Source organism: Vanellus vanellus (assembly GCF_965231255.1).
Source record: "Vanellus vanellus genome assembly, chromosome: 26".
Classification (NCBI taxonomy): Eukaryota; Metazoa; Chordata; class Aves; order Charadriiformes; family Charadriidae; genus Vanellus; species Vanellus vanellus.
This window is the reverse complement of record NC_138931.1, coordinates 5,961,451-6,026,756: the sequence shown is the minus strand read 5'-3', so window position 1 is coordinate 6,026,756 and position 65,306 is coordinate 5,961,451. Positions and strand designations below refer to the sequence as shown.

The window sequence follows — 65,306 nt, the reverse complement described above, 5'->3', positions numbered from 1 at the left end:
TTTTTCCTCTGGTTTTTTTTTTTTCTTTTTTCCCCTCCTCTTTCCAGATTTTTTTTTTTCTGGGGTTTTGTAAATTTTTTTTTTTTTTTTTTTTGGGAGGGGGGGGATACAAACCGCTAAACTCCGCGCGTCCCAACCGGAACCCGCACCCCCCAGCGAGCGCGACGCTGGCGGGTTCCTAAAAAATTAAGGAAGACACTCTCTCTTTTGATGATTTTTTTTTTTTTTTTTAGCTCCCTCTCTATATATATTTTTATTTTTTTTCCCTCGGGGAGGGGGGGGGGGGGGGGTTGGGGAGAGGCAGGTTCACGCAGGCACAAAGCACAAGGAAAACTCGACGGGGCGCGAGATATTCCCCCCCCCCCTCTTCCTCCTTTCTCGCCAAACCAACCGGCCTCCGGCACGTGCCGGCTCCGCGCCGGCCGGGTTTCCTTTCACCGGGACCTTCGGGCACCAAAATCTGCCCTTTTTTCCTCTTTATTCTTTTTGTTTTGTTTTGTTTTTCTTTCTTTCCAACTCGCCGCCTTTCCTCAGTACCTCACGCCGGCGGCTCGGGAGCACCGCGACCCGGCAGCCGGGGCCTTCGGTGTTGGGGGTTTGGGTTTTTTTTTTCTGGGGGGGGGGGTTGGGGTTGGTGTGTTTTGTTTTTTTTTTTATTATTTTCCTCTCTTTTTTTTTTTTTTTTTTTTTTGTGTGGTTTTCCCACCTGGCCACACTGGCTCTGCCGCCTCGGCCAGCCGCACCGGAGCCCGCGGGGTCCCGCCAGCTCGTATTAAATGGGGTTTTTCCACTCTCAAATATTCCTTTTTTTTTTAATTATTATTATTTTTAATATTTTTTTTTTTTATTTTAGCTAAATTCGGGTTCATCCTGCCCGTTCCAGAAAGGTTTTTGGGGTTTGGTTTTTTTTTTTTTTTTTTGGAGCCAGGTTATCGCAGGAAGTCTGAGCTGACCGGGCTTCAGCGCTCTTCATTCCAAAGTTTCAGGTCTTCTTGTCCGACGGCTTCTCCAATTTTAGGACTTTTTTTTTTTTTTAATTAAAGTGGGGTTTTTTTTTCCGCTCTTTTTCGGGAGCCTGCGCATGCCCCCCCACCCCCCCAACTCCCCTCCGCTCTCTTTTTAATTTATTATCGCGGATCCCGGCGTCTTCCCTCTCTCCGCTCGCTCCGTATTTATTGGGAAGCGAGGAACGGCCGGCAGCGACTCGTCTTCGCGTGGCGACGACGACGGCGGCGGCGGTGAGGGGGGACGCACCGCCTCTGTCCCCCCGCTCCGGCTCACCCCAAAACCCAACGGAGCCCCGGGGGACGTCGTCTTGTCCGTCCGTCCGTCCTCCAAACCTCATCCCCCGCCTCCGTAGCTCTTTTTAAAGGGATTTTTAAGGCGAATTTCTTCCGTTTATCCCGTTTTTAACTCTTCTCCGTCGCAAAGGACTGGGTTTCCTCACTCACACGGGAGCAATAGTCTTTTATCTCCATGTCCGAACCGCGTCCGTACTGTATTTTGTACCCTAAGGCAGCTCTTTCCAGTGACGTCCTGCTGTATCCACCCATCGTTTCTCGGTTTGGCGTTCGCCGCACCTTCGGTTCTTTGCCGCGGAGAGAAAAAAAAAAAACAAACCAAACACAACAACAAACGAAAAAAAAAAAAAAGGAAAAAAAAAAAGAAACCGAAAAAAAAAAAAAAAACAAACAACAAAACACCGCCGCGGACGGCTCCGGATGGAGGGAGATGGCGGCCACCGCTCGGCCGCCAATGGCTCCGCGGTGATGGACTTGCCAGCGTTGGGTTGCCGGGAGTCAGTTGCGAAGAGGCAGGCGGTACCTCTCCTTTTATTTTTGAAGAGGATCATATATATATATATATATATATAAAAAATATATATATATTCTTTTATTTTCTTTTTTTTTTTTTTTTTTTTTTTTTTTTGGCTGAATTGCAGTAATTTAGCCTTTACCTTTCTACTCCGGGGTCGCCGCCGGCCCGGCTCGGCTGTCCGTAGCCGTTTAGGAAATACGTGGAAGAGGGAAAAAAAAAAAAAAAAAAAAAGGCAAATAACGCCAAAAAAAAAAAAAAAGAAAGAAAGAAAGAAAGAAAATAAACCCATAAAAACGGGACCCAGCGTTCGCTTTGGCAACCAGAAACCTTTCTCCTGCCGGAGAAGCGATGTATCTATGTACAGAAACCTTCCGCAGCTCCATTTGACCTTCCAGCAAAACGGGTGAGAAGAGCAGAGCGCGTCGGGGGAAGGAAAAATAACCAAAACCATCCCCAAATCCGAGCAAAATCCAAGAGAAAAAAAAAAAAAAAAGAGTTTTTTAACCTGCCAGCGACCGGCGAGAGCGATTCGGAGAGGTGGGCGGCCGAGCCTCGGGCGCGAGCGAGGACTCGGGTGGCTTCTGCGAGGGGGAAAATGGGGTTTGGTTGTGTTGTGGGGTTTTTTTTTTGGTGAGTTTGGGGGGTTTTTTTTGGGATTATTTGTTGGGTTTTTTTTTTCCAGTTGGTTTCCGGGGTGCCGAGAAAGGGGGAGCCGGCGGGGAACACCCCCTCCACACACACACACATCCCCTTCCCCCCGGCGTCGCGCCAACGAGAGGAGCCGGTGGAGTGTTTGCCGAGGAAAGCGGGACGACGGTTACGCCGAAGCCGGGTTTGTGCCGGCATCTCGCCACGCAGCGCACCTCGGCGTCGCCGAAAACGTCTCCCTGCCGCTGGTTGGGAGGGTTTGGTTGTTCCCTTCTATATATATATATCTGTATATACACATATGTGTGTGTGTGTGTATATATGAAATTTGGTTGGGTTTTTTTTTTGGTTTGGATTCTGTAGAAAACGGGCAAATTGCTCTTTTTTTTTTTTTTTTTTTTTTTTTTTTTTTTTTAAACCGGAAGACGGGGAGGGGGAGAACCAAAAAAATATCCCAAATTCTCGGAGCTTCCAGATTTCTGTTGCCCCAGAAGGGACGGTTTGAGAGCGCGACTATCGCTGTACAAAAAAAAAAAAAAAAAAAAAAAAAAAAAAATCAAGAAACAAAACAAAATAGAAAGAAATGTTGTAAATCTTGTATAGCGCCCCAAAATCGATGTAAATACCCAAAACGTCTGGGCCGAGAGCCGGGAGCCGTCGGCGGCTCCGTTAAAACTTCAAACCGCTTCAATTTTTCCCCTCCCTCCCCCCCCCCCCCCCCCTCCAAGAGAAAAATATGGAAGAAAATGGGAATTATCCTGCCTTGTTTCCAGCCGTTTTGGGGTGAAGGGCAGGAGAATCCCCTCGTGGTCCCTCGCTGCCGGCGGAGGATGACTCGGGGAGAGGTGAGCGGTCCCCGGAGCTGCTGTGCCGGGGAAAGCGGCCGTTTCTCTTGTTGGCGATAAAAAAAAAAAAAACAAAAAACGCCCCCTCGCCGGCTTCTCTTTTAAAAAAGACAAAAAGTTTAAAAAAAAGAAAAAAAAAGGAAAAAAAAAATAGAAAAACAGAAAAAAAAAAAAAAAAAAGAAGAAGCGTGAGCGAGCGATGACGGTACTTGAGCTGATGCACAAGGAGTCTCTCAGCAGATATTCGCCGCCGGGAGAGGTTTCCCGGTGGGAAACGCGAACCGGCTCGGCACGGCGGCGGCTCGCCGGCATCTCCGCGGATGCTCGGAGAGATGTTCCTCGTTAGGGCGAGGCTCGGCCGCAGGCGCCATCGCCCTCCTCTTCCTCGCGGAGCCGGTTGAGCCAGCAGTGCCGGTGTCAAGCGGTGCTGGTGTTTGGCGTGTCGGCGTGAGATCCCCAATCCAGGCGCCGGAATGGATCTCGGATCGAGCCGGGAGAGGAACGACCGGTGAAGAATGCAGCGCCGGCATGGGTGGCTTCTCACCGCGGCAGCGGCGACCGTCGGGCTGGCGGTGGTAGGCGAGATCTCGGAGTCTCCATGCCGGCGTCTCTCTGGCACTGCGTTTTGGGGAAGCCGGTGGCGTCGAGGCGTCAAAACCGCGGCGTTGCCAACAGGCGGGAGGCCCAGGAGATTTCTGGCCTCGGAGCGGTGCCGATTCAACAGCCGAGAGCGGATCCGGCACAGGCAGGATCCCATCCCCGGCGTTCTGTAGAGATGGAAACGTGCTGGACGGTTGGTAAAACATCGGCGCGGGAGAGCGCCGGATCCTCCACCGAAAACTGGATCCTCCACCGAGAACCGGATCCTCCACCAAAAGCCGCCGGGGCCGGGACTGGCTTCGACCGATATCCGCTGAGAGACCAAACCGTTCACCCCGAAGTACCTTGACGAAAGAAGAAGAAGAAAGTTTTATTCCTCTTATTTTTTTAATGAAAGAAAAACAAAAAATAAAGCAAACCATGCACTTTAGGCGGCCCAGCGCGGGGCTGCCGGCGCCCGGGGAGGGGGGGGAAAATCCCGTCTCTTTCCCCCCCCTTCTCCCTTCCTCTGCGGCCGGCGGGGCGGCTTCGGGAGACGCCGGGGAGCGGCCGGCGGTTGCCGAAGGCAGGTCCTGGATTTTACCACTAGCAAAGACGACGCCCGACGTGACGAACTCCTCATGCTAGCGAGCACTCCTTACCGTAGCAGATTTTTGCAAATGGAGTTTTACAAGTCTATATTTAAAGAATTGTATGTTTGTAACAAATAAAAAAAAAAAAGTATGCGGAAAAGTGAATGAAAAACCCAAACCGGCCCCGTCTCGCTCCTTTGGGGAACTGTCCCTATTGGGGGGGGGGGTGTCACTGGTGCCATAATGGAGGGGGTGGGCAGGGGTATTTTCTACCCCTTTCAGTGGCGTTCTGGGGGTGTTTTGGGGTGTCTTGGGGACCCTCATGGCTCTACGGGGACACACAGACATCCTGAGGACTTGGGGAGGGGACACAAAGGGGGTCCACCTTGACCCAAGCAGGGCCCTGTCCCCAGGGGTGTCCCCAGAGCCGGGGCAGCTGTGGGGGGCACCGGGGGGAAGCCGGGGGTACGTGGGGGGATCAGGAGGGAGGAGGGTTTGGCACAGCACATGTGTGTTGTGGGTATCACGGCTGGTGCGAGCACGCTGGCGTGTGCAGACCGGCCCTGCCGTGCACACGGTTGCGTGGCGCATGTAAGGCGTGTTAACACAGCTGCATGGCGTGTTCGCCGCCGTGTGCGTGGCGTGCGGCCCGTGCCGGGCAGGGTGTCGGCAGTGCCGTGTCACCACCGCCATCACCAGCACCCCCCTTCCCCGCCGGCAGCGAGGTAGCCCGCTCTGAGCCGGCGTGCGGTGACGCAGGCGCCGCAGCTCTCGCCGCATTTAGCTCTGCGGCTCCCTGCGGGCACGGGCTCATCTGAGGACACGAGCGGGAGCTGCCTGCGCATGAGCTGCCGCCGCACCGCAGCCATGCCGCCAGCGCCGCAGCCGGGGCCTGGCTTGACCCCGTCCCCGGGGAGGGAGGGGGGAGACGGATCCCCTCCCAGCAAGCGTCCCTCGCCCCTCGGGGAGCAGCTGGCAGCGTCCCCAGGGCCCCCGTGCCGCACGTCCCCTGCATGCCGCGGTGGGCAGCTGCTCCAGCCCCCCCCCCCGGAAGGAGCTGGGGGGCTGTGGGGGGAGCAGTGGGGACAGCTGGGGGGGCCCAGACAGGCACAGGCGCCTGTGGCAGTTGCTGCTTGGGGGCAGGTGCAGGCGGCATTCCCTCCTGGAGGGGGGGGGAACCGGGAGCAGCTGTGGGGCTGGAGTGGGGTGGGGGGGACCCCTGAGCCCCCCCATGGCAGCTGCAGTGGGGGACAGGGGCTGCCCAGTGCCCCCCACACCCTGCCTGGTGTTAGGGGGAAACTGAGGCACAGCGTGGGATACTCCGGGGGGGGGGGGGGGGGAGAGTGACAGTGTAACGGTGCCTTCTTCCTCCTCCTCCTCCTCTGCCCCCCCAGGTCTTCCCTACCTGCTCCACTGAGCTCCTTCCACCATCCCGGGGCAGGGGCTGCGCTCCCGAAGCTGCTCCTGTCAGCCATCCGCCCTCACTCTCTAAAAATCCAAAGTTTCTCTCACAAAAATTAACCTCGTCGACTAAAATCGGGTTCGATTTGATGCCGGGACAGGCTCACCGTGAGAAATCTTTTTATTTCCATTGATACACTCTTCTCCGACACCCCCTTCCCCGTGACGGTCCCTGCTCCCACAGACCAGGAATTGTGGGGGCTATTTTTGGCCATATTTTATCCCTGCCCTTAGCAATGACTAATTTTGCCTCTCAACATCAACCCCCTGCCTGGAGCCCCGGCCCAAATCCCCCACTCCGGTGCTGCTGTGTCACCTCACTGCCCTTATCTTACCCTACGGGGCAGGAGCAGCCTTTATTTCTCTATTTCCTGAAAAACACACAGGATTTTCCTGAAAAAACACTCAGGGAAGGACTCAAAAGGCACTGCTCGCCTCAGCGACACCTGAGAGGGGGTTCCCCCTCACCTCAGTGCCGACGGCCGCCGCCTCCTCCGGGCACCTCCGGGCTCACAACCCGGGTTTAAACCGTTCCAGGCTCCACCTGAAGCCCAGGCCCTTCGGTCGGCCGCGGGGGTGATGACAGGGCCCGGGCTCGGGCGGGAAGCTCCGTCCTGCCCCGGGGGGAGGCGGAGGGACGGCGGTACCCGCCCTGTGTGGAGCGGCCCTAAGGCCTACGGGCCCTGTCAGGCCCCGCTGCCCGGAGAGAGCCCGACCCAGCACCGGGCAGACGCGGCGGGACCCACCGACAGCCCTCAAGGGGGGACCGGGCAAACCCCCCCCGCCCCGCTCCCCTCAGCACAAACAAACAACACGAGGGGCGGAGGCAGAGAATGGGCGGGAAAGGTTTCTCTCCTTCCATTGGTTCCGCCGGATGTCTGTTCTCCCGACCCCGCCTCCCGCGGGCCGTTCGGCTCTTTCTATTCGGTAGAAAGGCACGTCGCTCCGCTGCCCCGCCCACAGGCTCGGAGCCGCCGGCCACGCCCCCCTCCCCCGCCCTCACCCCTGCGTGCCGTGTGCAAAGGAAAAAACAGCCGTTAAACGGGCCGCGGGGCGGAGCCAGCGAGGGGCCAAGAAGCAGCTCTGGGATTGGTGGCCGCGGGATGTTCAAACAACTATGGGACTCCTTGATTGGCTGGTCGCCGCCGCGGCAGGCCGGGCTCCCTCCTCGCGCTCGGGCGGGTTATTGTCTGGCGGCTACTGAGGCGGCTCCAGCGCGGACTCGGGACCGGAGCTCAGGAGGCGGCGGCGGCACCATGGTGAGGGACCGGGGAGGGGGCGGCCGGGCTCGGTCCGGTCCCTCCGGGGAGGCGGAGGGGAGAGGGGGGGGGGCTCCGGTACCGGGGCCAGTGGGGGGGTGGGGGGGGAGGAGGGAGCGGCTCCGCGGCCGGGCTCTGTCAGCGATCGGTGACCTTGGGCCGCGCCCGGCCCTTCCTTCACGGTAACCGGGGGGCTTTCTCCGCTTCCCCCCTTCCTTCTCCTTCTCCCGGCACCCGGGGCCGCCGCCGTTGTGTAACCGGAGCTTTGATTTCGTTGCGAGGCCCCTTCGGGAGGGGGGTTGTGGCGGAGCGGCGGAGCCCCTTGTGCTGTCAAAGCTTTCCCGGAGAGACCGGGAGCCGCCGTGACGGCTTCTATTCCATCGGTTACGGTGAAACCGCCTCTTTCCAGCGACTTTCCACGTTTATATATTTATAAAGTTGACTGCGGTGTGAGGAAGTGACTGTCAGGGGCGTAAAACACGGGAAACGGCCTGAAGGCCGGCTGTCAACCGGCTCCCTCCCAGCCCCGCCCCGGGGAGCCCCGGCCCCGAGGAGCGTTTGGTTTCCCGGGTTTCGGTTCCGTGCGCCGGGGCTCCGGGCGGAGTTGGCTGGTGGCTTCCCAAGGAAAAGGCTGATTCCGCCAGGAGAGGAGAAGGCTGGAGGTTTAATCCTCCCCGGTGTCTCCTTCGTGCCATCCGGCCATCTAAACACAACCCCCCCCCCCCCGTGGAGGTCCCCTCTGAAGGGTTTGTGAGCGTCGCTCAGGAGACGGAAGAGGTTCCAGAAGAGGCCCCCCCCGATCGCTAAGGGTCAACGTGGAAACTGCGCTGTGAGATTATGCAACGCCCCCCCCCGCCCAGCAGAAAACTCCCGCTCAAGAATATCTCGTAACTTGTGGCAATAGATAAAAAGTTGGGGTTTTTTGAAGTATTTTAGTCCCTTATTTGAAGCGATGAGTAGAAGAAGAAGAAAAAAGTTGTTTGTCTGCTGCACCAGAGTCAGTGTGTTAAATCCCGTGAGGGTTTGGTATGGGAATGTGTTAGAGACCCACTTCTGTGGGGAGAAGGGAAGGAGACGTTGCATTCCTGCATGCGTCAGTGCCGTCCCCTCCGGATGAAGAAGCGAATCTCTGCCAACTCCGACCCCACTGAGCCCCTGCAAGCCATGCTGCCCGAGGAAGAGGAGAAAATCTCCGTGCTGAGAAGGCGATGTTGGCTAAGGACCCCCTCGTTTCTCCGCCGGGAGGGGGATGAGCTTCCACAGGGAGCCGGCGGCAGCTCGGCTGTGGGAAACTGTTGCTGCGTTTCCTCTGCGAACCCCGCAGAGCGTTTAGGCGTTGGTAAAGATGGAGACAAACCTCGAGACTTCCGTTGTGAGACTTTTCTTCTGTCTTTTTAGATAAATATCGTGTAAAGAACCATCAGGCGGGCAGCTGCCAGCTGGAAAAGTTGACGGAGAAGTGGGAAAGTTCACAGCTGGCCGATAAAAGCCCTCAGTGTGAACAGCCAGGGCTTTTCCCAGAGCTGTCTTTTATTTCTAGAGCGAGGAAATATCTCCAAATCCCCCTTCCTGATTTTTTGAAGTTTTACCGAGTGATGTTTTCTACTGATAAAAGTAACTCCTGACGCTTCACCACAGCAAAGGCAGTGTCGAGTCGGCGCTTCAAAGCGTTTCGGGACACGTCTCCGTCCTAACGAACCAGAGCCAACTGCTTCTACAGACCCTCCTGTCCTGGCGTCGGCTGCCAAAACGCCACGCGAGTTTGCCGGCTGCCGGCATTCCCGTAGGCTGGATTTCCGCTGGCAGCCCTGGCGCTGCCGTGGGGAGGAACCCACCTGCACCCGGTGCTGCCGACCTCACCCGGTGCCACTCCCCTTGTTTTATCGCTTCCAGATTAAATATTTTCCCTTTGCGATTTAATTTTTTTTTTTTTTTTCCCAACTGGTGCAAGTGCGCGGTGTTAACTCCCACCTTGCTGGGACGGGACGCGCGTTTTGGATATCGCTCTATTAATCATATTTTAAGGATTAATATGCTCAATTAGCGTCGCCTCAGTCTCCTGGGGATCTCTGGACCCTGCGGTTCCCTCTGAGCGAGCGGGAAGGTGACAGATTTCAGCTCCCTGGCGGCGAGGCGCAATTCCTTCTTTTTTAGAAGGCGATGGGGATCGTGGGATCAATAAGTGGTGTGAAAACGGGGATTACAAGCACCCAGCGTGTTTTAGGGCTCCACTTTCCCTCTGCAGGGGCTGCACGGGGGCTTCTCTGCTCATCACAGGCTGGGAGACTTAATTTGGGAGGGATTATAGATTTTTGGGGGGATTCCCTGGTGGTTTTTTTTTTCCGCTCTGGAGCAGGAAGGGAATTCCCCCTGAATCCTGCAGGCCCCAGGCTGCAAATTCCTACGTATAGACACAGTCTCCTGCTGTGCGGCTCGTGTCAGCGCCCGCCTGCGGAGCGGAGAAAAGCACTCGGGAATCAAACTGTTCTCGCAACTGCTGCAAAAATAAAACCCAGATGGGGGTTCTTTGGGCTGGTTTCCCCCCATTTGGCGTTTTCTGGAAAATAATGGGAATAGCGGTAGCTGGAGCCACCTGTTGAATCCCCCTTCTCCCCTCGAACTCTCCTCGTTTGAGGGGCCGAAAGGTTTCCTTCAGCGTTCGCCTCTGGATTATAGCGCAGCAGGTCTCTCTGGATTAATTAAGGTTAATTAAGAGGCGCGTTTCTCTCTTGCAGGCTGGTGGGAAGGCGGGAAAGGACAGCGGGAAGGCCAAGGCCAAGGCGGTGTCGCGCTCACAGAGAGCTGGGCTGCAGGTAAGGCACAATGGCACTCGCTTCTTCCCTGATTTAATCCAGAAACGGGCATTTCTGAGCAAAACTCCCCCTTCTGGGAGGCGGGTTGCCTAAACCCCTCCTTTTTTAGGGTAAAAACCTAATGTTTTATGATTTGTGTTGTCATTATGGAGTGATGAGGACCCAGAAGCCATAGACACACAGGGTGGGGAAATCGCTTGGGCTAAAATCAGTGTAATTACGTTAATTTGGTGGGGGAGGGGGATCTGTAGGTGTTAACGAGTTGTTAATTAATTGCTTTCCGCCCCAGTTCCCAGTGGGCCGGATCCACAGACACTTGAAGACTCGCACCACCAGCCATGGGCGAGTGGGAGCCACCGCTGCCGTCTACAGCGCCGCCATCCTCGAGTACCTCACCGCAGAGGTAGGGCCTCTTCATCCCATGTTGCGGGGTTCCAAAAAAAATCCTTTCCCTCGGAATTCCGAGTGTTTTTCCCCCCCACCCCCCCTCCCTCCCGATTTCCCGGCAGGTGCTGGAGCTGGCGGGCAACGCTTCCAAAGATCTGAAGGTGAAGCGGATCACTCCTCGCCATTTGCAGCTGGCGATCCGCGGGGATGAGGAGTTGGATTCGCTCATCAAAGCCACCATTGCCGGTGGGGGTGAGTATCGTCCTCCCTGTCCCCTTTTCCCCTCCCTCACTCGGGAATTGCAGCGTGGTGGTGGGGGAATATGGGGAAAATACGCAGGAATTTGGCAGCGGTGATAAATCCCGGAGGCTCACTGCTTGCCTGGATCCCGGAGAGGGGGTGATCCGTCGAGCAGGAGGAAATGTTCACATGGGGTTATCGTGAAATTCCACTGGGAACAGAGTATTGCTCGGAACTTTTTGGGAAATCTGTTCGTATCTGACAGGAATCCCCCCTCTCTCTTCTCTCCGCAGGTGTAATCCCCCACATCCACAAATCCCTCATTGGCAAGAAAGGACAGCAAAAAACAGCATAGAGGGGGGGAAGAGGAAGAAAAAAAAAAAAAAAACACAAAAACAAAAAAAACAAACCAACAAAACAGCGTACCTGGGACAAGAAATCGTGGGGATACGTGGATTTTTGGTTGTTTTTTTTTTTTTGTTTTGGGTTTTTTGGTTGTTTTTTTTTTTTTTTTTAAGGAATAGTTTAAAGGAAGAAAATAGAGAAATTGACTGTAGAGAGAAAAGGTGGTTCTGGGTTTTAAGAGGGGGAAGCTGTACCCTGGCAGGGGGCGGCGGGGGGCTTGGCGACTCCCCCGCCTTTTATACAGTGGGATAAACCATTTTTTACAAAAATCCCGCCTCTCCTGTGGTGTGGGTGAGGGGGGGAAGGCGGCGGGGGGGGGGGGAGTGGGGACAGCCAGGACCGTCCGGCAGCGGCGCCGTCCCGCGCTAAATGCAAATATGTCCCCGCCCCCTATGTAAATAGACACCAGAGCTGCGCGGCCACGCCCCCATGCAAATAGACGGCGGGCGGGGCGGGGCGTGCGCTAGGGCTCCGCCCACCCCGGCCCCACATGGCTGCCCTGCTGCCGGGGACGCGGGTGTCCGTCTGTCCCGCGCGTGTGGGTCCCGGGTGTCCCTCTGTCTGTCCTGGGCACGTGCTGGCTGTCCTGGAGATGAGGGGGAGGTGGGCTGTCTGTCTGTCTTGGGCGTGTGGGTCCCAGGTGTCCTATCTGTTCTGGGCAGAGGGGGGGGCCTGGTCATCCATCTGTCCTGGGTGAGTGGGTCCTGTCTGTCTGTCCCGGGCAGGGGGAGGCCACCTTGTCATCTGTCTGTCCTGGTTATGTGGGTGGATCCCTGGGTGTCCATCTGTCCTGGGCGTGTGGGTCCCCAGTTGTCCATCTGTCCTGGGCCATGTAGGTGGCAGGTGTCTGTCTGTCCTGGGTATTGGGGTACTAGGTATCTGTCTGTCTGTCCTGGGTATGTGGGTCCTGCACGTCTGTCTGTCCCAGGCATAGGGGGAGTGCCTGTCTGTCTAGCCTGGGTGTCCAGGCTCCGGGTGTTGGTCTGTCCTGGGCACCAGGGTCCTGGGTGTCTGTCTGTCCTGTGTGTGTGGGCCCCAGGTGCCCATCTGCCCTGGTTACCGTGGTCCCAGGTGTCCATCTGTCCTTGGCCATACACGTGTCAGGTGTCCGTCTGTCCTGGGCACTGGTATACCAGGTGTCCGTCTGTCCTGGGCATGTGGGTCTGAGGTGTCTGTCTGTCCCTCCATCTGTCCTGGGCACATGGGCCTAGTGTGAGGGACTTGGCTGTCTGTCTGTTGGCATCACAGGTGTCTGTCTGTCCCGGGGGGGGCCTGTCCCTTTGTCACGGCCCTTCGCCATGGCCAGTCCTGGGAGTCACCGGTGCCACACCAGTGCCGGCGCTGGGCAGGTTCCAGCACTGGCAACACCGCCGGCCGGTTGCATCAGGCGCCAAGAGGCCACAGTAGCCGCCGGCCCCGGGTGCCGCCCACCGCCGCCTCAGCCCCGGCCCGCCGGGCCTCAGCACCCCGGGGGGGGGTCCCGGTTGGCAGGGCCGGGCCTGGCCTGCACGGCCTTCCCCAGGGCGGGGCCGCCGCTCTTGTCACAAGACGGCGGCGGGAGGCGATGAGGTGGGGCGGGGAGCGCGGGCGGCGGGGAGATGGTACCGGGGGAAGAGGGGTTGGCGGGGCCCACACAATGGCGGGGTCGCTCAACCCGCAAGATGGCGGCGGGGCGGGGCCGTCCTTCCAGCCCCGCGGGCGAGGCAGTGCGCATGCGCGCCGGGCGCCGCCGCAAGACGCATGCGCCCGCCGCCCCGCGCCTCGCGCCGCCGGACCGAGCGGGAGGCACCATGCCACCGCCCCGGGGGGGGAGCGGCGGGGGGTGACGGTTCTCGCCCGCCTCGCCGTGTCTTGCGGGGGAGGAGGGACGGCCCCGCAGTCTCATCGGCCCCGACTGTCGCTCGGTTGGCGGCGGGGACCGCGGGGCAACGGCAGCGGGGGAGGCCGTGCTCGGCGTTACGTAACCTGCCCCACCTGCTCGCCGGTAGTGGTTCCGTCGCCCCGCCTCCGCGGAGCGTTCTGCGTCCGCCATTGGTAGGAAGAGGCGGCGGGGCGGGGCGAGGAGGGTATAAATAGAGGCGGGGCGGCGGGTGCCGCGCTTAGTCCGCCGCGGCCGTGTCAGTATTCCGCTGTTTCCTGCGCTCCCGCTCCGCCCGCCGCCGCTCCGCCTCCTCCTCTTTTTCCTCCTCCGCCATGAACGGCCAACTCAACGGCTTCCATGAGGTGTTCATCGAGGAGGGCACCTTCCTCTTCACTTCCGAATCCGTGGGAGAGGGGCACCCAGGTGAGGGCCGCGGCGGGGCGGGGAACGCGCAGGCGCGGTCCGGTGGGGTGGGGGGAGGAGGAGGGGGAGGGGAAGGGGAAGGGATGGGGTACACCCGTCGGGGGGGGGGTCGCGTCGGACAGGTTATTGAGGGGGTGGGGGTGGGGGGTGGTGACGCCACCGGGCGCGCGCGCAGTGCGGGGCGGCGCGCGCCGCATTGCGGGCCCCGGCGCGCACGTGCTTCCCGCGTGGGGGGGGGAAGGACGGGGACAGACGGGGGACGGACACGACGACACACGACACGACACCGTGATGGGGGGGTCGTACCGGGTAACGCAGCGGCGAGGCGGACCCGGGGGCCGCCGTGACTCAGCCCGTGACTAAGCAGCTGCCGGAGGGCGGCGGGACCCGGTGGGGCGTGTGTCTCCCCCCCCCCTTCCCCACCACCCCCCCACCACCCACGGGGTGTCCCCAGTTCCCCCGTGGGCCCCCACCCCCCCCGCGGGGGGGTCCCAGGGTGCAGCGGGGCCTGGCGGAGGCCCCCCCCACCCCCCCCTCTCCGGACAGGGGCCCCCAGAACACCCTCGGGGGGGGGGGAGGCGCGATCTCCCCCCCCACCCCCCCTTCTGAGTTGCCCGGGGGGGGGGGCAGCAGTACCCTCCCCATCCACTCAGGACACCCCACACATACCCCCCACCCCATAGCTGGGGGGGTCGCACCCCCCTTGGGGGCGTGTTTTGTGTGTGTTTCCCCCCACACACACACACCAGTGCGGTGCCATGGCGTGCCGGGTTCCCTCCCCGCCTTTGTACTGGTCGGGTCGGGGCACATGACTGGTAAACTGGGCAGGCAGCTGCCTCCTTCCCCTGCCCGCAGGCAGCTGCCTGCACCCACTGCCTGGGCGCTCCCCCGACTCCACGGCGCCCCACAGCACCCCACGATGGCGTCACCAACCCCAAGTTGGGGGTGCCTTTGGGGCTCCCTGCCCCATGTTGGGCGCTGCCGCAAGGCCACAAAAAAGGAGTTCAGTGCCCGCGCGAGGGTGTAAGGTCCGTTTCTGCGCTCTTTCACCCTAAGAAACCGCCTCTCCTTCGCCCCAGCGGGGCGCTGGCCTCGTCCTCTCCCAAATCCGGCCCAAAAGGTCGTCGCCAAGGACAGCCCCGTTCCCAGGGAAGTCGCTTATTCACCGCCGAGCCCCGAGCGGCCCTTGGGAAGCTCCGGCAGTGTGGGTGGGGCTCTCCATCTCCCCCAAAATAAACCATCTCGGGGAACTGGAGGGAACTGGGGGTGCCAGTTCTTTTCAGCGATGGCTAAACCCCAGCCCTGACCCGGCTGTAACTGGAGCTTAACTGGTAAATGCCTGAAATTCCAGGCTAATAAGCCGGCGCGGGGACAAGGCGAGAGCTGTGTGCGCGGCGAGAGGTTGCCGGCTTAAGGGGGGAGCTCGGGATTCGGCCGTGGTGCCGATTCCCAGCTTAGCGCCGAATCGGCTGTGCCGAGGGACAGCGGCTCCGGAAGGAAGGGCCGTGCCGTGCCGCCCTGACGGCCTCTCTGTCCCGTTCCCTTCCCCCCCTCCCCCCCCCCCCCCCCCAGATAAAATCTGCGACCAGATCAGCGATGCCGTCCTGGACGCCCACCTCAAACAGGACCCTGACGCCAAGGTGGCCTGTGGTGAGTCGCTCCCCGGGGACACGGGGTGACGCCGGTGCTGGGTGGGTGGTGACGCCGGCGCTGGGTGGGTGATGCTGGCGCTGACGTCCTTCTCCTTTCCCTCAGAAACGGTGGCGAAGACGGGGATGATCCTGCTGGCAGGGGAGATCACCTCCCGGGCCGCCGTCGACTACCAGAAGGTGGTCCGGGACACCATCAAACACATCGGTTATGACGATTCCTCCAAAGGTAGGTGCCCACGGGGGGGTGACCGGCTTGCCGCCGGCACGGGGTTCGGCACGCTGGGCTCACCGCAGCCTCCGCTCTCCCTCAGGCTTCGACTACAAGACGTGCAACGTGCTGGTGGCCCTGGAGCAGCAATCACCCGACATCGCTCAGGGCGTCCACTTGGACCGCAGCGAGGAAGACATCGGCGCCGGGGACCAGGTGAGTCTTCGCGTGAGCCGCCGCCGCGGTGTTTGCCGGAGGAATTGCGGCTTCATCGCCTCCTCCCTCTGCTGCAGGGCCTGATGTTCGGCTACGCCACGGACGAGACGGAGGAGTGCATGCCCCTCACCATCGTCCTGGCCCACAAGCTGAACGCCAAACTGGCCGAGCTGCGGCGGAACGGCACCTTGCCGTGGCTGCGCCCCGACTCCAAAACGCAGGTGAGGTTCCCTCGGGGCTCCCCAAAACCGCTTCGCCGAGTCCCCAAACCTCCCTGACTCGCTGTTCTTCCCTCCCTCCCTCCCTCCCCGCCGCCGACAGGTGACGGTGCAGTACATGCAGGACCGCGGCGCCGTCATCCCCATCCGGGTGCACACCATCGTCATCTCGGTGCAGCACGACGAGGAGGTGTGCCTGGACGAGATGCGGGACGCGCTGAAGGAGAAGGTGATCAAGGCGGTGGTGCCGGCCAAGTATCTGGACGATGACACCATCTACCACCTCCAGCCCAGCGGCCGCTTCGTCATCGGCGGCCCTCAGGTACGACGGTTTTTCTCCGCTAAAGCCGTACCGACGCGGCGGTGCCCGCGACATGACGGTGACGTTGCGTCCCCTTCCCCTTGGTAGGGTGACGCCGGTCTGACCGGTCGCAAGATCATCGTGGACACCTACGGAGGTTGGGGGGCCCACGGCGGAGGCGCTTTTTCGGGGAAAGATTACACCAAAGTGGATCGTTCGGCCGCCTACGCCGCCCGGTGGGTGGCCAAATCCCTCATCAAAGCCGGGCTGTGCCGCAGGGTGCTGGTGCAGGTGGGTGCGAGGTGGTTGTCCCGTCCCCCCCCCCCCCGTGCTTTTTTGGGGTGACAAGGGCTCCTCGGACTTAATTTCTGGCTCTCCCTATAGGTCTCCTACGCCATCGGGGTGTCGCACCCCTTATCCATCTCCATCTTCCACTACGGCACCTCCCAGAAGAGCGAGCGGGAACTGCTGGAGATCGTCAAGAAGAATTTCGACCTCCGCCCCGGGGTGATCGTCAGGTAACGGGCGCCGGAGACGGGAACGGGGGATGGGACAACGTGCGCCGTTGGGAGAGGAAAATTGAGATTTTGAGGGGAGGGGGAACAATGGGACGGGGACACGACATTGGCGGCGGGGGGGAGGGGGTCCCCGCAGCAGCCGCCTGTCACCTGCCTGGTGCGACCGGATCCGGCCCGGAGAACCGCTTAATGCCGGAGGATAAAAAGCGCTTTTTGGGGGTAAGTATCCGTCGAGCGCTTGGAGCTTCTCCGGGATTTTATGGGATGGATGAAACAGGGGGGGTGGGGAAAGCACAACTGGGGAAGCTCCAACCGCACACACACACCCTCCCTCCTCCTTTCCCAGGGGAGGGGGATGGATGGATGGATTTGGGAGAAGATGGAAGCGCCGTTATAAAAAAAAAAAAAATAATAAAAAAACCCCAAACCACACATATTTCCCCCCCCCCCCCCTCCCCCGGCCAGGCAGGGAACGGGGCGAGAGATTTGGGATCGGATCCTCTTTTACTGAGTTGAGGACTTGTATATTCCAGGGATCTGGATCTGAAGAAACCCCTTTATCAGAGGACCGCAGCCTATGGCCACTTTGGTAGGGACAGTTTCCCTTGGGAAGTGCCCAAAAAACTAAAATATTAAGAAAAAAAACAAACAAAACAAAAAACAAACCTCACAAAAATAGCCTTGTTAGGCTTTTTCCCCCCCATTCCCGCGGGCGTAGGCTACAGAGAAGCTCGTGGGCTCTGGGGGGAAAGAGCTCGGCCCCCCCCCGGGTTCTCCCGGCCCTGTTGTCATCGTCGTGTCCCCCCCCCCAAAAAAAATCCCCCGCCCCCCCCCCCCCCTTTTTTTTTGTTTTTGTTTTTTTTTTTTTTTTCCTTTTTTCTCTCTTCTTCTCTCTTTTTCTCGCCAGCGTTTCGGTTGCGTGGGGACCACGCGCGGCCTCGTGCCTCTCTTCCCCCCCCTCCTCAAACCCCATATTTGTGTCCCCCCCCCTCCCCCACCACCACCACTGCGGCTTCTTTTTAAAACAACAACAAATAATCCCATGTGACGTCTGAGCTCAGAGGGGGCAAAAAAAATTTAAAAAAAAAAAAAGCCCCGAGTGCTCCTCCCCCCCCCTCCTCCAATTCTCAGTGTCCCACTGCAGGGGGGGACAGACGGACACACGCCGCCTTTTCGGCTCTTCCCCCCCCCCCCCCCCCCCCCCCCCCCCACTTCCCAGCCGGGCCCTCACTGGTGCTGGTTTTGGTCTTAAAACCCGGATTTTAAACCTCTCTCTTTTTTTTTTTTTTTTTTTTTTTTTTTGGGGTTTCTCTCTGAGGATGCACATTTTCGAGGTGGGGGCGGGGGGGGGGGGAGGGGATGGCATTAAAACCGCCCCCCTCCCCCTCCCCAATCCCCTCTGCGGGTTTGGTACCAGAGGAAAATGTTTTATTCTATTTTTTGGGGTTGTTTTTTTTTTTTTGGTTTTTGTTTTCGAAGAAAGCTGAAGTGACTCCACAACTGCACAACTCCCCCCTCTCTCCCCTCTTCCCCAGCCCCCCCCCCCCCCACTCGATATTAATGTATTTTTGGGGGGGGGGTGGTGTTGGAAAGGTGGTGGCGGTGGGGAAATTTGGCCCCTTCATACTTGAACGTTTGTTTTTGTTTTTTTTTTTTTAATTATTATTTTAGCGGTGTATTTATTGTGTGCTGAGGCGCGGGGCGTGAGTACAGAGAAGCCCCCGGGCTCAGACGGCAGCTCTCGATTTATTTCCCCTCCCCCCCCCCCCCCAAAAAAAATCTCCCCCCACACCACCACCTTCACCCCTTCCCCCTCCAACCACCCCCGCCCCCGAGGCCAGGCCTCCCAAACGGGGTGAAAAAAGGGGGGGAAATTGGGTTTTATTGATCAAATTATATTTTTGGGGAGGGGGGGAAGGAGGGGGGGGGGGGGGGGGGATGGGGACAGGCAAGAATTGGGGTTCGCCCACCCCCGGGACCGCGGCGCATTTGGCCGGTGTGGTACAGAGAAGCCGGCTTGTTTACCTGCCGCCTCCCGGGGAGGGGCGGTGCCCCCCCAAAAAAATGCCATTTTGAGAGGGGGGGGGGAGGGGGATGTGATGGTGATGGTGGACTTTCTCTTTTTTTTTTTTTTTTTAAATTTCTTTCTTAATATTTTTTTTTTTTCTGGAGGTTTTATTACATTTGTTTCGATTTCCAAAAATAATAATAAAAAAAAAAAAAAACCACAACAAAAACCCCACCAAAATAATAACGGATTCAACGCCGTCGCTGCGCCTCTTCCCGGGGAAACCGAGGCACGAAGCGGGAGAGGGGGGATTGAGGGGGCGCATCTTGCCTCTTACGTGAGTTTATTTGGGGTCCTCGAAGCTCGGGATCCCCCCCCCTCCCCCCTCCCCCTCTCCTCCCCCCCCGCCGCCCTCCTCTTCCTCGCCGCGCCAGTTGGCGAAGGTCACCTCGGCGGCGAGCTGCTGCGGCGAGGGGCGACCCAGCGCCAGGTTGCGGAGGGAGATGCAGGTCATCAAAGCGCTGCGCGGCGTTAATTAGGGGGTAGAAAGGGAAAATTAATTTATTTTTTTTTTAAATAGAAATGGGAATTTTTTTTTTTTTGGGGCGGGTGTCTCTCTCACCTGCGGCGGAAGAGGTAAAATTTCTTGCGGAGGAAGCGGCGGAGGCGGTGGATGAAGCCGATCTCCCGCCGCCGCTGCTGCTCCTCCAACCGCCGCTGCCGTCGTAGGAACGCCGAAACCAGAGGGTCCGGGGGGGTCCCCGCCGGCGGCGCTTCCCCCAGGATGGGGCGTAATTCGGGGGGCAGCGGCTCCTTCGCTGGAGGGAGGAATTGGGGGGAGGGGGGGGGTGGTGGTGTCACTGAGACCTTCCGACCCCTGGGCTCAGGGTGGGATTTTGGGGGGGTGTCGCTGAGAATTTCCAGTTCTGCTGCTCGGGGGGAGCTGGGGGGGAATTTTGGGGGGTCCCTGTGACCTTCCAACCCCGGTGCTCAGGGGGGATTTGGGGATCCCCGAGACCGTCCAACCCCAGTGCTTGGGGTGAACTGGGGGGATTTTGGGGGGTCCCTGAGACCTTCCAGCTTGGGGTGAACTGGAGAGATTTTGGGGGGTCCCTGTGATCTTCCAATCCCAGTGCTCAGGGGGGATTTGGGGGGTCCCCAAAACCTTCCAACCCCAGAGCTTGGGGTGAGCTGGATGGATTTGGGGGGTCCCTGAGACCATCCAACCCCAGTGCTTGGGGTGAACTGGGAGGATTTTGGGGGGTCCCTGTGACCTTCCAACCCCAGTGCTTGGGGTGAACTGGAGAGGTTTTGAGGAGTCCCTGAGACCTTCCAGCTTGGGGTGAACTGGAGAGATTTGGGGGAGTCCCTAAGACCATCCAACCCCAGTGCTTGGGGTGAGCTGAGGGGGAATTTGGGGGGTCCCTGTGACCTTCCAGCCCCGGTGCTCATGGAGGATTTAGGGGTCCCCGAGACCTTCCAACACCAGAGCTCGGGGTGAACTGGGAAGATTTTGGGGGTCCCCGAGACCTTCCAACATGAAAGCTCAGGGTGAACTGGAGGTATTTGGGGGGTCCCTAAGACCATCCAACCCCAGTGCTTGGGGTGAGCTGGGGGGATTTTGGGGGGTCCCCAAAACCTTCCAGCTTGGGGTGAACTGGAGAGATTTGGGGGGGGGTCCCTAAGACCATCGAACCCCAGTTCTTGGGGTGAACTGGAGAGGTTTTGGGGAGTCCCTGAGACCTTCCAACATGAGAGCTCAGGGTGAACTGGAGGTATTTGGGGGGTCCCTGAGACCTTCCAACCCGGGTGCTCGGGGTGAGCTGGGGGGATTTTGGGGGGGGTCCCTGAGACCTTCCAACCCGGGTGCTCGGGGTGAGCTGGGGGGATTTTGGGGGGGGGGGTTGGTCCCTGAGACCTTCCAGCTCGGGGTGAACTGGAAGGATTTGGGAGCTCTCCGAGACCTTCCAACCTCAGAGCTTTGGGCGAACCGGGCAGATTTTGGGGGCGGGGGGGGTCCCCCGAGACCTCCCAACCCCAGTGCTCACCTGTGCCGTTGCGCACCCGCTCCCGCAGCTCCTGCAGCCGCGTCAGGTTCCTCTCCAGCGCCAGCGCCGTGGTGTTGACGTAGAGGTACATGTAGCAGGATGGTTCCGCCGACACCGTGTGTACCTTATGATACTGCCCCGCCGGCAGCTGGGCAGGGAGGGGGACGCCGTCAGCACCCCTTGGGGACTCCCCAAAATCCCCCTTCGCCGTCCCCCGCGAGGACATCACCTGCATCCCCTCGCCTTCCCGTAAGGAACGGTTGAGGTGGTGGTCCACCAGTTCCACCAGCACCTCTCCCCGCAGCACCCGCAGGCTGGTGTTACCCAGGTCCTCGCTGACGAAGTTCTCCAGGTGCAAACCTGGAAAAAAAAAAACAACCAACCCCCAAAATAAAAAAAAAACCAACAAAACACCCAAAAAAGGTGAGTTTCCACCTCTTGCCATCTCCCTACCGGGGAAATCGGCGATGAAGACGGCGTCCGTGTTTCCGTCCAGTTGGTTTTCCAGCTCCTGCAGCCGTTGGCGCCACGGCGAGAGCTCCAGCAGCAGCGGCAGCAGCCACGGCGTGCGGTGCCACGGGGACCACGGCGCCCGCACCAGGTCCACCCGCGGGTCCACCAGTCTGCGGGGAACGGGGAGAGGGGGGGGGGGACACAACACCCTGAGACCTCCCAGCTCGCGGTGAGCTGGGGGGGAATTTTGGGGGTCGCTGTGACCTTCCAACCCTGGTGCTTGGGGGGCGGGGGGGGGGTTTGGGGGTCCCCAAGACTTTCTAATACCAGAGCTCGGGGTGAACTGGGGGGATTTTGGGGGGTCCCCGAGACTTCCCAGCTCAGGGTGATCTAGGGGGAGGATTTGGGGATCCCCAAGACCTTCCAACCCCAGTGCTCAGGGTAAGCCGGGGGGATTTTGGGGTATCCCTAAGATCTTCCAGCCCCGGTGCTCGGGGTGAGCTGGGGAGATTTTGGGGGGTCCCCAAGACCTACCAGCTTGCGGTGAGCTGGGGGGGAATTTTGGGGGTCCCTGAGACCTTCCAACCCCAGTGCTCAGGGGGGATTTGGGAGGGTCCCCAAAACCTTCCAACCCCAGTGCTTGGGGTGAGCTTGGGGGGATTTTGGGGGGTCCCTGAGACCTTCCAGCTTGGGGTGAACTGGAGAGATCTGGAGGGGTCCCTGAGACCTTCCAACCCCAGTGCTTGGTGGGAGCTGGGGGGATTTTGGGGGGTCCCCAAGACCTACCAGCTCGCGGTGGGCTGGGGGGGGAATTTTGGGGGTGTCCCCGAGCGCTAGCACCCCCCCCACTCCCCCCATAAATGGTCTGGGTGTCCCCCTCCGGTCCCGTCCCCCAAACCTCTGCTGGAAGCGGTCGTTGATGGAGACCCAAATATCGAAGTAGATTTGGGGTTGGGAGACGTTGTAGCGGGGCAGGAGGTGGCTGAGGCAGGTGGAGTACTGCTTCAACATGTCCGCGTGGTCCTTCCAGCGCCGGCTCTGCGTGAACACCTACGCCGGGGAAAAATGGGATGCGGTGGGGGTGGGGGGTCTGATAGGTTACGGGGACCCCTTCTGCTCCGTGTGTGTCCCCCCACGCCGTGGGGTCCCCACTCACCCCCGGTTTGAGGTAGCCCACCTCCCCGGTGAGCCCGTCCCGGTAGGTGATCTTGACGTGCTGGTGGAAGCGGGAGTGAACCATCATGTCCCAGGAGTAACCGTAGAGGCCGTTGGTCCAGTTGTTGTAGCCCTGGAGAGGACGGGGGAAAGATGGGATGGGGGGGGGGAGGGGTGACACCAGGGAACGGTGGTGTTGCCACCCCACGGGGACGTGGAGGGGATGGGGGACCTGTTTTCCCCCCCTCCTCCATCCTTCATCCTCTACCCTCCATCCATCCTCCACCCTCCATCCATCCTCCATCCTTCATCCTCCATCAACCCTCCATCCTTCATCCTCCATCCATCCTCCACCCTCCATCCATCCTCCATCCTCCATCCTTCATCCTCCATCAACCTTCCATCCTTCATCCTCCATCCATCCTCCATCCTTCATCCTCCATCCATCCTCCACCCTCCATCCATCCTCCATCCTTCATCCTCCACCCATCCTCCATCCTTCATCCTCCATCCATCCTCCACCCTCCATCCATCCTCCATCCTTCATCCTCCACCCTCCATCCATCCTTCATCCTCCATCCTCCATCCTCCACCCTCCATCCATCCTCCACCCTCCATCCACCCTCCATCCTTCATCCTCCATCCACCCTCCATCCTCCACCCTCCATCCATCCTCCACCCTCCATCCTTCATCCTCCATCCTCCACCCTCCATCCATCCTCCACCCTCCATCCATCCTTCATCCTCCATCCTCCACCCTCCATCCATCCTCCAACCTCCATCCACCCTCCATCCTTCATCCTCCATCCTACATCCACCCTCCATCCTCCACCCTCCATCCATCCTCCACCCTCCATCCTTCATCCTCCATCCTACATCCTCCATCAACCCTCCATCCTCCACCCTCCATCCATCCTCCACCCTCCATCCATCCTCCATCCTTCATCCTCCATCAACCCTCCATCCTTCATCCTCCATCCATCCTCCATCCTCCACCCTCCATCCATCCTCCATCCTCCATCCTTCATCCTCCATCAACCTTCCATCCTTCATCCTCCATCCATCCTCCATCCTTCATCCTCCATCCATCCTCCACCCTCCATCCATCCTCCATCCTTCATCCTCCACCCTCCATCCATCCTTCATCCTCCATCCTCCATCCTCCACCCTCCATCCACCCTCCATCCTTCATCCTCCATCCTCCATCCTCCACCCTCCATCCTCCACCCTCCATCCATCCTCCACCCTCCATCCTTCATCCTCCATCCTCCATCCACCCTCCATCCTCCACCCTCCATCCATCCTCCACCCTCCATCCATCCTCCATCCTCCATCCTCCATCCTCCACCCTCCATCCATCCTTCATCCTCCATCCTCCACCCTCCATCCATCCTCCAACCTCCATCCACCCTCCATCCTTCATCCTCCATCCTACATCCACCCTCCATCCTCCACCCTCCATCCTTCATCCTCCATCCTACATCCTCCATCAACCCTCCATCCTCCACCCTCCATCCATCCTCTACCCTCCATCCATCCTTCATCCTCCATCCTCCACCCTCCATCCATCCTCCACCCTCCATCCATCCTCCATCCTCCATCCTACATCCTCCACCCTCCATCCATCCTTCATCCTCCATCCTCCACCCTCCATCCATCCTCCAACCTCCATCCACCCTCCATCCTTCATCCTCCATCCTACATCCACCCTCCATCCTCCACCTCCATCCTCTACCCTCCATCCATCCTTCATCCTCCATCCTCCACCCTCCATCCATCCTCCATCCTCCATCCATCCTCCATCCTCCATCCTTCATCCTCCACCCTACATCCATCCTCCATCCCCCATCCTCACCCCCCCAAACTGCCCCTTTGCCCCCCTAAACTGCCCTTTTACCTCCCAAAACTACCCCTTCACCCCCCCAAAACTACCCCTTCACCCCCCCAAACTGTCCCTTCACCCCCAAAACTACCCCCTCCCCCCGATGCCCCCCACCTGGGTGATGAAGTGGGAGTAGGGCAAGAAGAGCTGCTCCAGCACGTAGAGGAGGGTGAAGGCGGCGGCCAGATGCTGGCGAGGCCGAAGGCCCCCCCGCGCCCCCCCGTAGTGGCAGTCGGGGCTGTGCCGGGGGGGGCGGGTGCTGGGCAGCCCCCCCCCGCAGCCAGGGGGGGCAGCGGGCGCAGAGGCGCCGGGGCCAACTGGGGTGGCAGAAGAGGCCGCTGCTGACCAGCATGGTGTAGGGGAACATCCCTGGGGGGGGGGACACACAGTGACACTTAGGGACCCCCCCCCCCCCCCCCACCGCGTGATGGGGGCACCCTGAGCAGCGGGGAGGGGGTGGCTGGGTGCCCCCCCCCCCCCCCCCCCCAGCCTAGGGGTGTCCCTGCGTAGGATAGGGGTACCCCCAGGCAGGGAAGGGGGCTCTGGGGGGGGTCTGGGTGCCCCCCCCCTCCCCCAGGGTATGGGGTGTCGGGGTGCCCCCCCCAGGATAGGGGTGCCCCCCCCAAATACGGGTGCCCCCCCAGGGTATGGAATGCTTTGGGGGGTGTCTGGGTGCCCCCCCAGGTTAGGGTTGCCCCCCCCCCCAGGGTATGGGGTGCTTTGGGAGGTGTCGGGGTGCCCCCCAGGATAGGGGTGCCCCCCCCAGGGTAGGGGATGCTTTGGGGGGTGTCTGGGTGTCCCTCCCCCCAGGGTATGGGGTGCTTTGGGGGGTGTCAGGGTGCCCCCCCAAATAGGGGTGCCCCCCCAGGGTATGGAATGCTTTGGGGGGTGTCTGGGTGCCCCCCCAGGGTATGGGATGCTTTGGAGGATGTCGGGGTGCCCCCCCAGGTTAGGGTTGCCCCCCCCCCCCAGGGTATGGGGTGCTTTGGGAGGTGTCGGGGTGCCCCCCAGGATAGGGGTGCCCCCCCAGGGTATGGGATGCTTTGGGGGGTGTTGGGGTGCCTCTCCAAATAGGGGTGCCCCACCCCAGGATAGGGGTGCCCCCCCCAGGGTAGGGGTGCTTTGGGAGGTGTCAGGGTGCCCCCCAGGATAGGGGTGCCCCCCCCCCAGGGTATGGGTGCTTTGGGTGGTGTCGGGGTGCCCCCCCAAATAGGGGTGCCCCCCCCCAGGATAGAGGTGCCCCCCCGCGTCTGACCGATGCTGAAGAGCTGGGAGTTCATGCAGTGGAAGTAGGTGACGAAGAGGAGGGCGAGGGGCCGGGTGGCGTCGAAGAAGAGGAGGAAGCCGGCGGAGAGGTCGAGCGCCAGTCCCCCCCCGTGCACCACCAGCAGGCTGGTCATCTCCTCCGACAGCACCAGCCTGCGGGGGAGCCTTCCTCGTCCTCACGTCCTCCTCTTCATCCTCCCCCCCGGCACCCTCCTCATCCTCACTCCGTCCTCCTCACCCTCCTCATCCTCACCACGGCCCCGTCATCCTCTTCGTCCCAACCCCGTCACCCTCCTCATCCTCACCCCTGTGCCTTCCTCGTCCTCACCCCATCACCCTCCTCATCCTCATCCCGTCACCCCCCGGTGACCCTCCTCATCCTCACCCCATCCCTCTCAGCCGTCCCCCTCTTCATCCTCACCCTGTCCTGGTCCCCCTCTTCATCCCATCACCACCCATCACCCTCCTCACCCCCTCACCCCCCCGTCTCCCTCCTCATTCTCACCCCATCACCCTCTTCGTCCTCACCCCATCACCTTCCTCATCCTCACCCTGTCCCTGTCACACCCACATCACACTCATTCTCATCCCCTCATCCCCCCATCACCTTCCTCATCCTCACCCCGTCCATCCCTCTCACCTGTCCCCTTCTTCATCCTCACTCTGTCCCTGTCACACCCACATCACCCTCATCCTCGTCCCCTCATCTCCCATCACCCTCCTCATCCTCACGCCATCCTCATCACACCCCCACCTTCATCCTCACCCCGTCCCTGTCCCCCCCGTCCCCCTCCTCATCCTCACCCCATCACCCTCTTCGTCCTCAACCCGTCACCTTCCTCATCCTCACCCCGTCCCTGTCACACCCACATCACCCTCATCCTCATCCCCTCATCCCCTCATCCCCCGTCCCCCTCCTCATCCTCACCTCATCACCACCCTCCTCCTCACCCCATCACCCTCTTCATCCTCACCTTCCTCATCCTCACCCCATCCCTCTCACCCATCACCCTCTTCATCCTCACCCTGTCCCGGTCCCCCTCTTCATCCCTTCCCCCCCCCCCCCTCCGTCCCCCTCCTCATCCTTACCTCATCACCATCCTCCTCCTCACCCCATCATCCTCTTCATCCTCACCCTGTCACCTTCCTCATCCTCACCCCATCCCTCTCACCCACCACCCTCCTCATCCTCACCCCGTCCCTGTCCCTCCCGTCCCCCTCCTCATCCTCACCCCATCACCCTCCTCATCCTCACCCCGTCCCTATCCCCCCCTGTCCCCCTCCTCCTCCTCACCCCATCACCCTCCTCATCCTCACCCCTTCCCGCTCCCCCTCTTCATCCCATCACCCCCCTCATCCTCACCCCATCCCCGCCCCCCCCCCCCCGTCCCCCTCCTCATCCTCACCCCATCACCCTCCTCATCCTCACCCCGTCCCTATCCCCCCCTGTCCCCCTCCTCCTCCTCACCCCATCACCCTCCTCATCCTCACCCCTTCCCGCTCCCCCTCTTCATCCCATCACCCCCCTCATCCTCACCCCATCCCCGCCCCCCCCCTCCCCCCTGTCTCCCTCCTCATCCTCACCTGAAGGGTGCGAAGAGCCAGTGGCGGGCGAGGGAGCCCATGGAGTAACCACCCACCCAGTCGGCATCCAACTTCTTCAGCCCCGCGATGAAGTAAACGATGAAGATCTGGGGGGGGGGGGGGGGGGGGGGAAGGAGTGGTGGATGGTCCCGGAGGGGACATGGGTGTCCGGGACAGGGGACAGCGGTGTCCGGGTCCCCACCTGGGCGCGCAACAGGGTGTAGTTCCACAGCGGCACGTGGGCGTTCCTCTTTTGGGGACGAAGGAGTCCGTCCACGGACCTGCGGGGACACGGGGACACCCCCGGAGGATGGGGGTGACCGGGGTCATTGTCACATCCACCGCCGGTGACGCGGAGGACGTGTGCCACCACCCCCCCCATGGGGACCCAGAGCCACAGGGAAACCCCCCGTGGTGCAGGGGGACGCCAGAGCCACCCCCTGAGGACACAGCGCCATGGGGGGTCACGGCACCCCATAGGGACCCCCAGTGCCCGTAGGGACACTGGGGACCGTGCCACCCCATGGGGACCCCAGTGCTGTGAAGGACACAGGGGTCTGTGCCACCCCATGGGGACCCAGAGCCATGGGGACACCGGTGCCTGTGCCACCCCACGGGTGACACCAGGATCTGTGCCATCCCATGGAAGACAGCAAGACCTGTGCCACCCCTTGGGGACACAGAGCCATGGGGACACCAGTGTCTGTGTCACCATACAGGGGACACCAGGACCTGTGCCACCCCATGGAGGTCACCAGGACCTGTGCCACCCCATGGGGACCCAGTGCCATGGGGATACCAGTGTCTGTGCCACCCCATGGGGGACCCCAGGACCTGTGCCACCCCATGGGGACCCAGTGCCATGGGGACACCAGTGTCTGTGCCACCCCATGGGGGACCCCAGGACCTGTGCCACCCCATGGGGACCCAGTGCCATGGGGACACCAGAGCCTGTGCCACCCCACAGGTGACGCCAGGGTCTGTGCCATCCCATGGAGGACACCAGGACCTGTGCCACCCCGTGGGAGACACAGAGCCATGGGGACACCAGAGCCTGTGCCACCCCATGGAGGTCACCAGGACCTGTGCCACGCCGTGGGAGACACAGAGCCACGGGGACACCAGTGTCTGGGGTGGCAGTGGCGGTGCCCACCCGTAGCGGTCGGCTCCCAGTAGCGCCAGTTGGAAGGCCAACAGCCCGTAGAGGTAGGAATGGTTGTTCCAGGAGGTCTTGTCCAGGAGCAGGAGGTACCAGTACGGCCCCAGGAAGGCGACGCAGCTCAGGCGGTAGCAGAAGCCCACCATGATGCCCAGCGCCCCTGCGGGCACCGCACCCATCCTGCTCCCGTCCCCGTCCCTCCACGGGTCACCTCCCTGCCCCCCTCCCAGTTCCTCCTGCTGTCCCCTCCTCACCACAGGGATGTGTCCCCCGTCCCAGTGCCCATCTCGGTGCCCGTCCCGGTGCCACCTCCTGCCTGTCCCCATCCTGCCCTGGTCCCCGTCCCCCTGCCCATCCCAGTGCCAGTCCCAGCGCCCACCCCTGCCCCAGTCCTTTATCCCAGTGCCCATCCCTGTCCCAGTCCCTCATCCCAGTGCCCGTCCCTGTGCCAATCCCAGTGCCCATCCCTGTGCTCATCCCAGTGTCTGTCCCAGTCCCTCATCCCAGTGCCCATCCCTGTCCCTGCGCCTGTTCCTGTCCCAGTCCCCCATCCCAGTGCCTGTCCCCATCCCAGTGCCTGTCCCCATCCCAGTGCCCATCCCTGTCCCAGTCCCTCATCCCAGTGCCCGTCCCTGTCCCTGTCCCTGTGCCTGTCCCAGTCCTTCATCCCAGTGCCCGTCCCTGTGCCCATCCCACTCCCAGTGCCCATCCCAGCCAGAGTCCTTCATCCCAGTGCCCATCCCTCTGCCAATCCCAGTGCCCGTCCCTGTCCCCATGCCCATCCCAGTGCCCGTCCCAGTCCCCCATCCCAGTGCCTGTCCCCATCCCAGTGCCCATCTCAGTCCCAGTCCTTCATCCCAGTGCCCATCCCAGTCCCAGTCCTTCATCCCAGTGCCCGTCCCTGTGCCCATCCCACTCCCAGTCCTTCATCCCAGTGCCCATCCCTGTGCCCATCCCACTCCCAGTGCCCATCTCAGTCCCAGTCCTTCATCCCAGTGCCCGTCCCAGTGCCCATCCCACTCCCAGTCCTTCATCCCACTGCCCGTCCCACTCCCGGTCCTTCATCCCACTGCCCATCCCTGTCCCTCTCCCTCATCCCATCCCAGTTCCCATCCCCACCGTGGCTCCCACCCCCGTCCCCGTACCCAGGAACATGACGGCGTAGATCAGGTACATCCAGTCGAGGGGCAGCGGCCGGAGGAAGGGCAGCAGCGGGAAGCGACACACGTCCAGTCCGTCCAGGAACCGCTGGTCCAGCTGCCCCAGTCCCCGCTCCTGCGGCACGTCCAGCGCCATCAGCAGTCCTGCGGGCGGGCGGGTGGGCGGTCAGTGACCCCCCCCCCAGCCTTGGGGACAGGCCACCCCCCCCCCGCCTCCGGCCGGGCGGACACTGACCCCCCCCCCCCTCATCCCCATCAAACCTCCACCTCAACCTTTGCTCTGGTGGTGACGTGTCCGTCTGTCCGTTCTCCGGACACATGGGTGTACCCCCCCTGGATCCCCCCCCCCCCCCCCCCCTTCCAATACCCCTGAGCCCCCCTGTGTCCGGTGACACCCCCCCAAAGCCCCCAGTCCCTCCCCCTCACTGAAGGCCCCCCCAGTCCTCCCCATCCCACCTCATCAGAGCCCCCCCAGTCCCCTCCAGCCCCCCCCCCACCGGAGACCCCCAATTTCCCCTGGTCCCCCCCCCAGTCCCCCCATCCCCCTCTCATCAGAGCCCCCCCAGTCCCTTTCAGCCCCCCCGATCCCCTCTACCCCCCCCTCCCCCCGAAAGCCCCCTGCTCCCCTTTTGCCCCCCCCCCTCCCCCCCCGGGTCCCCCCTCACCGAAGACCCTCTGATCCCCTCGACCCCCCCCCCGGGTCCCCTCCGGTCCCCCCGATCCCCCTCAGCCCCCCCTCACCGAAGACCCCTCCGGTCCCCCCCTTTCCCCTCTGCCCCCCCCGGCTCCCCCCTCATCAGACCCCCCCCGGAGCCCCCCCCGTTCCCTCCCGGGTCCCCCGATCCCACCGGTCGCCCCCATCACCGGACACCCCCCGGTCCTCCCGGTCCCCCCCCGCTCCCCCCTCCTCAGCGCCCCCCGGAGCCCCCCCGTTCCCCCCCCCATCACCGGAGCCCCCCGGTCCCTCTTTACCGGAGCCCCTCCGCTCCCCTCGACCTCCCCCGATCCCCCCCTCCCGGGAGCCCCTCCGGTCCTCTTCGACCCCCCCCCCCCCCCGTTCCCCCCGGGCCGCCCCTCACCGAAGGCCCCGCGGAAGGCCCCGAGGGCGGCGGGGTCGGTGGGTCGGTGCAGCAGACGGACGAAGCGGTCCCACCGCGTCAGGTCCCGCGGCTCGAAGCCCAGGAGCCGCCGGGCCCTACCGCCACCGGGATCGGTACCGGGATCGGTACCGGAGACCGCGGCGGGGGGGTAGGGGGGTCTCCCCGCCGCCTCCCCCCCCCGCCTGCGCCGCGCCGGGCCTGAGGCGGGGGCAGAGGTCAGAGGTCAGAGGTCAACGAGACCCCCCTCTCCCCCCCCCCCCCCGCCCCGCTCCGTACCCTCCGCCGCCGCCGCCATCGCCGCGGCCCCGCCCCCCTCGCGCCACGTCACGGGCCGGGGCCGATCAGCCCCACCCTCACCCCGCCCCCGCCCCGGACCTCTGTCCCCGCCCCCTTTCCCGACTCCGCCCCCTCACCCGACTCCGCCCCCTCACCCGACTCCGCCTCCTCGCCCGACCCCGACCCCTCTCCCGACTCCGACCCCTCGCCCGACCCCGCCCCCTCACTCGACCCCGCCCCCTCACCCGACCCCGCCCCCTCGACCGACCCCGCCCCCTCCTGTCCCCGCCGTACCCGGAAGCCCCGAGGGGGCGGGGTCAGGGGTCAGGGGTCAGAGGTCGCCGAGGGCAGCGGGAGGCGGCGGGAGCGGAGTCGGCCGTGGTAGGAGCGGGGGCGGTCTATGGGGTGTCTGTGGGGTCCCCGGGGGGCTATGGGGCAGTTGGGGGGGTCCGGACTGCCTATGGGGCGCGCGGGGTGGCTATAGGTTGCTTGGGGGGGGGGGGGGGGGGGGATGGAGGGGGGTTGAGGTTCTATAGGGTGCTTGGGGTGCCTATGGGGTGCTTGAGGAAGTGCCTATGGGGTGCCTATGGGGTGCTTGGGGTGGACATGGGGCGCCTATGGGGTTCCCAGGGTGCCTATAGGGGGCTTGGGGGTGTATAGGGGGCTTGAGGTGGTGGGGGGTGCCTATAGGGTGTTTGAGGTGGCTATAGGGTGCTTGAGGAAGTGCCTATGGGGTCCCTATAGAGTGTTTGAGGAACTTCCTATGGGGTGCCTATGGGGTGCTTGGGGTGGACATGGGGCGCCTATGGGGTTCCCAGGGCGCCTATAGGGGGCTTGGGGTTATATAGGGGGGGGCTTGAGGTCCTGGGGGTGCCTGGGTTGCCTATAGGGTGCTTAGGGTGCCTATAGGGTGCTTGAGGAAGTTCCTGTGGGGTGCCTATGGGGTGCTTGGGGTGGACATGGGGCACCTATGGGGTTCCCAGGGTGCCTATAGGGGGCTTGGGGGTGTATAGGGGGGCTTGAGGTGGTGGGGGGTGCCTATAGGGTGCTTGGGGTGCCTATAGGGTGTTTGAGGAAGTGCCTATGGGGCGCCTGGCAGGTGCTCGGGGTGGACATGGGGCACCTATGGGGTGCCCATAGGGTGCTTGTGGGTATATAGGGGGGGGCTTGAAGTCCTGGGGGGTGCTTGGTGTGCTTAGGGTGCCTATAGGGTGCTTGAGGAAGTGCCTATGGGGTGCTCGGCCAGGGCTTGGGGTGAACATGGGGCGCCTATGGGGTGCTCAGGGTGCCTGTGGGGTGCTCGGGGGTGCGTATGGGTGGGCTGGGGTACATATGGGGTGCCAAGGGGGTGCCTATAGGGTGTTTGGGGTGGCTATAGGGTGCCTGAGAAAGTGCCTATGGGGTGTCTGGCAGGTGCCTGGGGTGGACATGGGGCGCCTATGGGGTGCTCGGGGTGCCTATAGGGGGGCTTGAGGTGGTGGGGGTGCCTGGGGTGCCTATAGGGTCCTTGAGGAAGTACCTATGGAGTGCTTGGGGTGGACATGGGGCACCTATGGGGTTCCCAGGGTGCCTATAGGGTGCTTGGGAGGTGTATAGGGGGGCTTGAGGTGGTGGGGGGTGCCTATAGGGTGCCAAGGGGGTGCCTATAGGGTGTTTGAGGAAGTGCTTATGGGGTGCTTGGCAGGTGCTTGGGGTGGACATGGGGTGCCTATGGGGTTCCCAGGGCGCCTACAGGGGGCTTGGGGTTATATAGGGGGGGCCTTGAGGTCCTGGGGGGTGCCTGGGTTGCCTATAGGGTGCTTGAGGAAGTTCCTGTGGGGTGTGTATGGGGTGCTTGGGGTGGACATGGGGCACCTATGGGGTTCCCAGGGTGCCTATAGGGTGCTTGGGAGGTGTATAGGGGGGCTTGAGGTGGTGGTGGGTGCCTATAGGGTGCTTGAGGAAGTGCCTATGGGGTGCTTGGCAGGTGCTTGGGGTGAACATGGGGCGCCTATGGGGTGCTCAGGGTGTCTGTGGGGCGCTCGGGGGTGCGTTTGGGTGGGCTGGGGTACATATGGGGTGCCAAGGGGGTGCCTATAGGGTGTTTGGGGTGGCTATAGGGTGCTTAGGGAAGTGCCCGGGCATCCTGTAGGGTGCTTGGCAGGTGCTTTGGGTCGTTATGGGGTGCTGGGGGGTACCTTTGGGGTGCCTAAGGGGGGTATATGGGGTGCTCGGGGGGGTTATATGGGGTGCTGGGGGTTGTGTATGGGGTGCTTGGGGGTGCCCAGGGTGCATATAGGGTGCCGAGGGGGTGCCCATGGAGTACCTATGGGGTGCTGGGGGGGGAGGGGTATCGTGTATGGGGTGCGTATGGGGTGCTCAGGGGGTGTATATGGGGTGCCTATGGGGTGCTGAGGTGTATGTGTATATGGGGTGCCTATGGGGTGCTTGCGGGGTGCCCAGGGTACATAGGGGGTGCCCGGGGTACATATAGGGTGCCGAGGGGGTGCCCATGGAGTACCTCTGGGGTACCTATGGGGTGCTGGGGGTGGGGGGATTGTGTATGGGGTGCTCAGGTGGTGTATATGGGGTGCCTATGGGGTGCTTGGGGGGTGCCTGGGTACATATAGGGTGCCGAGGGGGTGCCCATGGGGTACCTATGGGGTGCTCAGGGGGTGTATATGGGGTGCCTATGGGGTGCTTGCGGGGTGCCCAGGGTACATATAGGGTGCCGAGGGGGTGCCCATGGAGTACCTATGGGGTACCTATGGGGTGCTAGGGGGGGATCGTGTCTGGGGTGTGTGTGGGGTGCTCAGGGGGTGTATATGGGGTGCCTATGGGGTGCTGAGGTGTTTGTGTATATGGGGTGCCTATGGGGTGTTTGGGGGGTGCCTGGGTACATATAGGGTGCCGAGGGGGTGCCCATGGAGTACCTATGGGGTGCTGGGGGGGATCATGTCTGGGGTGCCTATGGGGTGCTCAGAGGGTGTATATGGGGTGCCTATGAGGTGCTTGCGGGGTGCCCAGGGTACATAGGGGGTGCCCAGGGTGCATATAGGGTGCCGAGGGGGTGCCCTTGGAGTACCTATGGGGTACCTATGGGGTGCTAGGGGGGGATCGTGCCTGGGGTGTGTGTGGGGTGCTCAGGGGGTGTATATGGGGTGCCTATGGGGTGCTGAGGTGTTTGTGTATATGGGGTGCCTAAGGGGTGCTTGGGGGGTGCCCGGGGTACATATAGGGTGCCGAGGGGGTGCCCATGGAGTACCTATGGGGTGCTGGGGGGGATCATGTCTGGGGTGCCTATGGGGTGCTCAGGGGGTGTATATGGGGTGCCTATGAGGTGCTTGCGGGGTGCCCAGGGTACATAGGGGGTGCCCAGGGTGCATATAGGGTGCCGAGGGGGTGCCCTTGGAGTACCTATGGGGTACCTATGGGGTGCTGGGGGGGGGAATCGTGTCTGGAGTGTGTCTGGGGTGCTCAGGGGGTGTATATGGGGTGCCTATGAGGTGCTTGTGGGGTGCCCAGGGTACATAGGGGGTGCCCAGGGTGCATATAGGGTGCCGAGGGGGTGCCCTTGGAGTACCTATGGGGTACCTATGGGGTGCTGGGGGGGGGGGGGGGGATCGTGTCTGGGGTGCTCAGGGGGTGTATATGGGGTGCCTATGGGGTGCTTGGGGGGTGCCAGGGGGGGCTAGACGGGACACGTGGGGGTACACCTAGGGTCCATATAGGGTGCCGGGTGGGTGCCTATGGGGTGCTGAGGTGTATGCGTATATGGGATGCTTATGGGGTTCTTGGGGGGGGGGGGGGGGAGTGTGCCCGGGGCACATATGGGGTGCTGGGGAGGGGGGTGGGGGGTGGGGGGGCAGGAGAGGGTGCTGGGGTGCCCACCTTGACACCCGCGCTCCGGCAGGCGCCGGGCGGCATGGCGAGCAGCGGGACGGAGAGCGGGCGCGTGCGGGCGCTGCAGCAGGAGGTGGAGGGCGTCAAAACCATCATGACGCAGAACGTGGAGCGCATCCTGGCGCGGGGCGAGAACCTGGAGCAGCTTCACAGCAAGAGCCAGGACCTGGAGGCCACGGTGAGGGCTGGGGGGGGACGGGACACGGGCGTCACCGCGGCGGGTATGAGGGTCACCCGGGTGGCGTCTGGTCGCCAAGGTGAGGCACGAGGTTCTCGGGGTGGGCAAAGGGTCTCTGAGATGGCACAGGGTCTTCAAGGTGGCCACAAGGTCCCTGAGATGGCACAGGGTCTCCAAGGTGGGGCACAAGGTCACCAAGGTGGGCACAGGGTCCCCGAGATGGCGACAGGGTCCCCAAGGTGGCCACAAGGTCCCTGAGATGCCACAGGGTCTCCAAGGTGGCCACAAGGTCCCTGAGATGGCACAGTGTCTCCAAGGTGGGCACAGGGTCCCCGAGATGGCCACAGGGTCCCCAAGGTGGCCGCAAGGTCCCTGAGATGGCACAGGGTCTCCAGGGTGGGGCACAGGGTCCCCGAGATACCACAGGGCCCCCAAGGTGGCCACAAGGTCCCTGAGATGCCAGAGGGTCTCCAAGGTGGGCACAGGGTCCCCGAGATGCCACAAGGTCCCCGAGATGGCACAGGGTCTCCAAGGTGGCCACAAGGTCCCTGAGATGGCACAGTGTCTCCAAGGTGGGCACAGGGTCCCCGAGATGGCCACAGGGTCCCCAAGGTGGCCGCAAGGTCCCTGAGATGGCACAGGGTCTCCAGGGTGGGGCACAGGGTCCCCGAGATACCACAGGGCCCCCAAGGTGGCCACAAGGTCCCTGAGATGCCAGAGGGTCTCCAAGGTGGGCACAGGGTCCCCGAGATGCCACAAGGTCCCCGAGATGGCACAGGGTCTCCAAGGTGGCCACAAGGTCCCTGAGATGGCACAGGGTCCCCAAGATGCCACAGGGTCCCCAAGGTGGCCACAAGGTCCCTGAGATGCCACAGGGTCTCCAAGGTGGGCACAGGGTCCCCGAGATGCCACAGGGTCCCCAAGGTGGCCACAAGGTCCCTGAGATGGCACAGGGTCTCCAAGGTGGGGCACAAGGTCCTCAGAGCAGATGCAAGGTCCCCAAGGTGGGCACAGGGTCCCTGAGATGGCACAGGGTCTCCAGGGTGGGGCACAAGGTCTCCAAGGTGGGCACAGGGTCCTCGAGATGCCACAGGGTCCCCAAGGTGGCCACAAGGTCCCTGAGATGGCACAGGGTCTCCAAGGTGGGGCACAAGGTCCTCAGAGAGGACGCAAGGTCCCCAAGGTGGGCCACAGGGTTCCTGAGATGGCCACAGGGTCTCCAGGGTGCGGCACAGGGTCCCCGAGATGGGACAGGGTCCCCAAGGTGGCCACAAGGTCCCTGAGATGGCACAGGGTCTCCAAGGTGGGGCACAAGGTCCCCGAGATGCCACAGGGTCCCCAAGGTGGCCACAAGGTCCCTGAGATGGCACAGGGTCTCCAAGGTGGGCACAGGGTCCCCGAGATGCCACAGGGTCCCCAAGGTGGCCACAAGGTCCCTGAGATGGCACTGGGTCTCCAAGGTGGGGCACAAGGTCACCAAGGTGGGCACAGGGTCCCCGAGATGGCCACAGGGTCTCCAAGGTGGCCACAAGGTCCCTGAGATGGCACAGGGTCTCCAAGGTGGGGCACAAGGTCCTCAGAGCAGATGCAAGGTCCCCAAGGTGGGCACAGGGTCCCTGAGATGGCACAGGGTCTCCAGGGTGGGGCACAAGGTCTCCAAGGTGGGCACAGGGTCCTCGAGATGCCACAGGGTCCCCAAGGTGGCCACAAGGTCCCTGAGATGGCACAGGGTCTCCAAGGTGGGGCACAAGGTCCTCAGAGAGGACGCAAGGTCCCCAAGGTGGGCCACAGGGTTCCTGAGATGGCCACAGGGTCTCCAGGGTGCGGCACAGGGTCCCCGAGATGCCACAGGGTCCCCAAGGTGGCCACAAGGTCCCTGAGATGGCACAGGGTCTCCAAGGTGGGGCACAAGGTCCTCAGAGAGGATGCAAGGTCCCCAAGGTGGGCACAGGGTCCCTGAGATGGCACAGGGTCTCCAGGGTGGGGCACAGGGTCTCCAAGGTGGCCACAGGGTCCCCAAGGTGGCCACAAGGTCCCTGAGATGGCACAGGGTCTCCAAGGTGGGGCACAAGGTCCTCAGAGAGGACGCAAGGCCCCCAAGGTGGCCACAAGGTCCCTGAGATGCCACAGGGTCTCCAAGGTGGGGCACAAGGTCCCCGAGGTGGCCACAGGGTCCCTGAGGTGGGCACAAGGTCCTTCAGGGTGGGTATAAGGTCCCTGAGGTGCCACAGGGTCTCCAAGATGGCCACAGGGTCTCCGAGGTGGCACAGGGTGTCCGGGATGGAGACAGGGTCCCTGTGGTAGCCATAAGGTCCTCAGGGTGGGCAAAGGGTCCCTGAGATCCATAAGGTCCCCAAGGTGGGCCACAGGGTCCCTGAGGTGGCCACAGGGTCCCCAAGGTGGCCACAAGGTCCCTGAGATGCCACAGGGTCTCCAAGATGGCCACAGGTTCCCCGAGGTGGCCACAGGGTCCCCAGGATGGAGACAGGGTCCCCGTGGTGGCCATAAGGTCCTCAGGGTGGGCAAAGGGTCCCTGAGATCCATAAGGTCCCCAAGGTGGGGCACAGGGTCTCCAAGATGGCCCCAGGGTCCCCGAGGTGGTGCAGGGTGTCCAGGATGGAGACAGAGTCCCCAAGGTGGACATAAGGTCCCCAAGGTGGGCACAGGGTCCCCAAGGTGGGGCACAAGGTCCTCAGAGAGGATGCAAGGTCCCCAAGGTGGCCACAGGGTCCCCGAGGTGGCACAGGGTGTCCAGGATGGAGACAAGGTCCCCGTGGTGGCCACAAGGTCCTTCAGGGTGGCCACAGGGTCCCCAAGGTGGCACAGGGTTACCGTGGTGACCACAAGGTCCTCTGGGTGGGCACAGGGTCACTGAGGTGGCACAGGGTCCCCAAGACGGGCACCGCATCCCCAAGGTGGGCCACAGGGTCCCCAAGGTGGCCACAAGGGTCCCCGAGGTGGCCCAGGATCTCTAAGATGGACACAAGGTCCCCAAGGTGGGGCACAAGGTCCTCAGGGTGGGCACAGGGTTCCTGAGGTGGCACCAGGTCCCCAAGTTGGGCACATGGCTCCTGAGGTGGCACAAGGTCCCTAAGGTGGGGTACAGTGTCCCCGAGGGGACTGTGGAGCACTGGGTCCAGTTGGGCACTGGGAGTGGGGACATGGGGCACTTTGGTGACAGCTGGGTGTCCCCAGGGTGGCAGGGGGTGTCCCCAATGGTGGCAGAGGGGCGTCCACAAGGCGGTAGCGGGGGGTCCCCAGGGTGGCAGGGGGTGTCCCTGCGGTCACAGCGGGTGTCCCCAGGGTCACAGGAGGTGTCCCCAGGGTGGCAGGGGGTGTCCTTGGGGTCACAGTGGGTGTCCCCAGGGCATCAGGTCTGTCTCCAGGGTGGCAGGGGGTGTCCCCAGGGTGGCAGGAGGTGTCCCCAGGGTCACAGGAGGTGTCCCCAGGGTGGCGGGGGGTGTCCCCGGGGTGGCAGAGGGTGTCCCCGGGGTCACAGGAGGTGTCCCCAGGGTGGCGGGGGGTGTCCCCGGGGTGGCAGAGGGTGTCCACGGGGTCACAGTGGGTGTCCCTGTGGTGGCAAGGGGTGTCCCCAGGGTGGCAGGAGGTGTCCCCAGAGCCACAGCGGGTGTCCCCAGGGTGGCAGGAGGTGTCCTTGGGGTCACAGGGGGTGTCCCCAGGGTCACAGGGTGTCCCCAAGGTGGCAGGAGGTGTCCTTGGGGTCACAGCGGGTGTCCCCAGGGTGGCAGGGGGTGTCCCCAGGGTCACAGTGGGTGTCCCCAGGGTGGCAGAAGGTGTCCCCGGGGTCACAGATGGTGTCCCCAGGTTGGCAGGGGGTGTCTCCAGGGTCACAGTGGGTGTCCCCAGGGTGGCAGGAGGTGTCCTTGAGGTCACAGGAGGTGTCCCCACGGTGGCGGGGCGTGTCCCCGGGGTGGCAGGAGGTGTCCTTGGGGTCACAGGTGTCCCCAGGGTGGCGGGGGATGTCCCCAGGGTGGCAGCGGGTGTCCTTGGGGTCACAGGAGGTGTCCCCAGGGTGGCAGGAGGTGTCCTTGGGGTCACATCAGGTGTCCCCAGGGTGGCAGCGGGTGTCCCCGGGGTCACAGTGGGTGTCCCCAGGGTGGCAGGAGGTGTCCTTGGGGTCACAGTGGGTGTCCCCAGGGTGGCAGGAGGTGTCCTTGGGGTCACAGGAGGTGTCCCCAGAGTGGCGGGGGGTGTCCCCGGGGTGGCAGGGCTGTCCCCGCGTCCCCTCCCAAGCCGTGTCCCCGCAGTCGGAGCACTTCAAGACGACGTCGCAGAAGATGGCGCGGCGGTACTGGTGGAAGAACGTGAAGCTGCTGGTCGTCCTCGGCCTCGTGGGCGCCATCATCCTCATCCTCATCATCCTCTTGGCCACCGGCACCATCCCCACCTGAGCCACCCCCCCCCCCACCCCCCCCCCTCCGGCCACCCCGCTGTCCCCACGGAATACAGGCGTGACGAGCCGTGTGCGTGTGCGTGCGCCGGGGCTGGGGACGACACGCGTGGGGACACGTGAGGGGACGCGGGTGGGGACAGGCGGGTGCTGTGCCCGCGGGGGGGGCGGGGGGGAGCGGTGCCAGGCGGGCGGTTGGCACCGAGGGACAAAGGGCGCAGTGTGGTGGCACTGCCACCCCCGAGGGGGGCCGTTGGGGGAGGGGCGGGGGGGACACGGGATGACAATATGGGGGTCCTCAGGGGACCCTGGTGTTGGGGGGGGGGGGACACACAGAGGGACATGGGGGACCTGATTATGGGGGGACATGGGGGTCCCTGGAGGGGGACACATGTTGGGGGGGGTTCTGGGGACATGGGGGTCCCTGGTGTTGGGGGGGGGGGGCGACAGGGACATGGGGGACCCATTTATGGGGGTCTCAGGGGGGGACAAATGTCGGGGGGTTCTGGGGATGTGGGGGTCCCAGGGGACCCTGCGGGGGGGGGGGGGGACGGACAGGGACATGGGGGACCCCATTATGGGGGGTCCTGGGGGGACATGGGGGTCCCAGGGGACCCTGCGGGGGGGGGGAACGGACGGACAGGGACATGGGGGACCCGATTATGGGGGTCCCTGGGGGGGATGTGGGTGTCTCGGGGGGGGGGACGGACACAAATGTTGGGGGGTTCTGGGGACATGGGGGTCCCTGGTGTTGGGGGGGGACGACAACGGGGACATGGGGGACCCATTTATGGGGGTCTCGGGGGGGGGGCAAATGTCGGGGGGTTCTGGGGATGTGGGGGTCCCAGGGGACCCTGATGTTGGGGGGGGACAACACAGGGACATGGGGGACCCGATTATGGGGGTCCCTGGGGGGGATGTGGGGGTGTCGGGGGTGGGGGATGACAAATGTTGGGGGGTTCTGGGGACATGGGGGTCCCTGGTGTGTGTGGGGGGGGACAGGGACATGGGGGACTCGATTATGGGGGGACATGGGGGTCTCGGGGGGGGGACAAATGTCGGGGGGTTCTGTGGACATGGGGGTCCCAGGGGACCCTGCGGGGGGGGGGGGACGACACAGGGACATGGGGGACCCGATTATGGGGGTCCCTGGGGGGGATGTGGGGGTATCGGGGGGGGGGACACAAATATTGGGGGGGGTTCTGGGGACATGGGGGTCCCTGGTGTTGGGGGGGGATGACAGGGACATTGGGGACCCATTTATGGGGGTCTCAGGGGGGGACAAATGTCGGGGGGTTCTGGGGACGTGGGGGTCCCAGGGGACCCTGATGTTGGGGGGGGACAACACAGGGACATGGGGGACCCTATTACGGGGGTCCCTGGGGGGGATGTGGGGGTCTCGGGGGGGGGATGACAAATGTTGGGGGGTTCTGGGGACATGGGGGTCCCTGGTGTGTGTGGGGGGACAGGGACATGGGGGACTCGAGGGGGGGGGGACAAATGTCGGGGGGTTCTGTGGACATGGGAGTCCCAGGGGACCCTGCGGGGGGGGGATGGACAGGGACATGGGGGACCCGATTATGGGGGTCCCTGGGGGGGATGTGGGGGTCTCGGGGGGGACGACGACAAATGTCGGGGGGTCCTGGGGGGGGACATGGGGGTCCCAGGGGACCCTGGTGTTGGGGGGGGACGGGGACACGGGGGACCCGTTTATGGGGGGTCCTGGAGGGGACAAATGTCGGGGGGTCCTGGGGACACCCATCCCCCGGGGAGGTGACACGCCCGGTGCCGGGACGGGCCGGGGGGGGGGGGGGGGGGCGGTCCCGGTCCCTCCCGTCGGGGCGGGACGGGGGACCGGGACGGGGACAGGGACAGGGACCGGGACGGGCGCTCCGGTACCGGCACCGACACCGGGACCCCCCCGCGAGACCATGGTGAGTACCGGGGGGTGGGGTGGGGTGGGTGTGTCCGCCGCCACTTTCACTTTCGCTTCCCCGGCGGGCGGGGGGCGCGACCGGCACCGGGAAGGGGGACACACGACACGGGACAACCCCCCCCGGGGCTTGGGGACATCCTCCCCCCCCCCGGTGGCCCCGGGCGCTTCCTGCTGGCGGGGGGGGGGGACACGGGGGGGTGGTGGCCCGCGTGGAATTTTCCGTGTCCCCATGTCCCCACCCACGGCCCCGGGGGTCCCCGTGTCCCCCAGTGCTGCCACCCCCCTGTGCGCTGTCCCCACCGTGTCCCCGTGTGTGCCCTGACCCCACGGTGGCCCTGTCTCCCCCCGTGACCTGTCCCCGTGGTCCCCATGGTGCCCCTGTCCCCACGGTCCCGGTGTGCCCCGTTGTTCCCGTGTCCCCAAGTCCCCATGGTCACCTGTCCCTGTGGTCCCCGTGTCCCCCTGTGCCCCCTCCTCACGGTGCCAGTGTCCCCATGGTCTCCTTGTCCCCAAAGTCCCCATGTGCCCCGTTCCTGCGGTGCCCGTGTCCCCATTGTCCCCCTCCTCACAGCGCCCTTGTCCCCATGGTGTCCCTTCCCTGGGGTGCCTTTGTCCCCATGGTCCCTGTGTCCCCATTGTCCCCTATGTCCCCATTGTCCCCATGGCATCCTTTCCCTGTGGTGCACTTGTCCCCATTGTCCCCGTGGTCTCCTATGTCCCCATGGTCCCCATGGTGTCCCTTCCCTGGGGTGCACTTGTCCCCATTGTCCCCATATGTCCCCATTGTCCCCATGGTGTCCCTTCCCTGGGGTGCACTTGTCCCCACAGTCCCTGTGTCCCCATTGTCCCCTATGTCCCCAATTGTCCCCATGGCATCCCTTCCCTGTCGTGCACTTGTCCCCTATGTCCCCATTGTCCCCATGGTGTCCCTTCCCTGTCGTGCACTTGTCCCCATGGTCCCTATGTCCCCACAGCCCCCATATGTCCCCATGGTGTCCCTTCCCTGTGGTGCACTTGTCCCTACAGTCCCCCTGTGACCCCATTGTCCCCCTATGTCCCCATTGGGCCTCTTCCCTGCATTGTCCTTGTCCCCAAGGTCACTGTGTCCCCAAAGTCTCCTTGTCCCCATTGTCCCCCTATGGCCCCTTATGTCCCCAAAGTCCCCATGTGCCCCTTCCCTGCAGTGCCCTTGTCCCCATGGCCCCTGTGTCCCCATTGTCCCATATGTCCCCATGGTCCCCTCTATCCCCATGGCCCCTGTGTCCCCATATGTCCCCATTGTCCCCCTATATCCCCATGGTCCCCGTGTCCCCATTGTCCCATATGTCCCCATGGTCTCCTCTATCCCCGTGGTCCCCGTGTCCCTATTGTCCCCCTATATCCCCATGGTCCCTGTGTCCCCATTGTCCCCGTATGTCCCCATAGTCCCCTATATCCCCATGGTCCGGTATGTCCCTGTTGTCCCCAAGGCCCCCGTGGTCCCCATACGCCCCGTCCCCGCGGTGCCCCCCATTTCCCCACGGCGCCCACGTCCTCGGGGTGCTGCTGTCCCCACATGTGTGTGTGTGTCCCCGTCCCATCCCGTCCCCCCCCCTGCTTTGTCCCCAGGCGGGGCTGGCGCGGTGCCAGCAGGAGGCGGAGGAGGTGACGGAGCTGATGAAGCAGAACTTCGTGCGAGCGCTGGAGCGGGACGGGCACCTCAGCAGCCTCGACAGCCGGGCCCAGGAGCTGCGCGCCATGGTGAGCTCCCGCCGGCACCGCTGGGCACCCGTGGGCATCTACGGGCACCACTGGGCACCTATGGGCACCTGTGGGCATCTACGGGCACCACCGGGCACCTATGGGCACCCATGAGCATCTATGGGCACCTATGGGCACTCATGGGCATCTACGGGCACCACTGGGCACCTATGGGCACCTATGGGCACCTATGGGCATCTACGGGCACCACCGGGCACCTATGGGCACCCATGAGCATCTATGGGCACCTATGGGCACTCATGGGCATCTACGGGCACCACTGGGCACCTATGGGCACCTATGGGCATCTACGGGCACCACCGGGCACCTATGGGCACCCATGAGCACCTATGGGGACCCATGGGCACCTATGGGCACCCATGAGCATCTATGGGCACCTATGGGCACTCATGGGCATCTACGGGCACCACTGGGCAACTATGGGCACCCATGAGCACCTATGGGGACCCATGGGCACCTATCAGCACCCATGAGCATCTATGGGCACCTACGGGCACCCATGGGCAACCACGGGCACCCATAGGCAACTATGGGCACCCATAAGCACCTATTGGGACCCATGGGCATCTATGGGCACCTATGGGCACCCATGAGCATCTACGGGCACTCATGGGCATCTACAGGCACCCATGGGCAACTATGGGGACCCATGGGCACCTATGGGCACCCATGGGCACCTATGGGCACTGCTGGGGTCCCATAAGCACTGCTGGGCACCTATGGGTGTCTGTGGGTGCCTATGGGCACCCATGGGCATCTACGGGCACCCATGGGCAACTACGGGCACCCATAAGCACCTATCGGCACCCATGGGCATCTACGGGCACCCATAGGCAACTACGGGCACCCATAAGCACATATCGGCACCCATGGGCACCCATGAGCATCTATGGGTACTCATGGGCATCTACGGGCACCCATGGGCAACTATGGGGATCCATGGGCACCTATGGGCACCCATGGGCATCTATGGGCACTGCTGGGGTCCCATAAGCACTGCTGGGCACCTATGGGTGCCTGTGGGCAACTATGGGCAGCCATGGGCAACTATGGGGACCCATGAGCACCTATGGGGACCCATGGGCACCTATGGGCACCCATGGGCATCTATGGGCACTGCTGGGGTCCCATAGGCACTGCTGGGCACCTACGGGTGTCTATGGGCACCCATAGGCATCTATGGGAAACTATGAGCACCTATGGGCATCTGTGGGCACCTATAGCCTCGGGGGAACACACACACACACACACACAGCACTGGGGGATGCTATAGGGACACACAGCACCGGGGGACACACACTATAGGATCACACAGCCCCAGGGGACACTATAGGGACACACCGCCCCAGAGGGGACACACTATAGGGACACACAGCCTCAGGGGACACTATAGGGACACACAGCCCCAGAGGGGACACACTATAGGGACACACAGCCCCAGAGGGGACACACTATAGGGACACACAGCCCCAGAGGGGACACTATAGGGACACACAGCCCCAGAGGGGACACACTATAGGGACACACAGCCCCAGAGGGGACACTATAGGGACACACAGCCCCAGAGGGGACACACTATAGGGACACACCGCCCCAGAGGGGACACTATAGGGACACACCGCCCCAGAGGGGACACACTATAGGGACACACAGCCCCAGAGGGGACACTATAGGGACACACAGCCCCAGAGGGGACACACTATAGGGACACACAGCCCCGGGGGGGACACACAGCCTCAGGGGACACTATAGGGACACACAGGCCAGGGTGGGGGGACACTATAGGGACACACCGCCCCAGAGGGGACACACTATAGGGACACACAGCCCCAGACGGGACACACTATGGGGACATATGACATTGGGGGGGCACTATAGGCCTATAGGGCCCAGGGTGTGTATGGGGTACCCTATAGATTGTGTGTTGTCCTGTCCCCTCCCCCCGGTGTTGTCCCCGCAGGGCGAAGCCTTCACCCGCAGCACGCGGGCGGTGGCGCGGCAGCAGCGCAGGGGACAGCGGCGCTGGCGCCTGGCGGCCATCGGCGTCATCGCCCTCCTCCTCCTCGTCCTGGCCCTGGGCCTGGCGCTGTGGCTGTCGCAGCCCTCCCCCGCCATCGTCACCGTCACCGTCCCCCCCGCCACCCCCTCCGCCGGGGAGTGAGCCCCTGGAGCCACGGCGAGCCTGCCGGCACCTTGGGAGACCCTACAATAACAAACCAGTGGGGGCTGTTTTGGGGAGACTCCACCAGAACCAAGCACCAGGACTTGTTTTGGGGGAGACCCTACAATAACAAACCAGCGGGATTTGTTTGGGGGAGACCCTACCATAAATAAGCACCAGGACTTGTTTTTGGGAAGACCCTACAATAACAAACCAGCGGGATCCGTTGTGGAAGACCCTACAATAACAAACCAGCGGGATCCGTTATGGAAGACCCTACAATAACAAACCAGCGGGATTTGTTTGGGGGAGACCCTACAATAACAAACCAGTAGGATCTGCTTGGGGGACACCTTACCATAACGAAGCGCCAGGACTTGTTTTTGGGAAGACCCTACAATAACAGACCAGCGGGATCCGTTGTGGAAGACCCTACAATAACAAACCAGCAGGATCTGTTTTGGGCAGACCCCACCATAACGAAGCACCAGGACTTGTTTTTGGGGAAGACCCTACAATAACAAACCATCAGGATCTGCCTGGAGGACACCCTACCATAAATAAGCGACTTGTTTTTGGGAAGACCCTACAATAACAAACCAGCGGGATCTGCTTGGGGGACACCTTACCATAACGAAGCGCCAGGACTTGTTTTGGGGAGACCCTACCATAACAAACCAGCAGGATCTGTTTTGGGGAGACCCCACCATAACGAAGCACCAGGACTTGTTTTTGGGGAAGACCCTACAATAACAAACCATCAGGATCTGCCTGGAGGACACCCTACCATAAATAAGCGACTTGTTTTTGGGGAGACCCTACAATAACAAACCATCAGGATTTGTTTGGGGGAGACCCCACCATAACTAAGCACCAGGACTTGTTTTGGGGAGACCCTACAATAGCAGACCAGCAGGATCCGTTGTGGAAGACCCTACAATAACAAACCAGCGGGATCTGCTTGGGGGACACCTTACCATAACGAAGCGCCAGGACTTGTTTTGGGGAGACCCTACAATAACAAACCATCAGGATTTGTTTGGGGGAGACCCTACAATAACAAACCAGCGGGATCCGTTGTGGAAGACCCTACAATAACAAACCAGCAGGATCTGTTTTGGGCAGACCCCACCATAACGAAGCACCAGGACTTGTTTTTGGGAAGACCCTACAATAACAAACCATGGGGATGATCTCCAAGATGACCCTATGATAACAAACGTGCTGGACCCCCTCCGGGGAGACCCTACAATAACAAAGCAGCAGGACGATCTCCAGCGAGACCCTACAATAAATAAGCACTAGGACTTATTTTGGGGAGACCCTACAATAACAGAGCAGCGGGAGCCACTACAGGGAGACCCTACTATAAATAAGCACCAGGATCGGCTTTGGGGAGACCCTACAATAACAAACCATCGGGATGATCTCCGGGAAGATCCTACAATAACAAAAATGCCAGACCCCGCTCTGGGGAGACCCTACAATAACCGGGCAACACATTACGATAAACACCAAGATTTGTTTTGGGGAGACCCTACAATAACAAACCAGTGGGATTAACTTAGGGGAGACCCTACAATAACAAACCAGCAGGACCCACTCCGGGGAGACCCTACAATAAATAAACACCAGGACCTGCTTTGGGGAGACCCTACAATAACAAACCACCAGGACCTGCCTTGGGGAGACCCTACAATAACAAACCACCAGGATCTGCTTTGGGGAGACCCTACAATAACAAACCACCAGGACCTGTTTTGGGGGACCCTACAATAACAAACCACCAGGACCTGTTTTGGGGAGACCCTACACTAACGCACCGCCGCGCCTCGCTCCCGGGAGCCCCTACCATAACGAAGGGACCACAATAAACCAGCGCAACCCGCTCCCGAGGAGACCCTACAATAACAAACCAGCGGGACCCACCCTGGGGACACCGGGCCCCGTCCCCAAGTGCCACCAACCCGGGGTGGGGGGAGGACAGGAGGGTGCGGTGACCCCGCCACCCAGATGGGGACACGATGGCACCTGGGGAGGGGACAGGGAGAGGATGGGGGGGCACGACCCTGGGGACACCGCACCCATTGTCACCTGAATGGGGGGGGGTGGGGGGTGTCACCCTGGCACGGGGGACACGGTGACACACGGGGGTCCCCCCTCCGTGCCTCAGTTTCCCCCAAACAGAGTTGTGACACCGCAGCCTCGCAGCACCTTTATTGACACCAGGCAGCGGCTGGCACCCGTCCCTCGGAGGGTGGCAGTGTCCCCAGGGTGGGGGGGAAGGGGGTGGCAGCGTCCCCAAGGGGGGGGTGGTGGCACTGTCACCCCGTCCCTCGGCGCTTGCTGAGCTCGTCCTGCACCCGCTGGCAGAGGGCTCGGCGCAGGGCGGGCTCCAGCGGGCTCCGGGCGCACACCCGCCGCGTCACCTCCTCCGCGCTGTCCCCCTGCGGCACCCTGTCACCCGCCGTGCCCCACGGCGACACCGCCCACCCACCGGGCACCCATGGGTGCTCTGACACCCCCTGCATACCATACCCCTCCCCTTGCCCCCCCAGCACCCGTGGGTGCCCCGACACGCCCCTGCACCCCTCTCCTTGCCCCCCCCGAACCCATAGGTGCCCCGACAACCCCTGCACCCCTCTCCTTGCCCCCCAGCACCCATGGGTGCCCCGACACCCCCCTGCACCCCTCTCCTTGCCCCCCCAGCACCCATGGGTGCCCCGACACCCCCCCCTGCACACGGTGTCCCTCCCCTTGCCCCCCAGCACCCATGGGTGACCCAACACCCCCCAGCACCCCTCTTCTTGCCCCCCAGCACCCATGGGTGCCCCGACACCCCCCCTGCACACAGTGGCCCTCTCCTTGCCCCCCAGCACCCATGGGTGCCCCAACACCCCCCTGCACCCCTCTTCTTGCCCCCCAGCACCCATGGGTGCCCCGACACCCCCCTGCACCCCTCTCCTTGCCCCCCCAGAACCCATAGGTGCCCCAACAACCCCTGCACCCCTCCCCTTGCCCCCCAGCACCCATGGGTGCCCCAACACCCCCCTGCACCCCTCTCCTTGCCCCCCAGCACCCATGGGTGCCCAGACATCCCCCCCCTCCATGTCCGTCCCCCCTCCTCGCCCCCCCCCCCCCCGCACCCATGGGTGCCCCCAGCGCCCTGCCCATCCGCACCCCTCCCCCCCCCCCCAAAAGGCGCAGGGGTCCCCCACCTGGTGCACGATGACGGCGGTGACGCGGCCGTCGTCCCCCTCGTACTCCAGGCAGAAGAGCCGGGGCCCGCGGGTGTCGGCGGGGGGGGGGCCCGGGCTGCCATCTCCCCCGGGACCCCCTGTGGCACCTGCACCCTCAGGGGGTGGCCAGTGCACCCCCCCACCCCAGCCCACCCTTGGGTGCCCCCATCTCCATCCCTCGGGGACCTCCCCATGTCCCGGCCCACCCTGGGGTGTCACCCATGTGTTCCCCCCCCCCCCCCCCATGGGTGCCCCCCACCCCACCCCAGCCCATACGAGGTGTCCCCCCCACCCTTGGGTGCCCCCCACCCCAGCCCACCCTGAGCTGTCCCCCCACCCTTGGGTGCCCCCATCCCCTCTTGGCCCTCCCCATGGGTGCCCCCCACCCCACCCTGTGGTGTTCCCCTCCCCCCCGCCATGGGTGCCCCCCCCATCCCAGCCCACCCTGAGGTGCCCCCCTTAGGTGCCCCCGTCCCCTCTTGGCTCCCCCACCCATGGGTGCCCCCTACGTCCTGTCCCCCCGCAGTGCCCCCCACCCCACCCTGGGGCGTTTCCCCCACCCATGGGTGCCCCCCCAATCCTGTCCCCCCAGGTGCCCCCCCCCCCAGCCCAGCCTGAGGTCCCCCCTCACCCACAGGTGCCCCCCCTCCCCCCGAGGTGTGTCCCCCCCCCCCCGCCTTGGGTCCCCCCCAATCCCCTCTCGGCCCCCCACCCATGGGTGCCCCCCACCTCTCAGACCACCCGAGGTGTCCCCCCCACCCATGGGCGCCCCCATCCCCTCTTGCCCCCCCTCCCCCCCATGGGTGCCCCCCACCTCTCAGCCCACCCGAGGTGTTTCCCCCCCACCCATGGGTGCCCCCCGGCTCACCGGGCCGGCGGGGCCGGTACACCTGCTGATCGGGGCGGCGGGGCCGGGGGGGGGTCGGGGTGAGCCGGCCCCGGGCCCGCCCCCGCGCCTGCCGCACCGCCCGCTCGTAGGCGTCCCTGCGCACCGGGAAGGGGGGGACACACACCGGGGGGTTACCGGGGCACGGAGAGGGGAGCGATCAGGGATGTCACGGGGGGGGCCCCGGGGCCGCGCTGGCCCGGGGCTGAAGGGATTCCCGGGCCGGTTCAAGGCCCCGCCGGTGCCGGTACCTGGCGATCTGGTTGCGGCGGATGTGCCGCACGAAACCGTGGCTCATATCGAGCCGCCCACCCGGCCGGCAGCGCCAGCCCGCGGCCGCCTCCATCAGCCGCCACCGGGGACGGCCTGCAGGGGGAGGCCGCGGGCGGGACTACCCCGCCGGTAACGGGGACGCGGTCCCTTTAAAAGCCCCGCCGGCCGCCGCGGGCCCAGTGCGCATGCGCCAGCGTGGGGACACAGTACTGCGCAGGCGCGGAAGAGGCGTTGCCCGCCCCGGCGGCTGCGCATATGCGCAGTAAAGAGGAGGCTGCGGAAGTTGGCCGGCAGCGCATGCGCATAGTGGACGATGCGCACGCTTCTGCGCATGTGCCGCCAGCGCTGGCCACGCCCAGCCGGCGCCGCGCCTGCGCACTGCGGGCGCCGCGCCTGCGCAGTGGGCGGGATGTCGAGCCGCGGGAAGCGGGAGCGGGAGCGGGAGGCCCGGGCGGCCCCGCGGGGCACGGGTGGCGGCGGTGGCGGCTCCTCTTCCTCCTCCTCCTCATCGCGGGGCTCGTCGCGGAGCCGCCGGGAAGGGGAGGCGGAGCGGTCCCGGGGGCGGCGGGAGGCGGAGAGGGAGCGCGGGCGGCGGGAGGCGGCGGAGCCGGGCCTGGCCCTCCCGCTGCCGGTGGATCCCGCCCGTATCAAGCGGGAACCGGGCACCGGCTCCTGGGGGGGCTCCACCACCCCTGTTGGCCCGGTGCGGGTTAAGCGTGAGCGTGAGCCCGATGGCGACTCCGATCCGGAGCCCGAGCCCACTGGTGGGGACCGGGAGTGTCGCCGGGGGGGACACCGGGGGGCGTGTCGGGGGAGAACCGGGAGGAGGGGGACACGACCGGGTGTACGGGGTGACACCAGGGTGGTGGTGGGGACGACACCGAGGGGTACGGGGAGGATCGGGATGTACGGGGGGAAAACCAGTGGGGGAGGAGGTAGGGGAGGACTGGGGGGTACGGGGGGAGCACCGGAGGGTCCGTGGGGGCACCGGGGCTGATCCTGGTGGTCCTGGGCTCAGGTCTGGGAAGGGGTTGGGGTGCACAGGGGGGGAAATGGCGCTCAGCCCCGGGGGGGACTTAACAGGGGGACAGGGGACTTTTGCTCCATCTCTAATGTGAGGTGTCATCTGGCACTAATTGGGTCCCTGAGCCCCACTTTGCTAATGAGCCCCGGTCCCCCCGTTAATGATCCCCCCTTTGCTAACGAGCCCTTCTCGCCACAGTGCGCTATGGCCGTTTCGACCCCGAGGACCAGCGCAGCCGTCACTGCCCCTACCTGGACACCATCAATAAGTGAGCAGAGGGTGGGACAATGGGTCGGGGTGTTTTGGGGTCCCCCAGGGGCTCCACCCTGTTCCCGTGGGATCCCCCCCAGCCCACCCGCAGCTCTATCCCTGTCCCAGGAGCGTCCTGGATTTTGATTTCGAGAAGCTCTGCTCCATCTCGCTGTCCCACATCAACGTCTATGCCTGCCTCGTCTGCGGGAAGTACTTCCAGGGTGAGCCCCCCCCCCGGGGGACTGGGATGCTGCTGGGGGGGACACAGAGTGTGCCCGGGCACCGGGGTGCTGCTGGGGGGGGATATGGGGTACACCCAGGGTTGGGATGCTACTGGGAGGGGAGGCACAGGGGCCACCCAGAGGCTGTGGTGCTGCTGGGGGGCTGTCTGGTGACCAGGGTGCTGCCCAGGGGGGGACACAGAGGACACCCGGGGCCAGGGTGCTGCTGGGGGGGATATGGGGGACATCGAGGGATGGGGTTGCTGCCTGGGAGGGTGACAGAGGACACCCAAGGACTGGGGTGCTGTCAAGGGACACAAAGAGGACACACAGGGGCCAGGGTGCTGCTGGAGGGGGACATGGGGGACTCCCAGGGATGGGGTTGCTGCCTGGGAGGGTGACAGGGGACACCCAGGGGCTGAGGTGCTGTCAGGGGACACAAAGGGGACACCCAGGGGCCAGGGTGCTGCTGGAGGGTGACGTGGGGGACATCGAGGGATGGGGTTGCTGTCTGGGAGGGTGACAAGGGACACCCAGGGACCAGAGTGCTGTCAGGGGATGAAAAGGGGGCACCCAGGGGCCAGGGTGCTTCTGGGGGTGACATGGGGGACATCGAGGGATGGGGTTGCTGCCTGGGAGGGTGACAGGGGACACCCAGGGACTGGGGTGCTGTCAGGGGACACAAAGGGGACACCCAGGGGCCCGGGTGCTGCTGGGGGGGGACGTGGGGGACATCGAGGGATGGGGTTGCTGCCTGGGAAGGTGACGGGGGGCACACAAGGACTGGGGTGCTGTCAAGGGACACAAAGGGGACACCCAGGGGCCAGGGTGCTGCTGGAGGGTGACGTGGGGGACATCGAGGGATGGGGTTGCTGTCTGGGAGGGTGACAAGGGACACCCAGGGACCAGAGTGCTGTCAGGGGATGCAAAGGGGGCACCCAGGGGCTGGGATCCTGCTGGAGGGGGACATGGGGGACATCGAGGCATGGGGTTGCTGCCTGTGAGTGTGACAGGGGACACCCAAGGACTGGGGTGCTGTCAGGTGTCACAAAGGGGACACCCAGGGGCCCGGGTGCTGCTGGGGGGGACGTGGGGGACATCGAGGGATGGGGTTGCTGCCTGGGAAGGTGACGGGGGGCACCCAAGGACTGGGGTGCTGTCAAGGGACACAAAGGGGACACCCAGGGGCCAGGGTGCTTCTGGGGGTGACATGGGGGACATCGAGGGATGGAGTTGCTCTCTGGGAGGGTGACAAGGGACACCCAGGGACTGGGGTGCTGTCAGGGGACACAAAGGGGACACCCAGGGGCTGGGATCCTGCTGGAGGATGACACAAGACACCCAGGGAAGGGGTTGCTGCCTAGTGGGGTCACTACCCAGGGACCAGGGTGCTGCCTTGGGGGGGGGACTCACAGGACACCCAGGGGTCAGGGTGCTGCTGGGGGGGGACATGGGGTATCCCACGTGACTGGGGTGCTGCGGGAGACGCACAGGCAACATCCAGGGACGTGGGGTGGGGGACACAGAGGACACCAAGGGGCCAGGGTGGGCAGGAGCAGCCTCCAGATGGGGGTGGGGAATCATTTCTGTCCCCTCTCCACCTTCTCCTGGGTTTCCCATCCTCCCCCGTGCCCCCCACCCCCTGCCCTGACCCCCTCTTCTCCCCCACAGGCCGCGGGCTGAAGTCTCACGCCTACATCCACAGCGTCCAGTTCAGCCACCACGTCTTCCTCAACCTCCACACCCTCAAGTTCTACTGTCTCCCCGACAACTACGAGATCATCGACTCCTCGCTGGAGGACATCACGGTGTGGCGGAGGGCTGAGCCACCCCAGGGGGCAGTTCAGCTTCATGTCCCACGTCCCCCCTGACTTTTTCGATGCCGTTTCTCTCCCGCAGTACGTGTTGAAGCCCACCTTCACCGCGCAGCAGATCACCAACCTGGACAAGCAGGCCAAGCTCTCCCGTGCCTACGATGGCACCACGTACCTGCCCGGCATCGTGGGGCTCAACAACATCAAAGCCAACGACTACGCCAACGCCGTCCTCCAGGTATCGCTGGGAGGGGAGCTGCAGGCTTCATTTTGGGGGTGAAACCCCCCCAGATCCTCCCTGGGGCTGGTGGGGATGTTTCCTGGCTCCTTTCCCACAGGCTTTATCCAACGTCCCACCGTTGAGGAATTATTTTTTGGAGGAGGAGAACTACAAGAGCATCCAGCGCCCGCCCGGGGACATCATGTTCCTGCTGGTTCAGCGCTTTGGGGAGCTGATGCGGAAGCTGTGGAACCCCCGGAACTTCAAAGCGCACGTCTCCCCACACGAGATGCTCCAAGCCGTGGTCCTCTGCAGCAAGAAGAACTTCCAGATCACCAAACAAGGTGAGGAGCAGGGTGGGATGGTGGTAGCGGTGGGTGCTGGATCCGGACCTCCCCCCCCAGCCCTGGTTCTGATCATCTCTTCGGTTTGTAGGGGACGGGGTGGACTTCCTCTCCTGGTTCCTGAACGCGCTGCACTCAGCCCTGGGCGGCACGAAGAAGAAGAAGAAGAGTGAGTGGAGGGTGTTGAAGGCCTTTGGGGTACGCCCTCGGGTGACACTCGCCACCCCTGATGCCCCCCCGCAACATCTTTCTGTCCCCGCAGCCATCGTCACCGACGTCTTTCAGGGCTCCATGCGCATCTTCACCAAAAAACTGCCTCACCCGGATCTGGTGAGTATGTGGAGGGGTGAAGGAGGGGGTTTCTCACCCCCATGGGGGTCTACGAGACCCCGTCTCTGAGCCTCGTGTCCCGCAGCCGGCCGAGGAGAAGGCGCAGCTCCTGCAGAACAGCGAGTACCAGGAGATGATGGTGGAATCCACCTTCATGTACTTAACGTTGGACCTTCCCACCGCCCCGCTCTACAAGGACGAGAAAGAGCAGCTCATCATCCCCCAGGTCCCCCTCTTCAGCATCTTGGCCAAATTCAACGGCGCCACCGAGAAGGAGTACAAGACCTACAAGGAGAACTTTCTCAAGCGCTTCCAGCTCACCAAGCTGCCTCCCTACCTCATCTTCTGCATCAAGCGCTTCACCAAGAACAACTTCTTTGTGGAGAAGAACCCCACCATCGTCAACTTCCCCATCACGTGAGTGGTGAAGACCCCCTGGGCGGGCACGTGGGGTCCCTGTCTCTTTCTCTGTGCCCTGTTGGGGGTTTGAAAGCAGCAGGGGGGGCACTTGGAAGCATCTGGGGGGAGATAGAGTTAAGCTAGGAGGGGTTTGGAAGCATCTAGGGGTGGCTGAAAGCATCTAGAGGGAGATAGGGATTATCTAGGAGGGGGTTGGAAAGCATCTAGGAAGGTTTTGGAAGCATTTAGGAGGCGGTTGGAAGCATCCGAGAGGTTTGGAAGCATCTGGGGGGGCTTGAAAGTGTCTAGGGGGGGATACAGATAGACTAGGAGGGGGCTGGAAGCATCTAGGAGGGGGTTGGAAGCATCTAGGAGGGGGTTGGAAGCACCTAGGAGGGGGTTGGAAGCACCTAGGAGGGGGCTGGAAGCACCTAGGAGGGGGCTGGAAGCACCTAGGAGGGGGCTGGAAGCACCTAGGAGGGGGCTGGAAGCACCTAGGAGGGGGCTGGACGCACCTAGGAGGGGGCTGGACGCACCTAGGAGGAGATAGAGGTAAGTTAGGAGGGGTCTGGAAGCATCTGGGGAGGTTTGGACGCATCTAGGAGGGGTTTGGAAGCATCTCAGAGGAGTTTGGAAGCACCTGGGGGGGTTTGGAGGCATCTAGGAGGGGGTTTGGAGGCATCTAGGAGGGGGTTTGGAGGCATCTAGGAGGGGGTTTGGAGGCATCTAGGAGGGGGTTTGGAGGCATCTAGGAGGGGGTTTGGAGGCATCTAGGAGGGGGTTTGGAGGCATCTAGGAGGGGGTTTGGAGGCATCTAGGAGGGGGTTTGGAGGCATCTAGGAGGGGGTTGGAGGCATCTAGGAGGGGGTTGGAGGCATCTAGGAGGGGGTTGGAGGCATCTAGGAGGGGGTTGGAGGCATCTAGGAGGGGGTTGGAGGCATCTAGGAGGGGGTTGTTGGTAGTGTAGTGGTTCCTCTGGGGTTTGGGTGCTGGTGGCCCCCAGCTGAGGGGTGTGGGGTGCTCCGGGGGTGTCCCCCAGGAACGTGGACCTGCGGGAGTACCTGTCGGAGGAGGTACAGGCGGCACACACCAACACCACCTACGACCTCATCGCCAACATCGTGCACGACGGGAAACCCTCCGAGGGCTCTTACCGCATCCACGTGCTTCACCACGTGAGTGTCTCTGGTGGTGGCGGCGGTGGTGGGGGTGACAAGGGAGGTGTGGCCCCCCCCCTCCAGTGTCACCTCCCGTCCCTTCGCAGGGCACCGGGAAGTGGTACGAGCTGCAGGACCTGCAGGTCACCGACATCTTGCCGCAGATGATCACCCTCTCGGAGGCGTACATCCAGGTGAGGGACTTCGATGACGGTGGGGGTCCCAGGGGACACTTGTCACCAACCTCCCCCCCCCCCCCCCCCAAAAAAATGTCCCCTTGACCCCCCCCAACCCCTCTCTGCCCCCCCAGATCTGGAAGCGGCGCGAAGAGGACGAGACGAACCAACAAGGCGCCTGAACCCCTCGGGGACACCCAACGCCCCCCTTGGTGGCACCCAACGCCCCGTTGGGGACACCCACACCTGTGTTGGGGACACCCCCCCCTCCCGCCCCCCATTAAACTCCACCCGCTGTATTTTTGTAACCGTGTGTGTGTGTGTGTGTGTGTGTGTGTGTGTGTGTGTGGTGGTTTTCGCAGTTTCGCGGAGGTGCGGATCCCCGCCTCCTTTCCGAGAAAGCCACCGCCGCCCCCCTCTTCCTGCGCCCTGTCCCCCCCCCCCTCCCCCCCCCTCAAAAAATTGGGGACACTAAGGCAGGGTGACATCAAAGCTTTATTTGGTGGCGGGGGGGGGGTGTGTGTCTGTGTGTCCCCCCACTACGCCCAGACGTGCTCCCGGCAGTGCTGCAGGGCCTGGGGGACAGTGGAGGGGGGTGAGGTGGGTGACAGGACACCCGCCACCACCACCTCGTTGTCCCCTTTGTCCCCTCCCCCCCCCCAGCCTTGTCCCCAACTCACCTGGCAGCGGCGGGCGGCCTCGGGGCTGGAGCACCAGTAGGCAGGGCCCAGGGCGCAGGGACCCGGCTTTGGGGACAACGCGGGGAGGGGGTGGCCTTGTCCCATGTCCTGCAGGGTTGGGGACACGGGTGTCGGGGGGAGGGGAGGGGGGTGTCACCCTGGTACCCCCCCCCTCAAGGTGGGGACACCCCCGGGGAATCCCCCTTCCCCAGAGCGGTGACGCTCTCGGTACGTCTCTTGGGGTCTGGTGGCATCTCGGAGTGTCCCCTCCCTGGGCTGTGACACCCCTGGGGACCCTGATGTGTTCTCTGGGGGGTGTGACAGCTTTTGGGGACTTCACTGTGTCTCCAGGGGTTGTGGCACCACTGAGCATCTCTCCTGAGGCCTGTGACACCCTGGGACATGTCTCCTGGGGCTGTGACACCTTTTGTGTCCCCGGTGTGTCCCCTGAGGCTGTGACACCTCAGGATGTATCCCTTGGGGCTGTGACACCTTTTGTGTCCCCGGTGTGTCCCCTGGGGTTGTGACACCCCATGGTGTGTCCCTCAGGGGCTGTGACAGCCTTTGGGTCCCCAGGGCGTGTCCCCTGGGGTTGTGACACCCTTTGGGTCCGCAACGTGTCCCCAGGGGCTGTGACACCCTTTGGGTCCCTGGTGTGTCCCCAGGGGCTGTGACACCCCAGGGGACATGTCCCTTGGGGCTGTGACACCCTTTGGGTCCCTGGTGTGTCCCCAGGGGCTGTGACACCCCAGGGGACATGTCCCTTGGGGCTGTGACACCCTTTGGGTCCCCGGTGTGTCCCCTGGGGTTGTGATACCCCATGGTGTGTCCCTCAGGGGCTGTGACACCCTTTGGGTCCCCAGTGTGTCCCTCAGGGGCTGTGACACCCCTTGGGTCCCTGGCACGTTCCCCAGGGGCTGTGACACCCCAGGGGACGTGTCCCCAGGGGCGGTGACACCCCAGAGCACAACCCTTGGAGCTGTGACACCCTTTGTGTCCCTGGTGTGTCCCCAGGGGCTGTGACACCCCAGGGGACATGTCCCTTGGGGCTGTGACACCCTTTGGGTCCCCGGTGTGTCCCCTGGGGTTGTGATACCCCATGGTGTGTCCCTCAGGGGCTGTGACACCCTTTGGGTCCCCAGTGTGTCCCTCAGGGGCTGTGACACCCCTTGGGTCCCTGGCACGTTCCCCAGGGGCTGTGACACCCCAGGGGACGTGTCCCCAGGGGCGGTGACACCCCAGAGCACAACCCTTGGAGCTGTGACACCCTTTGTGTCCCCGGTGTGTCCCCTGGGGTTGTGACACCCCATGGTGTGTCCCTTGGGGCTGTGACACCCTTTGGGTCCCCGGTGTGCCCCCTGGGGTTGTGACACCCCAGGGTGTGTCCCTCAGGGGCTGTGACACCCTTTGGGTCCCTGGCACGTTCCCCAGGGGCTGTGACACCCCAGGGGACGTGTCCCCAGGGGTGGTGACACCCCAGAGCACAACCCTTGGAGCTGTGCCACCCTCGGGCGCCCCGTCACGTCCCCAGGGCCCGTGACCCTCCCAAGAGCTCCCCCTGCGGTGCCACCACGAGTCACCCCACTCACCTCACCCCTGCCACAACCAACCGCCGGCGCCGCCGCCGTGACCTCCGGGGGACCGCCGGGAAGTGCCACCAAACCGTAAACGTCCTCGGAGCGACAGGAGAGGAGCAGACGACAGAGGAGTTGGGGACCCAGGCGCCCCAACAACCCCTCCAGCGCCAACACCGCGTACCGCTGCGCCAGGCACTGGCACGCGCCCGCCACCACCGCCGGCAACACCCGGCACAGCCCCGCCGCCGCCTCCGCCACCGCCTCCTTGGGGACGGTGGCCTCCACGCGCGCCAAGAAGGTGCGACACAACCAGCACAGGGGCAGCGGTACGGGCAGGACCTCGCCGGCGGTCACCTAAGGAGGGGGCGTTCACTCTGGTGACTAATGGTGGGGGCTACCACCGGGGGTGTGCCCACAGAGGGAGCCCGGGTCTGTGGCAACGCTCGTGCCCGGGGAGGTGGCCCCGGAGGTGGCCCTAAGGAGCACCGTGTTTGTGGCTGGGTTTATGGCCATGGGAATAACCGTGGAGGTGCCCCTGTGGAAGCCCGGGTAGATGCCCACGTAGGTGGCCATGGTTATGCCCACAGAGACACCCCTGGAGATAGCCACGTCCATGCCCATGGAGATGCCCACACAGGTGTCCACAGAGATGCTCATGGTGATGCCCACAGAGACACCCCTGGAGACAGGCATGTCCATGCCCATGGAGATGTCCACAGAGACACCCATGGCACGTCCATGCTCATGTAGGTGCCTGCAGAGACACTCATAGAGATGCCTATGTCCATGCCCATGGAGATGCCCACACAGGTGTCCACAGAGATGCTCATGGTGATGCCCACAGAGACACCCCTGGAGACAGGCATGTCCATGCCCATGGAGATGTCCACAGAGACACCCATGGCACGTCCATGCTCATGTAGGTGCCTGCAGAGACACTCATGGAGATGCCTATGTCCGTGCCCGTGGAGATGCCCACATAGACATCCATGGAGATGTCTATATCCATGGAGATGTTCATGTCCATGCCCGCAGATGCAACCGTGTCTATGCCCATGGAGATGTCCATGCCCACAGACACCCATGGAGATGCCCACGACCATGGAGATGTCCATGCCTATGTAGGTTCCCACAGAGACACCCATGGAGATGCCTATGTCCATGCCCATGGAGATGCCCACAGACACCCATGGAGATGCCCATATCCATGCCCATGGTGATGTCCATGCCCATGTAGGTGCCAACAGACTCCCATGGAGATGATCATGTCCATGCCCATGTAGGTGCCCACAGAGACACCCATGGAGATATCCATGTCCGTGCCCATGGACATGCCCACAGACGCAACTGTGTCCATGTCCATGGAGACGTCCATGCCCACGTAGATGCCCACAGAGACACCCATGGAGGTGCCCGTGTCCATGGCCACAGAGATGCCCACGGAGATGCCCACAGAGGCACCCAGGGAGGTGCCCGTGCCCCAGTGACGCCCAGCAGCCCCCATGGTGGTGCCCCCGGGCACCCACCGCCCCCGTCCCCGAGGACCCGTACCTGCAGGTGGGTGCTGAGTGCCCCGAGGAGGGGCACGGCCGGGGCCTCCCCGGGCTCACCCGGGCACAGGTCCAGGCGGGCACAGATGGCAGAGGGCTTCTGGGGGGAGCAGGAGAGCAACCAGTGTGGGGCACCCCGAGGTGGCCCCAGCTGGCATGGTGTCCCCAATCCCCCCACCACCCCGAGGTGGCCCCAGCTGGCACGGTGTCCCCATCCACCCCAAAATGTTCCCAGCTGGCACGATGTCCCCAATCCCCCCAGAATCCCGAGGTCTTCCCAGCTGGCATGGTGTCCCCAGTCTCCACCAGCACCCTGAGGTGTCCCCAGGTAGCACGGTGTCCCCAAGCCCCCCCCCTCCCACCACCCTAAGGTGTCCCTGGACGTCGTGGTGTCCCCGAACCCCCCTGAGGTGTCTCCAGTCACGATGTCCCCAATCCCCCCACCACCCCAAGGTGTCCCCACATGGCATGGTGTCCCCCAGCATCCCACCACCCTGAGGTGTCCCCAGGTAGCACAGTGTCCCCAACCTCCCCCTCCCACCACCCTAAGGTGTCCCTGGACGCCGTGGTGTCCCCGAACCCCCCTGGTGTCCCCCAGCACCCCTGAGGTGTCTCCAATCTCCATGTCCCCCATGTCCCCAGCCAGTGCGGTGTCCCCAATCCCCCCCAGCACCCTGTGGCCACCCCTGTCCACACCCCCCACCTCCCCCGCAGCACCCATGGGTGCCCACTCACGAAGTGCCCCTCCAGGTCGGCGAGGAGGAGGCCGAAGTACTCGTGCACCAGGTTCTGGCAGGGTGACACCATGGTGGGCACCGGCAGCGCCGCGCACTCCCGCCGCAGGAAGCCCTCCACGGTCACCTGCACCCACAGCCACCATGGCACCTGTGCCACCCGCCCGCGCTGGCCACCCCTCGCCCCCGTCCCCCCCGTCTCAGTGGGCACCTTGGTGGCCGACTCGTTGGCCATGCGGACGAGGAGGGTGACGATCTGCTGGCAGTCGGCACATATGTCCTGCGGGAGGTGGCAGCGGGCGGGGAGACAGGGGGGGGGACGTGGGGACATGGGGACGTGAGATTTGGGGACACGCGGCACCGGGGAGTAGGATTGGGGGGACATGAACTTGGGGACGTAGGGAGATGGGGCGTGGGGACGTGGGGACAGTGAGCATGAGGACATACAAATGTGTGGCACAGGGACATGAGGGACATGTACGGGACGTGGGGGTGTGGGGACATTGGGAGATGGGGACATGGGGACATCAGGGAATGGGGATATGGGGGCATGGGGATATGGGGACATCAGGACATCAGGGAATGGGGACATGGGGATGAGGGAATGGGAACATGGGGACGTTGGGGCATGGGGACATCAGGGAATGGGGATATGGGGACACGGGGACGTTGGGACATGGGACACGGGGCATGGGGACATGGGACACGGGGCATGGGGACATGGGGACATTGGGGACATGAGGACGTGGGGATACGGGAACATGGTGACATTGGGGCATGGGGACATGAGGGAATGGGGACATGAGGATATGGGGACATGGGGACATGGGGACATCGGGGAATGAGGATTTGAGGACATGGGGATATGGGGACATGGGGGAATGGGAACATGGGGACATTGGGACATGGGGGAATGTGGAGATGGGGACATGGAGATATGGGGGAATGGGGACATTGGGGACATCAGGACATGGGGATATGGGGGAATGGGGACATTGGGAGATGGGGACATGGGGAGATGGGGACATTGGGGACATCAGGACATGGGGGAATGGGGACATGATGCACAGGACGTGGCATAGGGTACGTGGACACAGGGACAGAGGGGTGTATGGGGACACGTTGGGAGGGGACCATGGCGGGGGGGGGGGGGGGGGGGACGGGGGGACGGGCCGTGGGGGGACGCAGGGGTGTATTGGGACATACTGGGGGTATGGGGACATATTGGGGGGGGGGGGATTATGGGGACATATAGGGTTACGGGGATATATGGGGGCTATGGGGACATGGGGGGGGTTATGGGGACATGGGGGGGTTATGGGGACACGGGGGGGGCTATGGGGACACGGGGGGGTTATGGGGACACGGGGGGGGCTATGGGGACACAGGGGGGGTTATGGGGACACGGGAGGGGGCTATGGGGACATGGGGGGGGCTATGGGGACACGGGGGGGGTTATGGGGACATGGGGGGGTTATGGGGACATGGGGGGGGCTATGGGGACACGGAGGGGCTATGGGGACATGGGGGGGGCTATGGGGACACGGGGGTGTTATGGGGACACGGGGGGGGTTATGGGGATATGGGGGGTTTATGGGGACACGGGGGGGCTATGGGGACACGGGGGGGGTTATGGGGATATGGGGGGGTTATGGGGACACGGGGGGGCTATGGGGACACGGGGGGTTATGGGGATATGGGGGGGCTATGGGGACACGGGGGGGTTATGGGGACACGGGGGGGGCTATGGGGACATGGGGGGGCTATGGGGACACGGGGGGGTTATGGGGACACGGGGGGGCTATGGGGACACGGGGGGCTATGGGGACACGGGGGGGGCTATGGGGACATGGGGGGGTTATGGGGACACGGGGGGGCTATGGGGACACGGGGGGGGCTATGGGGACACGGGGGTGTTATGGGGACACGGGGGGGGTTATGGGGATGTGGGGGGGTTATGGGGACACGGGGGGGCTATGGGGACACGGGGGGGGTTATGGGGACACGGGGGGGGCTATGGGGACATGGGGGGGCTATGGGGACACGGGAGGGGTTATGGGGACACGGGGGGGGCTATGGGGACACGGGGGGCTATGGGGACACGGGGGGGGCTATGGGGACATGGGGGGGTTATGGGGACACGGGGGGGCTATGGGGACACGGGGGGGGCTATGGGGACACGGGGGGCTATGGGGACACGGGGGGGCTATGGGGACATGGGGGGGTTATGGGGACACGGGGGGGCTGTGGGGGGGGGGCTGTGGGGTGCCGGGGTGCGGGACGGGGGCTCTCACCGTGCCGGGGGGGGCCCAGACGTGGCGGGCGCAGTGCCCCAAGGCTCCGCAGCGCAGCGCCGTCTCCCAATTCCGGCACCAGGCGGGGGGGGACACCCCGCAGCGCCCCCCCGGCACCCCCAGTCCTGCGGCCGCCGTCAGCACCCACCACCCCCACCCCACCCTCATGGGGGGGGGGGGAACCCGGGTGGTGGGGACCCCCCACCCCAATACCCCCCACCCCACCCCCAAGGGTGCCCCATCCCACCCCAAGAGGGGACCGAGGCGTTGGGGACCCCCCCCAAAATGTCCCTCCCCGGGGTCCCACCCCACCCCAAAACCCCAAGAGGGGACCGAGGCGTTGGGGACCCCCCCCAAAATGTCCCTCCCCGCTGTCCCACCCCACCCCAAAACCCCAAAAGGGGGCCCAGGCATTGGGGACCCCCACCCCAATACCACCACCGCCCCCCCAAGGTTGCCCCATCCCACCCCAAGAGTGGACCAAGACATCCAGGACCCCCCCCAAAATGTCCCTCCCCGGGGTCCCACCCCACCCCAAAACCCCAAGAGGGGACCGAGACATCCAGGACACCCCCACCCCAAATGTGGGTCCTCCCCCACTCCACCGTAGGACCCATGGTTGGGGGGGAGCACCCAGATTTTGGGGGGTGGAGGGCACCCAGCTGTAGGGAGGGGGACCCAGATTTGGGGCGGGGGCACCCCCAGCTTTGGGGGTCCACCCATCTCAAGGGGGGGGGGGACACCTAGCTTTGGGGGGGGGATAGCACCCAGATCTGGAGGTGCACCCAGTTTTGGGGGGTGCACCCACCTTTTGGGGGGGACGACCCATTTTTGGGGGTGCTCCCAGCACTGGGTGGGGCTGCACCCAAATCTGGGGGGGGGGGTGTCCTGGGGGGGCACCTAGCCTTGGGGGGGGGGGGGGGGATAGCACCCAGATCTGGGGTTGCACCCACCTTTGGGGGGGGGGGGGGCACCCAACTGTAGGGAGGGGGACCCAGATTTGGGGGGGGGCCACCCCCAGCTTTGGGGGTGCACCCATCTCAAGGGGGGGGACCTAGCCTTGGGGTGGGGGGGATAGCACCCAGATCTGGGGGTGCACCCACCTTTGGGGGGGGGGGGCACCCATTTTTGGGGTTGCTCCCAGCGCTGGGTGGGGGCACCCATCCCTGGGGTGGGGGGTGGGGGTGGTACACCCATCTCCTGGGGTGGGCACCCATTTTTTGTTTTTTTTTTTTTTGGGGGGGGGGGGGGGGTGGACACCCTACATACACCCTACCTGGGGTGGCACAGAGCAGTGCCAGGAGGAGCGCCAGCGCGGGTGACGGTGACGGTGGCAGTGCCATGGCGGCGCTGGCAAAGGCCGAACCCCGCGGCCTCTTATAGCCCTGGCGGGAGGTGGCCGCTGGGACGGTGCCAGCGCCGTGGGGACACGTGCGTCCCGGCCACGGGGACACCTGAGGGGGGGGGGGGGGGTCCCCCCGCTCTTGTCCCCATGTCCCTCGTGTCCCCCATGGCGGTGTCCCCATTGGCGTCCCCCATCCCACCCCGCTGCCCACGGTGGCGAGGGGGGGGACACACGACACACAGACGGTGGCGGGGGGACAGACACGGTGCCACTGCTGCGGTGACAATGACTTTATTGAGTTGGAGAAGGGGACACGGGGTGACCCACGGCGTGGGGGGACAGTGGCGGGGGACGGTGGTGACGTGGGGTGCCCTCGGAGACGGCTGGTGCCTGGGGAGGGGGGGGGGAGAGGTGGCAGCGGGGACAGGGCACCCCCAGGGACTGTGTCCCCATGTCCCTGTCCCCCATGTTGTCCCCGTGTCCCCCCGCCCCTCCACTCCCCACCACGTCCCCCCACACCGCCATGTCCCCAAATGCCCGTAACCCCCACAAGTCCCACCTCCCCACGTCCCCACATGTCCCCTCTCTGTCCCCCCATATCCCCGTGTCCCTCATGTCCTCCTGTGTCCCCCTACCCCCATGTCACCCCCATGTCCCCCCATACCCCCATGGCCCTCCACCCCATGTCCCCCCATGTCCCCCCCCATCCCACCTCCCCCACCCCCATGTCCCCCCCATGTCCCCATAGCCCCAAGTCTCTATGTCCCCCCCATTCCCCATGTCCCCCCATGTCCCCATAGCCACATGTCCCCCCATCCCACCTCCCCCCACCCCCATGTCCCCCCCATGACCTCCCCATGTCCCCATAGCCCCATGTCCCCCCCGTGTCCTCGTGTCCCCCCATGTCCCCATGTCCCCCCCATGTCCCCATAGCTCCATGTCCCCATGTCCTCCATCCCACCTCCCCCCACCCCCATGTCCCCCCCATGTCCCCGTGTCCCCCCTGTGTCCCCATGTCCCCCCATGTCCCCCCCATGTCCCCATAGCCCCATGTCCCCCCCATGTCCCCATGTCCCCCCTGTGTCCCCATGTCCCCCCATGTCCCCCTCATGTCCCCATAGCCCCATGTCCCCCCCATGTCCCCGTGTCCCCCCTGTGTCCCCATGTCCCCCCCATGTCCCCATGTCCCCGTGTCCCCCCTGTGTCCCCATGTCCCCCCCATGTCCCCATAGCTCCACGTCCTCCATCCCACCTCCCCCCACCCCCATGTCCCCCCCATATCCCCCCCATGACCCCCCCACCCCTCCACAACCCACATTCCCACGCCCTCCCCCCCCCGCACCGTGGCAGCACCCATGGGTGCGCCCCGTGTCCCCACGTCCCCATGTGTCCCCCCCCCCGCGCCGTGTCCCTTCCCGTCAGGGCTTTGACACGCCGCCTCCCTGCCCTCCTCTGGAGAGCCCTCCTGGGGCTGCCACCACCCCTGTCCCCACGGGGGGGGGGGGGGGGACGACGACGACGACGACAACACACACACGACACGGGGACACGTGTGTGTGTGTCACCCTCACCTGTGGGCGCTCAGGGCTGCGGGTGACACCAGCGGAGGTGGGCGCAGAGGTCGGCGGGGGTCTGGTGGCGCGCCAGCGCGGCGGCGATGGGTGCCAAGGCGCGGTGCAGCAGGCGACGGCACAGACCCGCGGCCCCCCGCAGCCGCCCGCACACGCGTTCGGTGACACGCGTCACCCCCTCCTGCCGCACGCGCCCCGCGTCAGCGCACCCAGAGGGGCACCCTCGCAGCGGGGCGGCGTGGGGGCGCGCGGCGGAGGAGGGGGGGGGGTGTCGCGTGAGGGCGGCGCACGAGGGGCGGAGGACATCACAGGAGGGTGTCATGGAGCACACGGGGGTGTCGCACGAGGGGCGGCG

General features: G+C 63.7%; 8 protein-coding genes across 8 annotated transcripts; 5 read left to right on the top strand and 3 right to left on the bottom strand.

Moving 5' to 3' along the window:
* Positions 1 to 7,032: 7,032 nt before the first annotated feature.
* LOC309681906 (histone H2A.V) lies at positions 7,033 to 11,317 on the top strand. The gene is made up of 5 exons (XM_082495873.1): positions 7,033 to 7,203; positions 9,939 to 10,016; positions 10,306 to 10,419; positions 10,526 to 10,655; positions 10,937 to 11,317. The coding sequence occupies exons 1-5, from the start codon at positions 7,048 to 7,050 to the stop codon at positions 10,996 to 10,998; spliced, it is 540 nt and encodes a 179-aa protein (XP_082351999.1). The 5' UTR covers positions 7,033 to 7,047; the 3' UTR covers positions 10,999 to 11,317.
* A 1,847-nt stretch (positions 11,318 to 13,164) lies between these two features.
* Positions 13,165 to 17,246, top strand: MAT2A (methionine adenosyltransferase 2A). The gene is made up of 9 exons (XM_082495815.1): positions 13,165 to 13,332; positions 14,905 to 14,982; positions 15,088 to 15,210; positions 15,296 to 15,408; positions 15,486 to 15,629; positions 15,730 to 15,948; positions 16,036 to 16,218; positions 16,312 to 16,445; positions 16,979 to 17,246. Exons 1-9 carry the CDS (start codon positions 13,242 to 13,244, stop codon positions 17,079 to 17,081), a joined length of 1,188 nt encoding a protein of 395 aa, XP_082351941.1. The 5' UTR covers positions 13,165 to 13,241; the 3' UTR covers positions 17,082 to 17,246.
* A 682-nt stretch (positions 17,247 to 17,928) lies between these two features.
* On the bottom strand, positions 17,929 to 30,565 carry GGCX (gamma-glutamyl carboxylase). The gene is given in 16 exon segments (XM_082495725.1): positions 17,929 to 18,974; positions 19,076 to 19,271; positions 20,502 to 20,649; positions 20,731 to 20,861; positions 20,955 to 21,124; positions 21,853 to 22,004; positions 22,111 to 22,242; positions 24,106 to 24,264; positions 24,266 to 24,360; positions 25,247 to 25,410; positions 26,842 to 26,948; positions 27,044 to 27,122; positions 27,995 to 28,160; positions 29,146 to 29,304; positions 30,240 to 30,458; positions 30,537 to 30,565. Coding segments are annotated over 16 exon segments (2,274 nt in total). The 5' UTR covers positions 30,556 to 30,565; the 3' UTR covers positions 17,929 to 18,796.
* Positions 30,566 to 30,660: 95 nt separating this feature from the next.
* LOC309681725 (vesicle-associated membrane protein 8-like) lies at positions 30,661 to 39,071 on the top strand. The gene is made up of 3 exons (XM_082495659.1): positions 30,661 to 30,917; positions 34,429 to 34,596; positions 38,865 to 39,071. The coding sequence occupies exons 2-3, from the start codon at positions 34,441 to 34,443 to the stop codon at positions 39,006 to 39,008; spliced, it is 300 nt and encodes a 99-aa protein (XP_082351785.1). The 5' UTR covers positions 30,661 to 30,917; positions 34,429 to 34,440; the 3' UTR covers positions 39,009 to 39,071.
* Positions 39,072 to 40,867: 1,796 nt separating this feature from the next.
* Positions 40,868 to 44,865, top strand: LOC309681890 (vesicle-associated membrane protein 5-like; the record flags this gene model as incomplete). The annotated part of the gene is made up of 3 exons (XM_082495859.1): positions 40,868 to 40,941; positions 42,552 to 42,683; positions 44,665 to 44,865. Exons 1-3 carry the CDS (start codon positions 40,939 to 40,941, stop codon positions 44,863 to 44,865), a joined length of 336 nt encoding a protein of 111 aa, XP_082351985.1. The 5' UTR covers positions 40,868 to 40,938.
* Positions 44,866 to 47,073: 2,208 nt separating this feature from the next.
* Positions 47,074 to 49,485, bottom strand: LOC309681905 (UPF0561 protein C2orf68 homolog). Its single transcript, XM_082495872.1, has 4 exons — positions 49,242 to 49,485; positions 48,973 to 49,088; positions 48,084 to 48,202; positions 47,074 to 47,312 (listed from the first exon to the last, which is right to left on the bottom strand). Exons 1-4 carry the CDS (start codon positions 49,334 to 49,336, stop codon positions 47,190 to 47,192), a joined length of 453 nt encoding a protein of 150 aa, XP_082351998.1. The 5' UTR covers positions 49,337 to 49,485; the 3' UTR covers positions 47,074 to 47,189.
* Positions 49,486 to 49,663: 178 nt separating this feature from the next.
* LOC309681864 (ubiquitin carboxyl-terminal hydrolase 39-like) lies at positions 49,664 to 55,490 on the top strand. Its single transcript, XM_082495832.1, has 12 exons — positions 49,664 to 50,027; positions 50,486 to 50,555; positions 50,666 to 50,760; positions 52,432 to 52,568; positions 52,660 to 52,812; positions 52,913 to 53,138; positions 53,230 to 53,307; positions 53,401 to 53,468; positions 53,554 to 53,885; positions 54,907 to 55,042; positions 55,132 to 55,218; positions 55,335 to 55,490. Exons 1-12 carry the CDS (start codon positions 49,673 to 49,675, stop codon positions 55,380 to 55,382), a joined length of 1,785 nt encoding a protein of 594 aa, XP_082351958.1. The 5' UTR covers positions 49,664 to 49,672; the 3' UTR covers positions 55,383 to 55,490.
* A 249-nt stretch (positions 55,491 to 55,739) lies between these two features.
* LOC309681889 (pulmonary surfactant-associated protein B-like) lies at positions 55,740 to 63,378 on the bottom strand (the record flags this gene model as incomplete). Its single annotated transcript, XM_082495858.1, has 8 exons — positions 55,740 to 55,775; positions 55,881 to 55,988; positions 57,470 to 57,811; positions 59,009 to 59,107; positions 59,743 to 59,868; positions 59,953 to 60,021; positions 62,036 to 62,160; positions 63,312 to 63,378. 8 exons carry the CDS (start codon positions 63,376 to 63,378, stop codon positions 55,740 to 55,742), a joined length of 972 nt encoding a protein of 323 aa, XP_082351984.1.
* Positions 63,379 to 65,306: the final 1,928 nt, after the last annotated feature.

What these genes read in the sequence shown, in the direction of transcription:
- LOC309681905 (XM_082495872.1), bottom strand. Translation starts at nt 49,336, where the DNA reads ATGGAGGCGGCCGCGGGCTGGCGCTGCCGGCCGGGTGGGCGGCTCGAT. An exon ending in GTACCGGCCCCGCCGGCCCG is followed by an intron (nt 48,203 to 48,972) that starts GTGAGCCGGGGG and finishes CAGGTGCCACAG; the next exon opens with GGGGTCCCGGGGGAGATGGC. An exon ending in CCGCCGTCATCGTGCACCAG is followed by an intron (nt 47,313 to 48,083) that starts GTGGGGGACCCC and finishes AGGGTGCCGCAG; the next exon opens with GGGGACAGCGCGGAGGAGGT.
- MAT2A (XM_082495815.1), top strand. Translation starts at nt 13,242, where the DNA reads ATGAACGGCCAACTCAACGGCTTCCATGAGGTGTTCATCGAGGAGGGC. An exon ending in TCGTCATCGGCGGCCCTCAG is followed by an intron (nt 15,949 to 16,035) that starts GTACGACGGTTT and finishes TCCCCTTGGTAG; the next exon opens with GGTGACGCCGGTCTGACCGG. An exon ending in GCCGCAGGGTGCTGGTGCAG is followed by an intron (nt 16,219 to 16,311) that starts GTGGGTGCGAGG and finishes CTCTCCCTATAG; the next exon opens with GTCTCCTACGCCATCGGGGT.
- LOC309681725 (XM_082495659.1), top strand. Translation starts at nt 34,441, where the DNA reads ATGGCGAGCAGCGGGACGGAGAGCGGGCGCGTGCGGGCGCTGCAGCAG. An exon ending in GCCAGGACCTGGAGGCCACG is followed by an intron (nt 34,597 to 38,864) that starts GTGAGGGCTGGG and finishes GTGTCCCCGCAG; the next exon opens with TCGGAGCACTTCAAGACGAC.
- LOC309681906 (XM_082495873.1), top strand. Translation starts at nt 7,048, where the DNA reads ATGTTCAAACAACTATGGGACTCCTTGATTGGCTGGTCGCCGCCGCGG. An exon ending in GAGGCGGCGGCGGCACCATG is followed by an intron (nt 7,204 to 9,938) that starts GTGAGGGACCGG and finishes TCTCTCTTGCAG; the next exon opens with GCTGGTGGGAAGGCGGGAAA. An exon ending in CACAGAGAGCTGGGCTGCAG is followed by an intron (nt 10,017 to 10,305) that starts GTAAGGCACAAT and finishes TTTCCGCCCCAG; the next exon opens with TTCCCAGTGGGCCGGATCCA.
- LOC309681864 (XM_082495832.1), top strand. Translation starts at nt 49,673, where the DNA reads ATGTCGAGCCGCGGGAAGCGGGAGCGGGAGCGGGAGGCCCGGGCGGCC. An exon ending in TCCGGAGCCCGAGCCCACTG is followed by an intron (nt 50,028 to 50,485) that starts GTGGGGACCGGG and finishes TTCTCGCCACAG; the next exon opens with TGCGCTATGGCCGTTTCGAC. An exon ending in CTGCGGGAAGTACTTCCAGG is followed by an intron (nt 50,761 to 52,431) that starts GTGAGCCCCCCC and finishes TCTCCCCCACAG; the next exon opens with GCCGCGGGCTGAAGTCTCAC.